The sequence below is a fragment of the Lemur catta genome, chromosome 5 (assembly GCF_020740605.2).
Source record: "Lemur catta isolate mLemCat1 chromosome 5, mLemCat1.pri, whole genome shotgun sequence".
Lineage (NCBI taxonomy): Eukaryota > Metazoa > Chordata > Mammalia > Primates > Lemuridae > Lemur > Lemur catta.
The window spans coordinates 20,879,006-20,951,094 of record NC_059132.1 but is presented as its reverse complement, the minus strand read 5'-3'; the positions used below and the strand labels follow the sequence as shown (position 1 = coordinate 20,951,094).

Genomic DNA, 72,089 nt, shown 5'->3' with positions numbered 1-72,089 from the left:
GCAAAGTGTACTACTTGAGAATTCTGAAAAGTAAAAATAGCAGAAGAATTGAGGACTAAAGTCAGAATTTAAATAATGACCTACAAAGTGGGAGGTGCTAGTCACAAGGAACTTCATAACAGCAGAGAAAGGTAAAAGTCTGAAAGAAATACATCTGTCTGGCCAGAGGTATGGGGGAAAGAAACCCCTGGGAACTACGAGTGTGAAAAAAATCTGAGAGAGGACAGAGCCAGAGAAGGGGATTCCTCTAATTCTGAGTATGAAGTGACATGAATTTTGAGCTTACTTCCAAGCTGTGCCTACACAGAACAGACTCAAAGAAAATAACAAAGGCTTCAAAAAGTTCCAGGTCAAGATGAACCACTGAGAGGCATGTGTGCCAAGTAGATTCATAAAGCATAAAAAAGGTTTGGACCCTGAAATGACATTGGAACCACCACCCTCTGAAGAATCAGAACTCGTGGTCTGAACCTACCTAGGTCAATTACCTGCTTAAACAATGAATAAATAATAACATTCTCCAGATGATTTAACAAGACCAAGAATCTACCAACATGCTATTCAAAATATCCTGGATATAATCCAAAACTGTTCGACATACAAAGAACCAAAATTATCTGACCAATATCCAAGAAAATAGATAATCAATAGATACCAAGCCTGAGATGATCCAGGTGTTTGAATTATTGTAGACTTTAAATCACCTATTATAATAATCCTCCATAAGGTAAAGGGAAACACTATTGAAGTGAATGGAAATATAAAAGTTCTCAGAAGCAAAATTAAAACTACAAAAGAGAATGAAATAGAAATTTTAGAACTAAAAATATAATAAATTAGAAAAAGTTATTGATGGGCAAAATGAAGGTAAAAGAGGAAAGAGCCAGTGAAATTGATGATAAAGCAACAGAAATTATTCAATCTAAAGAACAGAGAGAAGGCTGGGCACCACAGCTCACACCTGTAATCCTAACACTTTAGGAAGCTGAGATGGGAGGATCACTTGAGGCCAAGAGTTTGAGACCAGCCTGAGCAAGAGCAAGACCCCATCTCTACAACAAAATAGAAAAATTAGCTAGGTATGGTGATGCATGCCTGTAGTTCCAGCTACTTGGGAGGATGAGGCAGGAAGTTTGCTTGAGGCCAGGAGTTGGAGGTTGCAGTGAGCTATGATGATGCCACTACACTCTAGCCCAGGTGACAGAGCAAGACCCTGTCAAAAAAAAAGGAAAGAAAGAGAAAGCACAGAGAAAAAGATTGGAAAAGTAAATAAACAAGGCTTCCAATCTGTGGGATGATATCTAAGTATCTAACATGTGAATAGAGTTCCAGAAAGAGAGAAGAAATAAATTGATGCAGAGAAATGTCATCAAGAATCCTGTCATCCAGAGAGAGCCAATTTTCATATTTTATGTAGACATTTTCAGGCTTTTTCCATATACATAAACACATACAAACATATACCCCACACACACATACCACCATGGGATACTAAAATATCTGCTGCTAGTAAACTGTTTTTTCCTTTACTATTATACTGTGAATCTTCAATGTTTGTCTGTCAATAAATGTGCATCTGCACAATAATTTTTAATGGCTGGTTAATAGTTCATTGTATAATGTAGGCATAATTCTTTTATTCATTAACCTACCATTGCATAGGGCTTTTCTTCTATTTTCCAGCTATTATAAAAATTCTTCAGTTATCCTTATCGTTAAATCATTTCATATCATTATTATTTTCTTCATTTATATTCCTAAAAATAAAATTGCTGTATAAGAGGGTATTCATTCAACCAGTATTTATTTCACCAATGAATATTTATTTAGTATTTAATATAAACTAGGTACTACCAATATGTGAAAGTAGTACCTTCTCTAAACTTTTGCCAACTCTAAGTATAATCAACAACAATTAGTCAATCTTGAATGACAGAGTTCAAAAATATGCACCTTTGGTTTCTATGGGACAATTAAATTTGGTTTCAAGGGAGCACTGGTAGGGCGAGGTCAAGTGTCCACAAAATTATTTAAGAGTTGAGTCAAATTATTAAATAATAATACAAGAAAACATGGTGATTCACTGTGTCGTGTATTCTTTTTCTTTACTTAAATAAGGTGAAGTGTCTTTTAGCTCTGACAAAATTGGCTTATGTCAGAGCTACACACTTTGTCTCCATTAGTACGATAGTGACCTGTATACCTTAAGGCAGCCTCGTGGTTGCATCGGTGCTACCATTATCTAATCGGCTGCAATTATCTAATCATTCCTGACAAACAATGAAATGTTACAAATTTTAATATTGCTTTCTGAATGTTCTACAAAATGTCATTGAAAATCCATAATTATTATTACCCAAACGTTGATTCCCAACAAGTTAATCAATTCTCCTGTATTCTTTTAAGAACTAATCTTTGCAAAGATAAACTGGCCATGGGAGAAGAGAATAAAACATATTATTAATGTGAGATGTTCTTATCCCCTGGTTGGAAGAGTAATCCTTACCTATTAATATTTTGGGGTCACCCTCTTATGTGAACACTTCATATCGTGGATCTGGTAAGTAGTATAGCATATATTAAATAATTGTGTCTTCCTTAATATACACTGAATACTCTTCAGGCAGGAAATGAATCTTCTTTTATTCATTTTTATTTTCCCACCAGTTAATTCAGAAAAATGCTAGGTACAGGTATGCTGCTTTTTTGTTCCATTTTAACATATTCCAGTATTCTTCACCACGAACGCAGAAGATATTCCACTTAAAAACAAAGCAAATTAAAACAACATAAGGCTGCCAGATAAAATACAGGACACCCAGTTAAATTTGAATTTCAGAAAACTAATTATCTTTAGTATAAATATCTCCCAAATATTGCATGTTTATCTGAAATTCAAATTTAACAGGACATTGATATTTTTATTTGCTAAATGTGGCAACCCAAAAATGAATGTACTTAAAATACCTGGAGGTTTCCTAGAATATCACTCAAATCAGAACAGAAGTTTCTCCCTGGCCTAGGAAGTAAGATAACCCCAAATCTCCATAAAATGGGATGCAGGACTTTTATGCTAATAACACCTCACTAGAGGGGTTTAAACTGGGGCTAGAGAGCTACTTTATCAGGAATGTTGTAGAATAGATCCCTGCATTGCTTAAAAATTGGACAATATCACTTCTAAGTGTTTATCTTTTTGCACTTTGTCTTTTGTTTTAATTTCTGGAGCCCTTTTCACTAGCTGAGCTAGAAAGTCTCGAACTTTTTAATTGATTCATCTTCACTAGTGAACTTAGAATCATACATCTGTCTTTCTGCGGTCAGGCTCCCTCCCTTGCTTCGTGGGCACTCCCAGGGAATGCCCTGTGGGAGAAAGGCTGGCATGGAGGCCACGACAGCCGCATCAATGCACAGCAGCCAGACTCCTTTTCAGAAGCTGTTCTGTGAACACAGATTCATTCTCCACTAGATCATTCTCATTCAGTTACTTTCCCCAAACCCTCAACTGCCAAGGTTAATTAATGCAGGCTCTGACTCTGCCTGTTGATTCATATTTATTAAGCCAATCAATGATCTGGTATCATAACATGTCTGTTTTTAATATGACCTATTTGATGAGGCTGTATTAATTTAGGAGAAATATGCACTGGCATCCTGGCACGCACTCTTCCTAATTATTTTACAGCCCTCATTCAGCAGCGAAATTAGACTGTGGTTATCACAGTTAATGGAAGCCCATAGCTCTTAGCTAAGTGATCTCCACCGGTCACCTGATCATTTCTTGCTCTCAGCTGCATAAGCATGATTGTGCTCTCCATGCAGTCCCTGGTGAATACATAATTGGAGCATGGGCGTGAATGTTTTAATAAAATCTCCTGCTTCGGAGCAAAAGATGGCACTCCATTCTGGTACGGTTCTCTAAGTGGAAGGATAATAAGATTAGAATGACAAGACTGTGAAAGGTAGTTACACAATAGCAGGGGCTAGGTAAAGAGACGCAGCTTCTAAGGATATGCAGGAAATTTGAAACCTGACCTTGCAATAATGTGTTAAAAGTCAGGAGACAGTTTCCCCATGAGAAGCAGATAAGGGCATAAAAATCCTCCCTGTCTTTTCTCATGCTGCTCTTGAGGTTTGCAAAGTCGATCCCACACGTCCACCTTTCTCTTAAAAACTTGGTGGAGTTCCTAGTCAAAATTGCTGATTCCTCCTCTATGTTCCCATTCACCATATTCATTCATTCATTAGGTACCTATCAGACACCAGACACTGTAAATGCATTGGGGATAAACCTGTGAACAAAACAGAAATAGTCTCTCCCTCCATGAAACTTCAGTCTAGTCAATGAGACAGGCAATTAAATAAGTTAATTAAAATCAATAATTAATTATGAATTGTGAAAATGCTAGGAATAAAAAAGAGGATGCTCTGTTAGATAATGACCAGGAGGAACCAACTTCTCTGAGGATATAACATCAGAGCTGAGACCTGACTGGCTAAAAGAAACTGGCTTTTCTAAAAACTAAGATAGAATGATCCAACACAGAAACAGCATGTGCAAAGGTCCTGAGGCAGGAATAAATTTGGTGTTTTAGAAACCAAATGTAGCCTTGAGTGTCTAGAGTTAAAGAGAGGAGAGAAGAGAAGAGGGGCTGAGAATGTAACCCTCTAGGAAGCCCTTCTGCCATTGGAATCTTGGATATAAATGGTTGTCTATATATCTTTCCCCTTTTACCAATGGATTATAAGCAACTTAAGGGCAGAAATGATGTAGCATTTATTTTGCATTACCAACACTGTCAACTATGATGCCTTGTGAAACACAAGTGGCCAAGAAATGGTAGTTGAACTTACAGGCATTTGTTGAAATGTACTGTGAATTCCAATTGTGCCTGAAAGGAGAAAGCTGCTTGGTCTCTGAAAAACTTGCTAATTATCATAGTTAATATTTATTACACTGTTATTATTTACCAGGCACTGTTCTAAGCTGCTCATACATATTTATTTCCTTAAGGCTTACAAAAACCATATGAGTAGATGTTATGTTTGTTTTTATTTTAAAGATGAGAAATTGAGGAGCAGATAGGTAAACAAACTAAAAGTGAGAGTATAACAAGGGTCTGAGCCAGGATATGAGTCCAGGCAGTCAGATTCCACAGTACATGTCCTTATCATGATGTTCACGCTCCTGGCAGTCCAAATACATCTTGGAAAACTAACTGAGCCATTGAGATGCATCAGTACTTATTAATGTTCTGAGACTGAAGTCAGGCATATGACAAGTCACGGAAGGAACATACCCTGAATAAGAATTACCCAGGATATATAAAATATACCTTTAATAAATTTCCATCTCTCTGCTTCCTTGGTTATAAGAAAAGATTATCTAGTCACACTTCAAATGGTTCTAGTGTTGCTATAGAAACTGTTTTTCCTTAAATTTTCGAGGTGGCTCTCTCAGCTTATAAGACACTCAGCTATAGAAAAAGCAGAATACTCCTCAGTCCTACTAACAATACCAGCACCAAGGGGTGGCTGGGGGAAATTTTTTATTTTTCTCAGTATTCTCCATTTCCTTCTTTCCCTCTTCCTCCAAACGAATTCAAATGCAACCTCTAAATAAAATCTGTGTGCTTGCTATGCAAACATAGTTTTAAGGCAAATTTTCTAACCCCACTCCCCCACAACCTGCTTGCTTCCCCTAAAATACTCTTAAATAAAGCTGTCAATCCACTGCCCACCAATGATGTGTGAGAGACCTATTGCTTTGAAGACTCCTTCCTGTTCCTTGCTTATTTCCTTCTCTTAGGACTTTTCCCTAGGATATAAGTTAGGGCCAATGGAAAACACACGAATGGAATTCCAAAAACAAGAAATGTTAAGGCTTCTGGAAAGAAATGAGAAGAAAGTACTGATGTTTTGGTAAAGTAATTCATCCATCCTAAAAACCCATGTCTTAGTCCTCCTTTTATCCATAGCACTTAGCACAGCTCCATTAAGTGCCAAGTAAATACTGAATAAATGTATGATGTCTCTGGTGCTTTGAGAGATAAATGTATGAAAGTAAGATGGTAGAAAAGATATAGAACAGTCATAAGGCTATTTTGTCAATGACTCCCAGCCACAGAAATCTCTAACTCTCTTTTGCACATATTGCTAGACCAACCCAATCAACATTCAAGATTATCTTTGCAGTTGTTTTGAAATTGTTTTATTTTGTGATCAAGCATGTAAACCATGTGATGATATATTCACTTATTTTTATCTAGGTTTATATACTGTCTCTCCAAACAGATTTTAAGATATTGGTGCCATTTCCCTTTTCATTGTCCTTTTACATACCCTTTTTACTAACCCAATGATGGGCCCATTGGGGAGGCTCAATGATATTTACTTATCAGCTGAAGAATATGAAGAGGGGGTAAGCTGTTCTTAGAGTGAATAACATTTTCTCACTTCAACCAGGAGATTTTGACAGAAATCTTCCATTTATTCCTACTCATATCTTGAAAGGGAGGGAGGGAAGAAGGAGGAAGAGAGAGAAGAAGGGAGATGGGAAGGGAGGGAGAGAGGAAGAGACAATGGAAAAAGAAATTGGAAGGAGATTTCATATAGGAAGGAGATAGTTTGGTGGGACCGAAAGAACATAAGTTTTAGAGTAAAATAATCTGAAATCTACTAATATGAGACCTTTGGCAAACAGTTGAACTGTGCATCTTTTTCCTAAAACGTGAATATTAATCACTTCCTTAGAAAATGTGTGTAATAATACGAATTTAAAAGAGAACTCTTTTAGTTTCAACTGGGAGGAGCCTAGCTAGAATTAGCTGAAGCCTAAGGAGGAATACTGGGGGTGGGGGTGGGGTGCTCACAGAATCCAAAGAGCTAGAGGATGCGGGAAGGTACAGAGCCCTGGGAGTCTTCTAAGGCTTGAGAATGTTGATGGCTCACGCCTGTAATCCTAGCACTCTGGGAGGCTGAGGCGGGAGGATTGCTTGAGGTCAGGAGTTTGAGACCAGCCTCAGCAAGAATGAGACCCTGTCTCTACTAAAAATAGAAAGAATTAGCTGGGCAACTAAAAATAGAAAAAAAAATATTAACTGGGCATGGTGGTGTGTATCTGTAGTCCCAGCTACTGGGGAGGCTGAGGCAGGAGAATCACTTGAGCCCAGGAGTTTGAGGTTGTTGTGAGCTAGGGTGATGCCACAGCACTCTAGCCAGGGTGACAGAGTGAGACTTTATATTAAAAAAAAAGAAAAGAAAAGAAAAGAAAAAACGATAGTGTAAACATTTTTAATTTAGACTATTGTTTATTAATGTTAATATTTCCCATGCAAGGATAAGAGGAAGAGAGAGAGAGAAAGACCATAGGGGGACAGCTTCATTGTAATTTGAAGTGTAACGAGGCTAGTTACCTAAGGAAGTCATTAAATATCTTTTTCCAAGAGCCATCATTTTCTATGGTTTCCTTATGGAATTTTCTTATGATACAGGTTAGCTGTGGGCAAGGCAACCTTGTGACACAGGAAGACTGAATGGGCCTGAGCCAATCTTTCCCTGATGTGATGCTAACTGTTGGCCGGGGACCACTCTAGGGCCACCTAGAAGCCATCCTCGGATCCCTGCTTGTGGCCTTCTCCACAACATGGCAGCTGGCTTCGTCAAGGCAGTCGGGAAAAATCTTCCATTCTTTGAATATCTCCTTTTAGAGAAATCAAGCCCATCTTTCCATCTGTCTTTTGGCCTCTGATCCCACTATTAACTGTTTGAATATCTATGCAAGGCTTAAATACAAACTCTCAAAAAAAAAAAAAAAAAAAAAGAGTTGCTTGGTCCTATGGCTAGTCAGTGGCTGGTTAAGGTGAGACTTTTCTATTTGGCCAGTTATTACTCAGTCTAAGTCTGAGTTCCCCTTGGAACTACCACAGGCCACCTCATGAATTGATGATTAAGAATCTGGTGTTCACCTCTAGTCCAATTTCTTGTGGTCAGTGTGATAGGGTGACAGATTTATGTTAAAGAAACCACCTTGGAAATGGAATGTGGCAAGATTGGATTAATAGGTACTCTGTTCCAACTAAAGGATAATTTCATAATATGGCCAGGTGCGGTGGCTCATGCCTGTAATCCTAGCACTTTGGGAGGCTGAGGCGGGTGGATTGTTTGAGTTCAGGAGTTCAAGACCAGCCTGAGCAAGAGCAAGACCCTGTCTCTACTAAAAATAGAAAGAAATTATATGGACAGCTAAAAATATACATAGAAAAACTTAGCCAGGCATGGTGGCGCATGCCTGTAGTCCCAGCTACTCGGGAGGCTGAGGCAGGAGGATCACTTGAGCCCAGGAGTTTGAGGTTGCTGTGAGCTAGGCTGATGCCATGGCACTCTAGCCCAGGCAACTCTGTCTCAAAAAAAAAAAAATTCATAATATGGCACTTAAGTGTTTTTCTTATCAAAGGGTTTTGCATTCATTATTTCATTTTATCTTGATATTTATAAAATTCTGATATGTGTACAGAGAAGATATTCTAATCCTCATTTTCAAATAAGAAAACTTAAGTCCGACAAAATTAAGTCATTTACCCAAAGTAGCCTAAAGTATAGTTAGTGTGACACCCTAGACCATATTCTGGGACTCTGAATTATTATTATTTTGCTCTTTTTACTGCATTGCATGGTCATCATGATCCTCCATTGTCTTCTTTCTGTACTGTGCTTTTTTTTAAAAAAAAATGGAAAAATACTCTTTGTTTGCATCTTCACAAAAAGAACAATGATTAACACATAAAATTAATTATTGCAAAAAGAAAAAAAAACAAAGAAGAAATAAAAAATAACAATGACCAGAGGAGATAAAGATGTCAATAAAGAAACAGAATGCTGCTGCCTGAAGGCCTATGGAAGGAAAGACAATCTTGCAATCAGGTCATAAGCCAACTAGGATCTATCTGTTGGGAGTCGATGCCTGAAGGTCCATGTTAAGAAGTTTAAAAGCATGTCTTGTTTCTCCTGGGTGGAGGGAAAGCTTCCTGGTGTATTAGTAATATCTAGGTGATTGCTTAGTGATGAATACTATAGGCTCTAGAAATATTAGGGGATTAAGAAAGAAAGATTATTTACTATTCCAGGCCTGGGCTTTATTATGTCAACATCAGCCACCTGAAGTTATGGCACAGAACATATTATTCTGGTGCTTCTAGTAAAATTAGGGGAAACGAATTTTGAGAATTAATCTATTTGGGTATATAAATTTATTTGGAGAGCTTTCTGTATGTTCAAATTAAGTTGAAGAATGGGAATTTACTTTTCTTATAAACAGAAATTGCATATTTAGAATTTTGGGATGATAACTTTTAACAAACTATGGCTGGCTTTGGTTAAAAGTATAAAAATGATGATGATGATGATGATGATGATGATGATGATTTTGATGAAGATGACAACAATATTAAGGTCATAATACCTAAATATAAACACTCTCTACAGAGAGGAAAACTGATGAAGGAGAACTGACCTAAAAGATTCACACACAGGCCATCTAATATATAAAATATTTTTAAACTTATGAAAAATAATACTTTGCAACTGTTTTTACTTCTAAAGAAGTGCTGAAGGGCCACAGGGAAATTAAAACATGATCCAGTTTCCTATTTTAATTGAAAAAATCTTGACCACGATTTGTAACTGTCCCTGCACAAAAAGAGCACTGCAGATGCAAAATTTTTTAAATTGTTTTCAGTTATGATTTCTAATTTGGGATGGTGTTTGTTATTGTTGTTTTCTTTGTGGCTGTTTTTTCACTATAAAACATCATCCCAGAATGTTTCTGCTTTGGGGAACAAATTGAAATAAAACTTTATTTAGAATATCCACTTGAAAATCATCGAAAAAAACAACGAAGTATAACCAGTCATTTAGAAAGCCTTTACTGCACCCAGATCAGCATGAATCCAGGAACAAGACAGGATAAGAAAGTCTGGGAAAGCAAGCAGCAATTTCCCAAACACTCCATGCCAGAAAAAAGTCATGAAAACCATGTACCAAAGGCAATTAATTCACCTATGAAATAAAAAAAGATTAGGCAGTATTTATTTTTGTTTTCAGATAAATTGCAAGCTTATTCGGAAACTTTCAAATAAACTAAACATATAGAAAAATAAACTGACAGTAAATCAAAATAGTACATCTGGAAGAATTTCATGGGGATCAAAGCAAGACAACTAACATATAAAAGACAACTACATAGAATTCAAATTAAGAATATATATTTTAAGAAATATATATATTCTATATATATATACCATATATATTCATATACATTTCATATATATTCATACATATTCCATATATATTATATATGTATATATTCCACATACATACATATATATATATATATATTCTCAGAAGACCCGCTGTAAAATAGAAGCAAGACCAAGCACAGTATACTCATATGTCTTATTACAACAACGTGGGACATTTAAAATTGGGCTTGCCATTTCTCTGGCAGGAAAAGGAATTTAGCCAATTTAAGACTAAAAAAAAAAAAATGGGTACTACACATATATATCAAATGGAAAGTAAAAGAGAAATGAAGTAACTGAGTCCAGGAATTTCAAATGGAGCTCACTAAAAAAGGAAAGAGAGAAAAGAGAGGCCAGATGAAAAAGATTCTAAGCACACAAGTGATAACAAGTGTGTAATAAAGTACAGAACAGTAGCCTCTGCCCTGGAGTTAGGCCTGGCTCTGGGTTGAGGGCAGGGTGGGAGCGGGTGGTCTACAGGGGACAGTATATGTCACACAGACCAGAGATGCACATTTTTGTGGGTGCCTGACTTCAAGCTCCCTGCCTAGATCATAACCCAGAGATTCCAACACCCTCTGGATTTCTCTGATTGGAACCTCTATTTGGATCCCAAATCCACTGGATACTCGTCTTCTAGCCTAGGCTTTGTGTCTTATTTACCCAACCACCTTAGTATCTGTGTTTTATCTCCACTGCACAGTGTATTTCTCTTTGCCACAGCAGACTTCTTTAGTCTCGCGACATGCTCCTTACTCACTCAGAGTTATCACGCCTGCCTGACCCCCACAGCCATCGGCTACCTCTCTGTAACTCACTTCCGCTCTGCCTGGCTCACAATACCGATCAATGAAATGCCATGTGAAGCAGTGGAAGGCAGTTGTAGAGCCACACAGATCTGGGTCCACATCTGCCCCTGCACACACAGACCGCTGCCTTACCTTCACCTCTGTGAGTTTCAATTTCATCCTTACCGAGTTAGAGTATAAATTTATAATAATTTAAAAAACCTGACTCATTGGTCCATCACATACACTTCAAAATGATAGTTGTTATTATCTGAATTCCAGGCTTGACATTTCATTCCATCCTATTATTTTCTCCTTTCTGATCCTCTATGGAACTAACCCCCCCAAAAAATGTCTTACTCTTCATTCATTCATTCATTCAAAAATTATTTTACTGGATGGAGATGTAGCAAGGAGCAACAGAGAGATACAGACACTGCGCGTGCCCTCGTCAATCCTTTAGTCAAGTCCAAAAGAAAAACAACCAATTAATAGTTATATGTGCTTGTTAATTTCCATGGCAATAAGTGCATGAAGAAAAGTACAGAGGAGCCTAACCTACCCTAGGGAAGGAGTGGTCCCACTTGTTTTCTTAGGATTTTCTCAGGACCTGCACTGTGAGTAAGCTGAGTTTATTCAAAACAAAGAGAGCAAGGAACACCTCCAAGTATAGAGGACAATGTATGAAACATCCATCCAGGAAGTGAAAGGGATTTGGCACATTTGAGAAACAGGAGCCAGTATGGCCAAAGTACAGTGCTCAGAAGACAAAGAGGGTCACCGTTCAACATGTAAATATCAAATGGGTCAAATTTGAACCATAGAAGGAGTTAAGAAGAAACCATTCCCAAATCCTTGAATTTTTCAATGAGCTGATGAACAAAAAAAAAAGGAGCCCAGAATCTTTGAGACAGCACAGTAGTAACAGAGTCCCTGCACAGAACTGAGCTGTAGGTGGTCAATGTCACAGCAATGTTGGGAAAACAATTTTGTCCCAGAGAGTTCCTGCCTTGTAAATATATCTCAACCTATTTTAGGGATGCTTTAAGGTAGCACCTGACACCCAAATAACTCTCAGCCACCATGTGTCAGTCAACCTCATAATACAAAACTCCTCTCCTCTGTGTCCCCATAGAAACACGTTCCTAAATCTTTTTTAACATTTCACAAACTTAGCACTCTGGGAGGCTGAGGCAGGAGGATCACTTGGGCTCAGGAGTTCCAGACCAGCCTGAGCAAGAATGAGACCCTATCTCTACTAAAAATAAAAAAAAGAAATTAGCCAGACAACTAAAAATAGAAAAAATTAGCCAGGCATGATGGCGCACTCCTATAGTCCCAGCTACTAGGGAGGCTGAGGCAGGAAGATCGCTTGAGCCCAGGAGTTTGAGGTTGCTGTGAGCTAGGCTGATGCCACGGCACTCTAGCCTGGGCAACAGAGCAAGACTCAGTCTCAAAAAAAAAAAAACCATTTCACAAACTTGACTGCAAATATCCACTTGTTTATGTGTGTTCCCATACACACTGGAACTATGCTGTCTCCAGTGCTTAGAACAGGGGGCCATAAATGCTCAATAAAAAATGTATTCATACATTTTCTTCCATGCTTGGAATATCCTTCCCCTCTCACTTCCTTTTATTATGAATAACTTTTCTTTCAGATATACAAGTGGCCTGTGTATTTCCATAAAGCTTCACGGATCCACACACCTACACACCAGCATTGTAGTTCTCTCTTTTCTTCTCTCTACCCTACCAGACAGAAACCTCCAACACAGGTCACATCTATTTTATTTTATTCACTATGCCCATAAGACCAGTAAGAGATGCTTCATAAATATGGGTTGAATTAATTAATGGGTTGAATTCATGAAAAATGAACTTGCTCATGAGGCTTATGAGCATTATATGTTCATTTTCTAGATAATAAAATCTGTCCAGTCAGCAAATGTAGAGCTGCACTAAATTCAGAACTCACCAAGCCAGAGTTATCACTATGGAACTCATCCCACTGAAGTTGGCCGACTTCCTACAACAGACATTAAAGAAGAACCATTGGCATTTAGATTTTGTTTGTTGGTTTTGCTCTGTTTTTTTTCTGTGGAAATAAATGCTTTGATATTAGTATCAGCCACTTAAAAACAGAAAGGTAGCCTGAGCTTTTGTACTCCCATGAAGAGCTGAAATTAAAAAAAAAAAAAAGGGCAACATGAAAAAAAAATAAAGGAAGAAAAGAAAAGAAAAAAATAAAAAAAGAAAGAAAAGGAAAAGAAAAAACCTAAAGGCAGAGTATTCTAAGCACCTACAGAAAGCTAAGCGAGAAACTGAACAAGACCTATTCATCACAGAAGAACAGAAAACAGCAAATGAATTCTAAGGCTCTCAGGGGGCTAAAAACAAGTGAATTGAGATTAGCAGTGCTACAAAATATTCAACAATTATGAATCTGAATTTGTTCTTTTAACAGGAAGATTCAGGTTGTTTATCTGAGCAGCGTTTGCCTAAGTGCACTCACTCCATGGAACGCACTCTGTGGGGGTTTCATGGTCAAGAAGGTTTGGGCTGAACGCCTCAGCTTCCTCCACAATGAACACATGTTATGATGATGGAAAAAGTGGTTCCATCTTGATTAATCTAGTACTTTCCAAACTTAATTAACCTCCACACTTTAGCACCTATGAATACTTAGAGAAAGCAATATTCCTCAAAACACCCTTTGGAAAACACTGACATATGTGGTCAGAGACAGGAAGTAGATAGAAGGGAAAACCCATTCCAAGAGCAGATATATATTAGTAGGTCTCTAACCACATGTAAATGTAAAACTTCCCTGATAGAGCACTCTTTTATTATTGTCTTCAATTCTGCTACTTGAGATATTTCTATGTCTCCTAAAATCAAGATAAATTCGACCATAAGAAGGACCTTAGGGGATGACAGTCCCTCTAAAAATGAAATAAAGCAAGCTCGATATGAAGTTAGAAATTCCAACAACTTTAAAATACCGTTTCCATTGTCAATCACATCTTTTAATAGATGTATAGCCCCCAGCAACCTCATAGTCTGTTTTTTGAATGCTTTGTACAAAATGTGCTGAGAATTTCTTTTTCTCCCTCGCTGCTCTAACTTGGTGTGGCATTGCCTATTTCAAACACATGATTAATGACATTTCTAGGGATTTAGAGGTAGGAGATACAGAAAGGCCCACAGGAAAAATGACAGTCATCAAGTCCTCAGGACATGAACTGTGCAGGTAACAGACATGATTTCCCATGAATGAGCTGCAACTTTTAACAACTTAGTAACATAATCCAAAAATGTATTAATAGGGAAGAAAAAATGAGTTCTAAAATGTACCATCTGTGGGATGACTTTTAGCTTTTTCAAAGAAGGTTTGAATTTACAGAATACCAGTAACAGAAACCCTTTAAGTGGCAAATTTCCTCAGGAAGTTTTTCAAGGCATGCTCAATACGTATTAAGCATTTTTGATATTACGAAATATGCTGGACATGCAAAAATGCAAGGGACTGTTCTGTAGAAGTTTAGAGTCAAATGGTGGAAACAGACTTGGAGTGAACTAATTGAAATGCCTGTGTAATGCATGTTCTAATAAGATAAGATCACATAGATTAGCATAATGGGACAAAGTGTTTAACCAAGCTTGAAACCATAGGGAAAGGCTATGATCACAAAGAAGACGCTGGAGTTAGGTTTTGAAGGATCAACAGAAGTTTGCTAGAGGCACATATTGCAGAAGGGCACTCCATGCAAGGGGAATTACATGAGATACATGAAAAAGCCCTGTCAATTCAAGAAACCAGTGATGAGCATTGCTGATTAATAAGAGGCAAGTAGGGGAAAGAAGGAAGCAGGGAATTATACAAGTCTACTTGCCCTCCCCCAAGATGTGATAATAATTTAACCATTTTTAAGCTATATCACATTTGTCAACTGAGATTATTTTTTCCTTGTTTAAATGTGATAGGAAGAGTTTAATATAATAGAGTTTTCCAATAGCAAGCTAATAACAGGATGCAACTCTTTTGTCTTTTACCTCTATTCCTTTTTCCTGGACAACATGAGCTTCTGAGTGAAACTAGAATTCATTGCTACCAAAAATTCCTTTCTACCAGAAAAATTTTACTTTTCTGACACAAAGTGGCAAATGGCTATCTGCCTGGAAGAACGAAGTTCCTCCCAAATCACACGGTAAGAAACCAACAGACTCAAAGCTCCCTTACACCTGTGCTTCAAGCCTTGAGGTCGCGGCATTCTAAACTGAATTGTTGGAGGCCCTCTCACACCATTAAGTCAGTCTGATGAAAAACAAGTTGTCAGTGGATCCATTAAAGTTCTTTGGTTGCAAGCAAAATCAAAAGAATCTGGTTCTCTTAAGGCAGAAAGGAATGCCAGGCACGGTGGCTCATGCCTGTAACCCTAGCACTCCGGGAGGCTGAGGCAGGAGGATTGCTTGAGGTTAGGAATTCAAGATCAGCCTGAGCAAGAATGAGACCCCCGTCTCTACCAAAAATAGAAAACTTAGCCAGGTGCAGTGGCGTGTGCCTATAGTCCCAGCCATTCAGGAGGCTGAGGCAGGAGGATTGCTTGAACCCAGGAGTTGGAGGTTGCAGTGAACTATGATGATGCCACTGCACTCTACCCAGGGCGATGGAGTGAGACTGTCTCAAAAAAAAAAAAAAAGGCAGAAAGGAATGAATGGGAGGGACGGGACAGCCCATAGAACTGCAGGAAAAGCCAACACCCCAGACTTCTGAGAAAACCCAGCCAGAGCAGCTACAGTAATCATGGTTCATTGCAAGAACTCCTGTCAGTTTCTGCCAGACGCTCCCATCAGAATGAAAGAACTGCAACTATTTTAGATCTTTATTATCACTCTCAAGATTCAAAATCCAGAGACAGAGCATCTGCTCAGATTAGCTTGTATCTCGTAGGAAATGGAGAGTGCCAAGACCAATATGAGGGAAGGATAGTTCCCCTAAGCAAAATCAGGATGTTGATACCAAAAAAAAAAAAAAAACAGAAAGAGATGCTGAGCAGACAAAATCAATATAGGCCCACCACAGTCCATTAGCATCATTCTGCAAATAGTATCATACATCTGGAAATTCATAAATAATCAGCCCACTTATTCACTGAACTTTAGATCCTGTACACTTCTAAATTGGACCTGGGTTGGATTACAAGGTAGGGAGGCAGGAACATAGATAAATTAAGAGGTTTAGGGAGGCAGTCTGCGGGGTCAAATCTTAGCTCTGCCGTTTGCCCTATTTACTACTGATGAGAACTCCAGCCAACTTTCTTAACTTCTCTGTGTCTCAGTTTTTCTATCTGTAAAATTGGGATGATACTATTAGGTGGGTGTCCTATCAAGATAAGAATATTACAGTTATAGGGAAGAAATATTTAATAGAGCTGAACATGGGCTGCATTTAGTGCTCTGCTGGCATAACCACTCAAGAAGCATTAGTTATTGTCATCTAGCTGTCTGGCACTGTGACTTCTATAGATGATTCTCTCTCCTTTTTTTGCAAAGTGTCTTGTTTTGATTCCTGAGTTTTCTCTAGATGCTCCTATATAACATCACAATATTATAATAGACATTCAGGGTGAGAAGCATCTTTGTTTTTGTTTTTGTTTTTGTTTTTTTCTGCCTCGTTTCTCTCCTACCTGAAAAGAATAGTCAAGACTCCATTTAGATTTCAGACTAATGTTCTGTGGCAATTGTTCAGCATGGGTAGCATTCAAAATATAACTCCAGTGATTTTTTTTTTTCTTCCTTTCTGAAAGACATACAGCTAAGGTTAATAGAGGTGCCATTTTCAAAATATATCTGCCCTGAGCAACATAAAAGAATTATTAGGAGGGCACAGTACATAGGACACACCCTGGTATTAAAGGCCTAACAACTAAAATTAATTTTACAAGCTCCCACACACAACAATTTTCATTGACTTTGAATCTTCTATCTAAATTACATTTTCCCCTTGTGCAGGGAGGTCTAAAACCATGAGTGAAAAGAAAAAAAATCCTTTCATTTGCAAACCAATGCACAGACAGCACCTGCACCTTTTGAATATTTAAAGGTAAATGTGTACCCCGTGATATTCTGAAATAAAAAAATAAATAAAGGTAAATGACTTTTTCCTTTTATTGTTTCTTTCTTCTTTGTTTTTTCTTTGCAGACTTGATTGACAGCAGCAAAATTACAAAAATAATACACGTATTTCCTCTCATCAAGCCTCCCTGCTTTTTAAATTATCTTGAATAGTATTCATTTGTAAATACCCTATCTATGAGAACAGATGCCTTGAAATTTGCCAAAATATAGCTTTTTCTTCTTTTTTAATCAAAAACTGTATCTTCAACGTAAGTAAAATAAAGGAAGATTTATGATGTTTTTAAAATTTCTTTCTGGTCCTAACAGGGTTTTTTTAACTTGTTCAAAGTTTAAAATAGAGGATAGAGTTTTAAATTAGACTACCAGTTTTTCTTTAGTTACATTCGTAGGCTAGACATCTGAAATAAATTTCAAGCTAACAAATAATTGCTCAAAATGCTCTCAAACATATTTCAAAGTCCAAGATTATGTCCTTATTCTCTTACACTTGTTTACCAGTTTATCATCATTAAATCCTGTGCATTATTATTCAAGAGCAGCAACATTCTTTTGACTCTTAATGCTGTTGGCTTGGTACTTTAATGCATAATTTTATTTTTAAAGTTCTTTAAATTGGCTTCATGCTATTTACATATTACATAATTCAAGAACTAACAAACCAAGATATTACAGAAGGGAAAATTTTCAGTTCTATAGCTTGTAATTAAGACTGCAGTACCCATGCAAAGATAGCTCTAGAGAACCTAGAAGTCTCCAGAAATAGGCAAATTGTCCCATATTATAGAAGGAGAAGAACAGAAAACTGACAAAATTTCAGATTATATCACAATATGACCTGATTTCTCACTTGGTGCCAATTTTGCCCTTATTCCCTTACCTTCTTCACTTACGGGTATCATTTAAAAAATAGAAAAGGTAATGGGGGAATTTAAAGAGGTGTCTTTGATGCAGATCCTCCTAACTTCTAACAAAAAATATTCTCATGAATATTCACACGTAATATTCATAATAACAACTAAAAAAGCTTAAAATAAAGATGAACAGACACATTATTGCCAAAATCTGGGAGGAATTTCTCACAACTCTATGGCTTATGAAACTGAATAAGGAAAAAAAAAATCCTTACCCATATTTTGGTTCATCAAACAGAGCAACCTATAGAGAAGGCAGAAGACATTTTTATTTCTCTTTCACTTCAGTCTGATGCCTGAGAGATCCGGGTCTGTACCAATAAGAAGCTTGGTAAGCAGTGCTCTGCTAAGACAGTACTGCTTTGGAATGGACGGCGAATACTGTCTCCTTATACCTTCCCCTTGCTGGACCTAGATCTTTGCATTTCTGTGGTTGTCCGAAATCCAGCTGCCCCCTTTGCAAAGAATCCCCCATTGTGTATTATATTAGTTTCCTAGGGCTGCAATAACCTATTAAAACAAACTGGTGGCTTTGAACAACAGAAATTTATTTTCTCAAAGTACTGGAGGTTAGAAATCTGAAATCAAGGTTTCAGTAGGACCATGATTCATTCCTCTGAAGGCTCTAGGGAAGGATCCCTCCTTGCCTCTTCCTAGCTTCCAGTGGTTGCCTGTAATCCTTAATGCTGTAACAGAGTACTCACCCTCCTCCCATAGCTATGGAAGCATAAATTGAGAGTGGGGAATATGTCATGGAGGAAATGGCCCGGAAAAAAAAAAAGACAAAAATATTTTCTGTCTCTTTAAAACATCGCCCACTCCTTCTAGAAAACTAGGACCTACATCCCTGCCTTTCAGGCCAGTGGTTGGGAGGGGCAAGGTAATGTCTTCTGTTCTTTGTACTAGAGGAGATGGCTCAGTGGAACTGCTGGTCCCTCCCAGACGGACAGGTGGAGGCCCTGGAGGTGTGGGTGGGTCTCCTAGGTGAGCAGAGATCACTATTTCTATTACATTGGAGATACATGTTAGATATCTAAGCAGAAATATCAAGGAGGCAGTTGGACATGAGTCTAGCACTCTAGGGGAGGAGGGGTTGAAGGTGTAAACTTGGGAGTTAATTATCAGTGATAACTATTTGAAACCATGCAACCAGGTAAATCATTTAGGAAATGAGGGAAGATTTTTTAAATGAGCATTCCAATAAGCATCTCAATATTTAGAGGTTAAGAAGAGGCAGAGGAATCAGCAAGAAAACTCAGAACCAGAGGCCAGAAACATTGAGGGAGCTGTCTTCAGAGAGAAGCATGAGACCTTCAGAGACAGGAAAGGATTAAAGGAATTCTGAAACCCTTGAAAGATAGAGAAAAAGAATTTAGTTCTTATCAGCAGTGGACACATTTTCCCTATCTGATATTCATTCCTAATATTTTAGCTTAGATTCCTTAGAAGCAGAGCTTGAGAAGGGGGTTCTTTATAGAGGTTATGCTCTCAGAAAAAATGGAGTGCGGAAAGCAAGATGGGACAAGTTGGAAAGCTAAGCAGAGATGTGCTCATTCCTGAAGCTCTGAGCATGGCTTCTATTATAGACCTATTCTGTCTTTGAAGCAAGGGATAGTCCTTCACCCCCTTGAATCAATCAGTCACTAGATGCAGGCTATCGAGGCAAGGCAGTGGTTTACCTTCTGAATGAGCTTCTTCCTTTGGCTGAAGGCAATTATCTGGAGACAGAGGTAGCTCTGAGCTGTTAGCAGCCAACACTGATAGCTAGGGTTGGAAGCCCCTCTGCACCCCCCATCCTTGGTAAAGGAATCTGGGAGGGGCACCAACATCAACTACTATACTTTCTTCTTCTCCTAATAGACCTCAGTGTTCCTTCAGGTAACCACTCCTCCTCTACTCCCAACTTGTTCTAGTGGTGTTGACTCTGCCCCTACACTCCTATTCTAGTGGTCCATCAACATGAGACAGGCTTCCCCAAACAAGGTCATAATTGTTGGTTTATACATAACAAGCTCATGACCCAGTTTGGAACAGCTAGGGCCCAGCCCAGAATTTTGGCAAGAACCATTATGAAAGGGAACATCTCTTTCGCTAGGATTGCTAAGACCTGAGGCTATAAAGTGGAGTTGCAACCTTACCACAACGAAGAAGGAGCTACCAAAGAATGAAGGCAACTCAGAGGAAACCTCAGCTTAAGGAAAGCGACAAACACACCTGACATTGGCTGTGCCCCTGGATACAGCCATAGTGATTCCCCCATGCTCTTTAGGTTTGTGAAACAATCTCTTTTGCTTTAGCTAGCTTGGGTTGAGTCTTCATCCTTCTACTCATGTTAAGATCCAGCTGTACTTCCTAAAACTGACTTCTCTTTGATTTCCCTCTATTTTTCAGAGCAAATTCCTGAAGCAAATTTGAATAACTCTCTTTTCCTTGCAACCAAGCATGTTCTAAGACACACATATACCACATATAGATTATACCACATATACCACATAACAACTCAGAAAATTGTAATACAATTAAGTGAACAACCTCAAAATTCTACATCACATACTTTGACCTTTCTTGGATGACTTAGAAGGCTCTTCAGAATAATGCAATGCCTTGGGGTTATGGTTCATAACACCAAGTATCATTATAAGTCAGATATTTTCCATTTGGTATAATAGTAGAGGGAAGGGAAACAGATTTTACTAGCATTTGTCAAAAAAGAAAAACCTATGCCCTTAGGAATCTAAATTGTGCTTCCACTCTGATTTTCTGTGATCCTTTGGTAGATTTAATTTCTATAAAATATTATAAGCAAACACTTATTTCTAATATAATTGTTACTAAATGCTAGCTAGAAATCACTTATTTCCTCTATTAACCCATTGATCACAAAACTTTTCACAGAATTTTGCTAATATACACTGGTCCAGCAAAAATCTAGGGAATAAACACAACATAACTGACTTAGGGTAACAAAAATCTGGCAGTTTCATTTAAACCCTATTGATATCTGTTTATGTGTCTTTATAAATTATGGTTTCAACATTCTGCAGTTTATCTTTGATCCCTAAAATGTCATGTTCATTCGTAAAGATTTCAACCCCATTCAGTTATAGCAGATACTGAATCCTGAGTCCCCTCCTGACATATACTGTGTCATACACATTCATGATTGTTTGGGGCATTAAGCTATTGCCAGAACTACAGAAGTTTCACTTTTTAAAGAGAGACCAATGTGAGCAAATGGATCATGAGGAATCTTAGATATTTAGTGCAAAAAAAATTATATCAAGCATCCAGACAAATGCTGATGCATGTCAATTAGAAAGATAATGTACAATGAGATAAAATGGCTACTGGGAAAATTGGGATGATGGAGAGATTCTGTTATTTGGTTTTTATTAATATGACATCATTTAGTAACAGGACTCCTTGTCTCTCTGCATTTTGCAGCTAGAGGAGAACCTTCAGAAAAGATGAATTTACTTTGATGCCACCTCCCCACAATCCTCTGAGCTCCTCAAGGAGCAATGTCAATTATACCATCGTCAATGCAAATGGCATTTTAAAGAGTTTGTAAGGCAGACAGAGAATGTTAATACAGCTCAGAAATGCCAATGTGCACTGCATAATTTCCCTCAAACTCTGCAGTCCATCACATGTCTTTATTCATTCAGATCTAATCCCATCATCTGAGGGGACAGGCTACTGGCTTGCTCTCTGCCTCTGTCACTCAAACTCATCCATTAAAACAATCCATTTTTTGAAAGTTGGACAGTGTGGAATACAGGTCTTGCAGCCAAAAGACAAACTCCTATATACAGAGCATGATAATGAGGAGCCTGCTGGCTTTCTTGCTTGATGGGTTATTCTTATTAAGATAAAATGTGTTCTAAAAGCGATTCAGAAACATGGCAATCAGCTAGTTCATAAAAAGTTATGGGAGCTTAGGCTTCCAAATTAAGAATGTAAATGTGATGAACACAAACCCAAACTCAGTAGAAAAATGTCTGCTGCCACTAGAAAGCCCTCTTTTTATTGTGTATTTCTAATGTTGTAATATTATAAAGAAGAACCTTATAATTGTGCTATCATAACACTTTAGATGGCTTGATAGTTGAATCATCTCTACTAAGCTTTTGTGTAATGAAACCTGAATTTATGGTAATAAGCTGAGCCTAGAAGTAAATCATTACTTTATGTTGATGGAGCATCTGCTATGTAGAGGGCACTGCGCTAGGCACCATGAAGGACATAAAAAATGTAAGATGAAACATGCAGTTCTTGCCCACAAGAAGTAATAGTATATTAGAGGAGACATAATAACCAGAATGCAAGAACAGACAAAAAAAAACTGGAATGTCACAACAAAGCAAAAGTGTATATACAGTAATCCTATAGGAACTCAAAGAGCAGTACAGATACAGAAGAGCCCATATTGAGGCTAGCTAAGATCAGGTGATAGACCTTAAGTCTTGGGATATTTACTTTATTTTCTAGGCAAAAATGATCTGAAGAATCTTTGAGCAGAGGAGTAGAATGGGGAAGTATTGAAGGAAGATAATACTGTCAGTGGTATACCGGATTGGATTAGAAAGGGAGTTTACCCACCGATGCCCCATGAACTGAATGTAGATGGTGTGTGAACATGCGATTAAATAATATTGAATTGTACAGTGAAAAATATGTTCTATTTTAATTTTTTTAAAGACTTGAAGGAGAAAGTCTTTGGTTTGGTAATAATATGATGTCAACACCTCTCTAACACTTGTTACTATCCCTTTTAACAAAGATAGCAGGCAAGCACATCCACTTAGGATTCAATAATATTATTTTTATTTAATCTGCACTTACTTTTATAGTCACCATCTATTTATGGCAAGTGATATTTCCTATTTATATAAATAGAAAATAAAAGCTTCTATAAAATAAAATTAAAATTAATCAATTTAAGGGAAAAAAATATTAAGTATATAATAGTACATGCAATTGAGCTAAGTTTGGAAAACAAACCTAAGCTAGGAGCCACTAGGCATTTTCTCAAAGAAATACTTGTACATGTGCAAAAAAAAAAAAAAAAATTTGCTCAAATATGTTTACCACAGCATTGTTGTAATAGAGAAAATTGAAAACAAATTTAACATTCCTAAGTAGAGAACAGGTTAAATAAAATATGGTACCACTGTTCTAGAATACTAGGTAGCTGTGCAAAAAATGGGAAAGATCTACATGTCCTTATATGGAAAGATTATCAATAAGTTAGGATATACTTTAAAACAACAAAAAGAATGGAATTGCAATGTTTCTAACACAAAGAAATCTTAAATGCCTTAGATGATGGATACCCCAGTTACCTTGATTTGATTAATTCACATTGTTATGCCTGTGTCAAAACATCATATGAGGCCTGGCATGGTGGCTCACGCCTGTAATCCTAGCACTCTGGGAGGCCAAGATGGGAAGATCGCTTGAGGTCAGGAGTTTGAGACTAGACTCAGCAAGAGCAAGGCCCTGTCTTTACCAAAAATAGAAAAAATTAGCTGGGCACCTAAAAGTAGGAAAAAAAAATTAGCTGGGTGCGGTGGAGTGCGCCTGTAGTCCCAGCTAATCGGGAAGCTGAGGCAGGAGGATCACTCGAGCCCAGGTGTTTGAGGCTCAGACTATAGCACCCTAGCCCAGGAGACAGAGCAAGACTCTGTCTCAAAAAAAATAAAAAATACATGTACCCTATAAAGATATACAATTATTATGTACCCATAATAATTAAGAATTAAAAAAGAAAAAGAGCAGGCAAACAAAACCATACAACTGATAAAACCATATATTTGGCATGGTCTCAATTGTTTTTCTGAAATGTATACATGTATAAACAAGGGCATACAAGTGCACAGGAAAAGAACTGGAAAGGTAATCATGAAACAGTTCACATTGTTCATCTCAGAAGAGGTGACTGTAGAACCAAGGGCAGCGGGGGAGACAGCCATGTTTTCTTTCATATAATGAGAGCTTACTTGAATCTTAAATTCATGTGTTTTTGAATTACTGGTGTCATTTTAAAAATAATTAAGAAAACAAGAAAGACTTTCAGGTAAATTTCCATTTATTTTGCTCCCTCCCAATGCTACACTAAAAACATCAGAAAAGAACTTTTTTAAAGGCACAAAACAACAAGGACAAAGCAAAAAGAGACAACTGCAGCAAAATTTTGAAAGCTGGATGAGTGGTAACTGACTAAAGAATCTAAAGAAAGCTCAGTCCTAAACCAGCAGTGGAAGAAGCCAAGAAAAAAACCAAATATGCTTTGCAGAATCTACAAAGTCTCTGGAATTGGCAACGTTAGGTCCTCTGGGAATAGACATGAAAGTACAATTTAAAACAAGAGGATTATTTGAAAGACCATTAAAGGTGTAGTTAGAGAATTCTGAGAAACAGTTACATCCCTGATCCCTTCCCTGCCCCACAAAGCCAGTCTGCGCGTCTCACCTGCCCCAACCGGATAAAGGAGGCTTACCCTCTAGAGAAAATAAGATAGGCTTAGTCTCTAGATAGGAGAATGACAGGCATAGGTAAAAGTGCAGATAGGATATGGAAAAGAGGGATTCTCCATCAGGAACTCCTTCAGTGAACGGGCCCATTGAGATCAGCCCAGAAGCCTCATAGGTACACTTGGGAGCTTCCCGTCAGCTGTTTATTGCCCCATCTTTGAAGGATCACCGACATCTGAAAAAACCTTGACTGTGAAAGATAGGGTTGGAAAGGAAATAGTGTTTGCAGGTTGAATAAAATCTCAAACTCTCCCTTGTGAGACTCAAAAGATTAGACAAGTTATATTACCCATGAAATACAAACAGGGTCCTATTAAAGGAAGAAGAAGAAGAAGAAAGAGAAAGGAAAGGGAGAAGGAGGAAGAAAAGAAAGAAAGAATAGAACAAAAAAGAGCTACTGAGAAAAATAATATATTTAAATACATATGTGTGTATATATACACACTTTTATGTATACAGAAATATATGTGTATATAGGATGGTGTGTGTGTGTGTATGTATATATATATAACTCAATGAAATGGTTGAATGATTCAGGTGAAAAAATCTCCCAGAAACTGAACAAAAAAGACTTCAGAGAATAATAGTGTGTGCTTAGTCCCAGGGTGCTCTGCTTGAGGCTTACTGCAGTGTACCCTATTTTATCATTTTGATCTTCCAGTTTCTCAGTTTCCTGTAACACTTAGCTTTCCGTTATCACCTGAAGAGCTAATTCCTTCTGTAGAAAAGTTTCAATTTGGGTTTCCCATTTTGATTTCAAGTCCAATTTCCCAATCCAAAAAAAAAAAAATGTTAAAATGTAAATATTTCACTTCGCTGTTTTTGGACCCAGAAGAGGGGGAAAGAAAACTCCTATTAAAGAAGAGAAGAAAAAGACCCTTGCGTTGATTTATGTCACGCCCTCGCTCTTGAATGTAAGCTACGTGAATCAGGGGCTTTGTTTTGTATTCTCACTGCCTAGAACAGTGTCAAATGCAACAGAAGAACATAGAAAATATTTCTTGAATGACTGAATGGACAAGCGAACAAATATAAGCAAGGTATATGTGGCTTTTAGAAGTTCCACTGCACCTGTGGAAAGCATGAAAAAATTAATCTAAAAAAAACAATTTAAAAGATCTGGCAAGCACAGATTTTGTCTCTTTATGACACTTGTTTTGAAAAATCTCCAGGAAGGTATTAGTACAGTTAACTACATGTCCCCAAGTCTAATCAGTCGATCTCTGTTATGGCTTTCTTTCTACATACACCTCTGGACACAGGGGTTCCCATCTGTCATGGGATACCCTTGGAAAAATCCCCCACATGGGCCTTAGAGCCCCCACTCCTGCCTCATGGCAAGTATTTTTTTTTCCTTCTTGTTAGAAGCAGATGGTTTAACAGGCTGAGAGTTATTCTTTTTTACTTAATGTTTTCTTAATTTTAGCAAAGTAATACATCCACGTGGCTTTAAAGTCACAATCAGATGGCAGGGTAGGGACTGGGCCATTTGGCTGGGAAGCACCCAACTGTCAGCACTTGTGGGTTTCTCCCATCTGGGACCATGAGCCTGGCTGTCGGGACTCTGAAACCATTTCAGGGGAACAGGGATAAGGTGTGTCACCATCCAAGTTACAGATATTCAGCATTTTACCATGATCCCATCCCTATAAACCTTTCTGGTGTGAAGCTCCTGTTTTCTACTAGGATGGACAAGGAACAGTTTCCAGGTTAAGGGGGATGAGAGAGTTGACTTGGGGGTCTAAATGTTCATTACACAAAAGTTTAACAAATGCCATTTTTCACCTCCTTCAAAGCCCCATTTTTAAGTCTATCTGGTATCTCCAATTCCTAAGCTTTTCTAAATTCCAGAAACATAACTTTTCTTTTTTTTTTTTTACTGGTTTCATGCACTGTAGATTTTGGTTTCAGCTCTTCCAAAGTGGTTAATTCAGCTTCCATCTGCTTTCAGTTTCCAAAATGTTGTTAACTTCTTTCCTGTGTTGTCATTTTCTCTTCTGTTTAATTTTTTTTAATTAAGTGTATACTAAAATTGAGTGTATACTTTTTATTCATTTTGGGAGATTTAAGAAGGTGCAAAGATAAATGCATGTGTTCAGTCCTCCATATATAACTAAAAGTCTTTGTTCAATGCCCTTAAGCCAATGTTTATGTGTCCTTCTAAGAGATAACTTGTTTGTCTGCTATGAGAAAAGAGAATCTATAATCCCCTTGAATTTCTTGTTAAAGGACCCTTTCTTTAGAAATCATATGTCTTTGCTTTTTAGGATTTTATAAAACAATAGTGATGCACATAAGGAAAAAGATTGTTATGAGTGAGTATCACCAAAGGTCCATAATTTCTGCTTTAAGAAAAATAATAAAGGAGGCAGAAAATTCACTCCCCACCACACACAAACACCCCACACCCACACCGCACTACACACACACATACACACACACACACAGAAACCCATCTTTTTTTGTTTGTCAATGTCCATTGACTTAGAGCCACATCAGCTGAGGGACAAAGACTTTTGAAAAAGTTGAAGAACCCCATGTATAGCCATTTGCAGATGCCATGTGGGTTGCATCTCAAGCGTGTCTTGGCACTGTTGCAGACAGGAAGTAAATGGAGAATGAAACTCTTTGGCAGGTCATTGCCTCTTAGTGTCCTGCAATTTGTATTTCACTTGGGAACAAAAGGATCCAAGTAAGACCTTCCCCAGTGAAGCCACAGCCTTGGCCCAAAATATGGGACAGATTGGAGGGACTTCCTGAATGTCAGTTCTGGTGTACTGATCCTGATCCTATCTGACTTCTTGGAGTCCATTACTACAGTATACCATTAATGACAGTGACCATCAAGTTTTGGTCCCTTCCTTCCACTTTGCCTAGCATCCTGGTTCCTAATCCTGGTATCCCAGGTTTTCCTATTTCCACCATGACTTCCTGACTCACAGACCTCAGGATGCCTCTGAACACTGGTAAATCTGAGGCCGCTCCCTGCCGTTCACTGCCAACACCATCAGCACTGCAGTACTGGCTTTCTTCCCTCTCTCCCTTTTGCAATTGATACATAAGAAGTTTTCACTTGCTGACAGCCATGTCTGTGACACCGTCATTCCTGCTCAAAAACCTTGAGTCTCCTTAGTAATCATAGTTAAAACTCAACTGTTCTCAGCCTACAACACAGAGCCATTCACAAAATATCTTTACCTAAAAATTACCCAAATGATGGTACCACATTTTAGCCAGCATGTTTTCCATCAGGTGCCTACTTCAATATCACTCTGAAGTGTCCTCTCTAGGCCTGCTCACCCCTATGCATCCTTAAAGGGCTTGATCATATGTCACCGTTTCTAAAAGTCTCGCCTATTATTTTGGGTTTACCGTCATCTCTCACTTTCCACTCTGATTTTTACACTTAATAGTATACTGCCTCACATTGCTATTACTTATTGCTGATTAAGTCAAGGACAAGAAGGTAAGTTTGATGAGAGAGAAAATGACTGATACAGAGAAGAGAAAATGGTGAGCCAGGCTGGGAATTATTCATATTCCCAAGCAACAAAACAGAGCCATTGGCATAAAAGTAATTATTAATGTATCTTGTTACGGTTATATGAACTTGTGAAAAAGAAAAGAGTAAATTATGCTGTTAAGTAAGGACTATGATTCTTCCCAGCTTATTTATAGCTAAAGATATGGACGCTATGAAATCAGAATAACTTAAATTTTGCATTTCCTTTGACTCTTTCTGTTGATTTTAGCAATTGGTAACCAACCTTTCCACCCACACACCACAATGCTTTTTGTACCTAACCATCTACATTTCCTTCCAGCATTACGATTATGCCACTTGGATGTTTTTGAAGCAAAAAAACCTATCTTGGATTCCAAAATTGTTAGAAAATCACTCTTAGGTACTCTTTGCCAAGTATGTTAAAAAGAATATGACTATGAAAACTATGGGCCAAGGGAAAAAAAAAAAAAAAAGAACAACCTCCTCCTAGCTACTGGAGAAAAGGTGTTTCTGTAATCCATATATATACTTGGTTTAAAAGTACTCTTTTAAGCATTATGTTGACTCATGACGTGGACAATACAATTTTGATGGGTCACTAAGAATGAGTTTACTATCTTTTCCAGGTAAACTCAGTACCTGTAAAAAATCATAAGAGAAGATTTCTGGTGCTAAAACATTCATAATTTTAAAAATAATAAAAGAAATCTTTCCTTTGTTACAAAAAAAAAAAATAATAGTAAGGCCCGAGAGTGCAGTTTGAATGCATTTATCCGGAGAAATCAACAGAGAGAGACTCATCCAGGCACATCATGACAAATATTTGGGTTTATGAGGATAAAGAAAACATTTTAAAAGCATCCAGGCAGGAGGAAGAAAACAGGTTACCTACAATAAATAAAAGCTGGGCTGGGCCTAAGATTTGACAATAAATTATATTTTGAAGGGAAAATGCTGTGACCCAATAATTTGGTATCCAAATCACTTGTCTTACTTGTATAAAGTCAACATAAAGATATGCTCGGGTGCACAAAGTCTCCAAAAAGAAAAAGTCCTCCTTGAGGATATACTCAAGCCAGCTGAAATACAAATCAAAATTAGGAACTAAATTGAGAAAGACATGAAATAAAATTGATTTTAATTTCACCAAACTTCGGGAATCTAGTTTAATTATGTTATCGACTATATTAAAGGATGAAACTTGACCCCAGATAGCCTCCCTCAAATGTTTCTTTTTGTTTGGCTCTCTTCATTCCAGAAAATATATCTTTTCAGCCCTCTCAAAAACGCAGAAAAAAGGCTGGTGATCATAAATCATTATTCCAAAACCTTTACAGAAATTTAGAGCAATCTGCAGCAATCTATAAGAAAGAGAACAACATTAAGCACTTAAATAATTTGCTCAGCTTAATGAACTTATTATCCTCCAGAAGGAAATAGAAACCACAATTCTAGTACCAAGGCTTTTTTTAAACATAAATAATAGGAAAGTTAGAAATCACTGATTATTTTCTAAAGCAGAAATTACAAGGCCTAGGGAAAACTGTGTTACATCTATTTCCTTAAACCTCTAATATCCATTTACATATTCATTTTACACATTCATGTAAGCAGGAAAAAGATCTATTACCAAAATTATCAAACTTCAGATACTGACCATGAGCATTCAATTTGGAAGACTCTATTGTTACTCAACATGAAGCTACCCAATATAATTGGAAAGCACTGTAGTATAGGAGACATTTCTCATTTGTGGGGGGAAAATGAAATTTATTTGCAATAGCTCTGTTCCTTTCACTGATTTTAAGGGGAAAAATATGCAGTTTGGATTAGCCAGACAGATGGGGTCATATCATTCCTCAAGCTATTTATCAAAGGTTTGTAGCAAAACTTTGTATAGGAAAAAGTTGTACATAAGCAAATTATTTGCATATGAGTATTTTGTTTTGGTTTGGTTTGGTTTTTGCAGATGCCAAAGCCATATTTGTAAGCCTTGAGAAGAATCCTTTGTTTGAAAAAAAGAAAAAAATTACTCTCTATCTATGGTTCTCTCTCTTCCCCTTGTAGGAAAGATTCTGGCTGGTGCGATAATTAGCTCATGGCAAGAAGAGTAAGGGCCTGGACAGGAGATTGGATGTCCTGAAACCTCTCAACCAGGGAGAGGAATGCAAGCACCTCCTTCCACTGCTCACAGGAACCTAAAATCATATAGGAAGGACCAACAGGGAAAGGCCATAAGCCATTCCAGGGAATGAACTATTGCAGACATGATGAGTGTTCACAGAGAAAATCTGTTTTGTTCCAAAGCCAAGATTTAAAACCCTAATCACATTTTCATTAGAAACTAAATGGAAAAAAAAATCACATCATATGGCAAATTTTAAGCTTTAGAATCAGAAAGACTTGCTCTCAAATCCTCAATATCTATGCCCTGGCATATAATTTGGACAAATTATCTTGACCCTCTGTTTGCTCATTGGCAGAACGAGGACAATAATACCTGCCTCATGGAGTGCTTATGAAGCTTGGAGTAAATATATGTCAACCACATGGCTCCTCTATAAATATTATTAATGATGCCTTCAGATTAACTTAGAAAGAAGAAATTGAGGAATTTATAATCTGAAAGAAATGATAGCAACAACTAGTAAAAAATTATTGTAGAGCTGCTATGTGTCCTTCAAAGTTTTGGATGCCATGGAATATTTTAAAATTATGGTTTTATCACATTAATCAAATAATAAACTTCTGAGGGTCACAGACTAAACTATGAGCATGAGGAAAAGTGAAAAAGAGAGATCTCGGTAGAAGGAGGGGCCAAGAAGTTAGAAGTGGGAGCTGAGCCTTAAAGAATAAGCAGATGAGAGTGAGAAAAAGCAAGAGAGGATAGAGCAATGCACAAAGGAAATGGGGGTATAGGAGTGTGTGTGTGTGTGAGAGAGAGAGAGAGAGAGAGAACCATAGAACCTTATCTCAGGGGCCAGTACCTCATACAGTAATCACATTTAATCATCAGAACAACTTTGCAAGATAGTATCTCCATTTTACAGAGAAGGAAACTGAGGACCAGAGACGTTAGAACACAGAGCTTTTAGTGACAGAGCCAGGATTTGAACCAAAGTCTACTTAATCCAGTACCTAGATATTTTTTTCAACGTCATGTTTGTCAAAGTAAAGCTAAACATGATCAGACTGAAGTGTGGTGATTCTGTAGAGGGAAGAATATTTTTATGTTCAGAAGGCTCTAAATGTCCATTTTGTGACAAGATCCTAAAACAACTTGAATTCCAAAAATTGAGGTAAATATCCCTTTAGCCACTCTCTTTGATGTGTAGGAATTCAGCTCTTTTTCCCATAAACAAAACTTGCAAAATTTCCAAGAGCCCCTGTAAAGACTACCATTCTCTTCACATACAAAATTCCCTTCTCACTTATCTCCTAACCCCAGTAAATTCTATTTCTCTCTCAGGGATGAATTGATTTTCATTGGTATTCATTTGAAGTAGGGAAGGTCACGACTGAGAACATTGGAAAGGTGTTGTCTAAAAAGCACAATTTGTATCTTGCTTCGGAAAGAAGATCTTTAAAGATGCCTTGGCTTAGCTGACTTTTCTTCCCCTCCTGGTCCAAGAAACATCCTCCAGGGAGAAAGTCAATTTCAAATCTGCACACTGCAGAGGCTCTGGAGCAGTCAAATGGAGAATGCAGATCAGCCTGTGTCTTGACTTTTGAGATAAACATAATCCGAGAAGAGTTTTGAAGGAAAAGTTTTTGTGCAATCCTCAAGGCAAAGGTGTCAGGTTTCTGGCAGATTTTTTCATAGTGTGGCAAGTATTCAATTTACTAACTTGCCTGGACTATGCTATAATCATAGCAAGAAACAATACCCCAGCCTAAAAACCAGCATGTTCCAATTTGAATGCCAACCTGACTCTAGCCTTGATCCCTGTTGAGAGAATGTATTTTCATTCCCCAGATCCAAACTTTGCATGGATCATATATACTGACATATAGAAAGAGATCTATTATGAGGGATTGGCTCACCCAATTAGGGAGATTGAGAAACTCCATAAACTATAAACTGGAGACCCAGGAAAGCTGGTGGTGTAGTTACAGTCCAAGCCCAAAGGCCAGGGGAGGCAATAGTATAAGTCCTGGTCCAAGTCTGAAGGTCCAAGAACCAGAAGTGCTAATGCCCAAAGGAAGGAGAATATGGATGCCCCAGCTCAAGCATTCACCCTTCCTCTGACTTTTTGTTCTATTCAGACCCGTAACAGATTGGATGATACCCACCCACGATCTTCCTTCCTCAGTTTGCTGATCCAAATGCCAATCTCTTCCTGAAACACTCTCACAGACACTCCCAGAAATAATGTTTTCCCAGCTATCTGGGCATCTCTTGGCCCAGTCAAGTTGGAACATAAAATTAACCATCACCTAAGCTCATTTCTTTCAATTACTTTCTAAATTAAGTCCCATGAGGTCAAAAACTTTATCTGTCTTGTTAATTTGTGTACCTTCAGAATCCTGGAAAAATGCCTGGCACATATTAGGTGCTTAATGAATGTTTAATTGTTTCAATATATAATATAATTACATGAGGAAAACATGACTAAATGAAATTCCCGATCTAGATTTTTTCCCTAGATCTTCAAATTTATTGAGTTCAGAAAATAGGACATTCTCAGGTGAATGAAAGGCATAACCAAGTGACAAATCCCTGCCCCAGCTATTTCTCTGATGTGGAGCCAGCCGACAAATAAGACAAACGCAGACAAATAATGATGCCTTCCTCACCTCCACCCTACTGCATATTTTTTCTTTTTTAATATATAATCCTGACTAGTCTCTAATGTGCAATTTCCTGACACCATTCTTTTCTAGCATTTAACTAAATGGAACTTGAGGGCAACAGAAAGTAAACAATTTACCTCTTCATACCTATCAACAGTCTCTCAACGTGAGGTGCACGCAACTCCTGCTTCAGAACCACCTGAGATGCTTGCTGGAATGGAATTTCAGGGTCCTATTTCAGACCTTCTACATCAGAATCTCAGAGCTTGGGGCCCAGGAATGTGAGTGTTTAACCCGTTTCCTATGTGAATATTGCACAGAATTGTATTTGGCAAACACTAGAAGAACTTATCAAATCTCTTTCCCCACAAAGGAAGTTATAATCTCTTTTTTTAAAAAAGCCCTTAACATTGGGCATGAGTATTTTAGGAAATCTCTCTGACATTAGCCTCTTTCCCTCCATGCTGAACCTGTTTACTCTTTCCCAATGTCTTATGTCTCTAGTTTCTACCCTGCTACCTCCCACCTATTTTCAGACTCACCCAACTCCCCTTGATTAATCCTCTGGCTGAACGGTGTGTCTGATTGACTACATTTTCCTTCTTGGATGCTTGTTTCATGATCTTCCTTAGTATATCCCTGGCAGTTCCTGGGCAGTACTGTCCCATACTCTACCTGCCTCCAGCTCATAGAACCCAGGCCTATCCAACTCCTGGCTCTTCTAGGGCAAGAATTTGGACATTAGTGAACAGGTCCAACTCACCTAGAGAGCACCCATTCTCCCAAATATTGTTATTCAAAGTAAATATACCATAGGGCTTAAGAATGCAGATTCTAGAACCAGACAGAATCTATGTCTCAGCTTGACCACTTACTAGCTGTGACTTTGAGCAAGTTATTTTTCTTCTCTGCACTCAGTTTCTCCAGTCACAGTAATATCTCCCTCATAGGATGGTTGTAAGGCTTAAATAAACATGTGCAAAGCACTAGAACAGTGTCTGATACTGTTCTAGTATCAGAGATGCTGAAAAGTGCTAGTTGTTCTTGTTGCTGTTATTCAGGTAAAACATGATAGCATGAGCATCCGAGGACAGATTTAGGGTTGGGAAAAGATATCATGAATAATGAACTGTAAGGGGAACTTAATGAAAAAGAGTTCTATCTCTCTGGGATTATTGAGTGTGTTAAAATAAGGGCAGATTTGTACGTGGAAAAACAATCTTTCCTGCTAATGATGTTAGCAGCAGAGTATTCTCCCCTTTTAACTCCTTAAGTACAAAAGCCACTCCCTAAAGACAACTTTATATCTTTCTTTCAGAAGTGAAAGCATCCAAAATAAGTCACTGTGGCATAAAAATTATTTTGAACTGAAGGCTTTCGAATTCCTGAAATCCGTTATCTGCCTAAAGGCAGAACCTCTCAAAAGAACTCAAAGAACTCCATTGTCATAACTTCCCCTCCCTGGAACTCTAATCTTCCCTTCTTGGAAAGGAAAGGTGTCAGCACCACACCCAGATATTGTCATAAAATTATATCTTCCCTATCTCTCCCTATCTCTCCCTATCTCTCCCTATCTCTCTCTCTCTCTCTCACACACACACACACACACTTTTGTAAATGCATACACTACATATAAACAAACACATAGAAAACCAGCAACAGTGCTGTCTCCTGAGAGATAAAGGAAGATAGAGTGGGGAGAGGAAGATATCCCTTTTTATGAATATCTTTTTGAATCTTTTTAACTTTGAACCATGTACCTATTCAAAAAGTAAATAAATACGAACGAAAAGTGTTAATTTATAACAATTCCCACAATGGAGATAATATATATATATATATAAACATATATCCATTGCAAGAATTATATGATGCAAAATAGAATCTGCTTTTCTGCAGCTAGAAGAAAAGGTAGAAATTCTTCTCCCTGTGGCACTAAGACTTCTTGTACCAGCAATTAGAGGCACCTATGGTTTGAAGGCTTATGCTGGAATTCCATTAGTTAGCTCAGTGAACAAGAGAAGCGTGACTGAAAATGTGGAAATTAAAATGTGAGGGATGGAGGAGAGGAGGGTAGAATAAGATTTTTAACAAATGAAATGTGAACACACAATGCATTGCATTTCTTTGGGCCAGATCTCTAAATATTTCCATCTCTCCTATGCTCAGTCCCAGGCCCCACTGCTGTTCTTTCTCTATACCTCTTCCCAGATGATTCCATCCATTCCTGTGGCCTTGATTAACTTCTTTCTGCAGGCGACATCCAGATTATATCTCTAACCTGACTTCTCTTCTAGGCTTCTGACAGGTAGTCTATAGCTGATTGCTTGGAATCTCTAATTAGAAAACTCACAAGCACCTCAAAATAAATACATTGAAAACAGAACTCTTGATTTGTGTCCACTATAACATTTCTTTTGTCATTTACATCTAACTAAAGGGCGCCATCATTCATCTACCCAGTTTTTCAAACCAGAAATCTAATAGTCATCTTGGACTCTTCTCTTTCCTTCATGCTCCTCCAAATTTACCCACAGCAAGTTTTATCTGCTCTCCTCCTAACTTATGTCTTCATTAAATCACGTTTTCTTCAGCTCTGCAGCCACTACCCAAGTCCAGGCCATGATCATCTCTTGCCTGGGCTATTGTAGTTACCTTCTAATTGGCGTTTCGCATATGCTCTTACCTCCTGTCCAACCCATTCTTCCTTTATCAGTCAACATGATCTTTTTAAAACGATAAATAAGAACATGTGCGTCCCCTGCTTAAATCTTTTCATGGCTTTCCCTTACAATTACAAAATCACCCAAGCTCTTCATCTTGTTTCCAAGAACTCACGTGCTCTAGAGGCTGCAAAGCCCTTTATTCTCTTTAATTCCGTTCTACCTTTCTCTCCCTCTTGCTAACAACACTTGAGTCGCACTAGGTTTCTTCAGTTCCTCTAACACACCAACTTCTTTCCCACCTCGGAACTTGTAAGCACACTAGCCCTCTACACGAAACACCCTTCTATTCATTCTTTAAAAGACTAGGGGTGTCACCTCCTTCACGCTTCAGCTCAACAGTCACCTTGTCAGAGTGGCTTCCCTAAGCGTCACCTCTAAGGAGAGTCTCCCCGTGAACCTCCCTCAGTGGCCCCCTGTTGTTTTCCCTCATGACATGTATCTAAAATTTTATGACATACTTCCTTATTTATTTACTTGTCATTGTCTGACTCGTCCACAAGACTGAACTGGGTGGAGACAAAGACCATAACTAGTTGGGTCTTCACTGAACACCGGCATTCAGCACTGAGCCTAGAATGGAGTGAGACATCTATAATTCATTCATAAAGATCCTATTTACCAACAAATTTACAAATCTAAGATTCTGTAAAGCAGAGAACACTTGAAGATTTTTTTTTTTCTAATTTTTCAACAGCAAAAAGAGTAAAACCTTCAACTAATTTTACGATCCTGGTAATTCTTGGCTATAGGGGGAAGGGGTGGGTCAAGGCGGGGGCCGTCCTATACATGGTGGGATGTTTAGCATCATTTCTATCCTTTATCCACAACATGCCAGTAACATCACCTCCCACACACACTTGCTTATGACAAACAAAAATGTCTCCAGCCATTGCCAAATGCCTACTGGAGGGTAAAATCTCACCCAGTTGAAAACCACTGGCCTACGTAGCAAACTTTCATCATTTTGTCCTTTCCTCCCAAAAATAAAGGTAATAAGTGAAGAAGTTAATGCACCAAGAGCATAAGTGACCTGTTTAAGACTGCATATAATTAGGAGTAGAAAGGGGAGCAAAACTGCAGCAAACAGACCTCCTATTTAACGCTAAAGCAAACTCCTGGTTCATAAACACCTAGTTGATCTGTTTTTCTACAAATGACTATGTTCACTTAGAAAGATAACAGTAATTATATTCCCATCAAAGTTAACATTAATTAATGTCAATTAATTGGAAAGACAATTACATTGAGTTTATACAAACTCTTTGAAGCATGGAATTGTTTTTCCCAGTCTTCAAGAAGCCTTATATCATCAAATGCTTGATTTTTAGCTATACTGGTGTAATACCTTACTAAGGTTTTGAGAAAAAAATGATTTTAAATGATAAATTTATATTTTATAATTATATTTTTCCAGAAAAAAGTTATCACAATCACATAAACATTCCCTATTTGAGTTGCTTTGTAATAATTCACCCAATGTGCAACCTTATCAGACTTCAACAGGTACCTAAGACACTCTGAATGTGAATTATGTTCTCATATTTCATGCACTAGCTTGTCTTATCTCTTCATCAAATGCATCTGTCTTCTGGACCAGGTGCAGCTTTGGGTTGTCCTCAAACCTAGAGTTATGTTTAGAAAATATTAAGGCGTTATTATTAAACCCACATAAGCAGAAGACAGAAAAATTTTATTATAGAATAATAATATCTACCTATTATTAATTGGTCTTTTGCTATGAGACTGGTGCTGTACTAAGTGCTCACATACTTTATGTCACTTAGATTTTGTAACAGCCCTTTGACGTGGGGACTATTATCCCCATTTCACAAATGAGGTAAACAGAGAAACTAAATAACTCACCTAATCTATCACGTGAAGTCAGGAGTGGAAACTTAGATCCCTCTGACTCCAAAGATCAAGTTATTAACAACTAAATGATACGTCCTGCTTTGTGGGACTGGGAATCAAAGCAGATTTTATATCTCTGATGGCTGTTCTCATTGTGATATTTAGACAGTCGTTTTGCTTTGTTCTGCTTTGCTTTGTTTTTTGGTTTTGGGGGAAATTGTTTGGTTGGTTTTTTGGGTTTTTTTGTTTGTTTGTTTATTTGTATTTTTTTTTTTTTTTTGAGACAGAGTCTCGCTGTGTTGCCCGGGCTAGAGTGAGTGCCGTGGCGTCAGCCCAGCTCACAGTAACCTCAAACTCCTGGGCTTAAGCGATCCTCCTGCCTCAGCCTCCCGAGTAGCTGGGACTACAGGCATCCGCCACCATGCCCAGCTAATTTTTTCTATATATATTTTAGTTGGCCAGATAATTTCTTTCTATTTTTAGTAGAGACGGGGGTCTCGCTGTTTCTCAGGCTGGTCTCGAACTCCTGACCTCAAGCGATCCACCCATCTCGGCCTCCCAGAGTGCTAGGATTACAGGCGTGAGCCACCGCACCCGGCCGGTTTTTTGGTTTTTTGTGTTTTTTTTTTTTTTTTCTTTTTGAGACAGCATCTCATTCTGTTGCCTGGGCTAGAGCGCAGTGGTGTCATCATAGTTCACTGCAACACCAAATTCCCCAGCTCAAGTGATCCTCCTGCCTCAGCCTCCCAAATAGCCACCACTCCAAGCTAATTTTTCTATTTTTTGTAGAAATAGGGTCTCTCTATGTTGCCCAAGCTAGTGATTGTTTTTCCTGAAGAAATCTGGGACTTAGGAGAAACCTCATCTCTCCTCCTAGAGGAGCCACAAACTAGAGGTGATCTGGGTCAAGTAAATTGGTCCCGTACTTGTCCACATACCTTGAATTGAACCAGATGTGACATTTAGAAAGTTGATGCTGTTCACTCTTACCAGTCCCTCCAGAATTCCACTGCGTGGGCTCGGATGACCAACCACACTAGTATGCCCAGGACCATCTCAGCTTTAGCACTGAAAGTCCTGCATCCTGGGAAACCCTATCTATTGATGTGTTGCCTCTCTCCCTTCTCCCACATATCCCTGATGCCAGCTGCCTTTCTGCATCCCTAAATGTTGCTTTTTGTTCATTTTTTTTTTTAAGAAACATTAAAACTTTACTATGTAATGAGCACTATACTAGGAGCAAAAGGTATCAAGGGAAAGAAAAAAAATATATCCAAATTTCCCCACAGGTACCATTTGCCTGCCTGCTGTAACCTGCTTTCAAAAACTAGCCAGGACTGAGACCTGCCACCTGCCATCACACTCTATAAATGCCAGGTCCCATCTGCCTGGCTCTTCTTCCTCTGGTTGCTCTAGCAACTGCCACATGTCCTACTGCTGTCCCCGCATGGTCTAGTCTATTCACCCACCGAGGGAATTCATCTTACACTGATAAAGGTTTCAGAAGCCCTTTTTCTGAATATATTCATGATTTCTTATCTCAGCATGAGATGTTGGATGACTTTAGGAATTGGGATCATTTTCTTTACATGCTGATGATGCTTAACCCTCATTATTCTGAGAACTGAATTTTTAAGTGGTTTCCCACAAATTGATACAGACACTTCTTACGAAAGAAAGCAAGAATGTCTGAACAGAAAAAAACAAAGGAAAATGGATTCAAAAAAGAAGCCACTTATCTAACTTAGCCAATCCAGCTAAGAAAGAAGCTAGAAGCGGCTAACTGCAAAGAACACGCTTCAGGACTGTTGAGTTAATGGTGTGAGTGTTTTCTCCAATTCTAGACAATAGATCCTCAGGTAAAATGGTTTTCAGAGGGGCTCCTTTCTAAAAGATAATTGTGCTTTCCAGAAATCATTTTTTTTTCCATTCTCGGTATTTTTGTTTCTCCGTTCCCTTACTAATATGCTTGTGCATTTCCCCTTTCTGCTTGATGCCACATCTAGGTTGAATTTTGAAGCCTTTCTAAATTCTTCCCATATCTTCTTTTCAGTTTCTAAAAAATGAGTGGGTGGATAATATCCTAATAACTAACATTCATTGACTGATGCATCATGGATAAACTGTTGGTTCTACCTACTCTATAGTCCTTCATCTTCTTTCTAGTAACAGTACGCATCTCATAAAGGAGAAAACCATTACAGTAATCTGGGCTGAGTTTGTGCTAACACAATACACTTCTCCCCAGCGTTTTGCTCCATTTTCCCAATGGAAACACTCTGATTTTCTTTGTGGAATATTCATCTCCACAATCTTAGTCATGTCTGAGATGCATATGATCATCTCTCTTAATATGGATCATGTTGTATGAGATGTAAAATCATTTTGACCCTCTCAAGAGAGAACCTCTGGCTGCCAGGGCCATGTTTGGAGCCGGATAAGAAGACAATGACTTAGGACACAGAGTGGAGGGATGGGGAGAAATCTGATGCCTGATGACATTGTTTGTAGATTGATCCTCACTTGGAATCCAATCTATCATGAGCCAATAGATTTCCTTTGTTGTTTCAAGCAGTTTGGATTTGATTTTCTGTTTCTTGCAAACAAAAGGAATTTGAACGAGCGTGAGATGCAGGCCTGACCACTCGGAGCACGTTCATCCTTCAGATGACAGTGACTGGGGTTCGGGGATGCACAGAGGACCAAGGCAGGGCCTCCCCAGGGCTGTCCGGCCAGCATTCTTAGAGAAAAATGTTTCTTTCCTTTCCTAGGGTTGCTAAGCAATCTCTCCTCACCCTCTGCAAGGAGAGAACCTATCTCAGAAATGAGTCTCTCTTTCTAATCACATTCTTTAAATTCTGGAATCTGTAAGTGCCAAATCCAGGTCTAACCCTCGATTTTTAGTTCCATGAAATACATTCCTTTTGCTTAACTAGTTTGAATTGCATTCCTGCTACTTATAACTGAAAAGGTCTTGACTAGCCCCTGCTTGCTAGACATTGTGGTAAGACTTTTGTGTACATGAAAAACCAAATTATCCCCATTTTACAGAAGGGGAAACTGTAGCTCAGAGAAGTTAAGTGACTTGTCCAAGGTCATGTAGTAAGTCATTAAGAAATCCTGAACCCACAACCTCGTTCTTAATCATTGTGTTACATAGCTTCCAGATGATTTCCTGAGATTGTTCACAATTCTCAGATTCTGATTCAGCAGCTAAGCGCGATGGGACAACACGGAATGGAGCAGTCTTGATGGATGATTTCGCTGGCGTGTCCTCAGAAAAGATTTCATCAAAAGTTTAGCCTGCTAACTCCTCAAACAAAGCTCATAACAACCGTGGATTCTGTTTGTCATTGTCAAACTCAAGTAGTTCAGCATTATTCATTGTCCTTTAAAACCAAGCGTGCCTCCCAGCTGGATATTCATCACCTAGTTTAAAAGAATGCATAATATTGGTGCCCAAAAACACAGTCAGTAACACTCGCCTTCCACTGCTCACAAACGGAATGAAAAGCAGGCAGCCTAAGAATGTCAGATGGCAGCATCTTCTAATGCTAATCTCAAGGATTTGGGTGACGGTGCTGCTGCTATCTCCAAAGCAAACATTTAAATCCAAACAGGAAGAATTCTAATAAAGAGTAAAAAAAAAAAAAAAAAAAAAACAGCACCTTAATTACAGCTCGCAGACAGTAAGCCCATCTCATTCCATAATAAATTATGAAGTCCTGTCTTCTCCCGTTAGCTTTTCCCCGCTTTGTCAAAAAAAAGAAAAACCTCACTGGAATGAGGGTTTGATTACATTTTTCCTGTACTGATCAATTATTACTGCCCAGACCCTGGAAAGCATTTAAGACTGGCCCTTGGCCCTTGTTTATTCATGGCTTGCAGATGGATTCAGCTCTTCTGGCTCAAAGAGAAGAGAGTAAGAGTTTAGTATAAGCAATTGAACCCAATCCTGCTTCTCAGCCCCTGGAAGTGTGCATATCCAATATAACTATTTATTAGTGTATTAGTTGCTTATTACTGTCCTTGAAAATGCCTACAAACTTAGTGGCTTAAAACAATGCAAATTTATCCTTTTACAGTTTGAAGGTCAGAAGTCAAAATGAGTTTTAAGGGGCAGAAATCAAGAAGTTGGGAGGGCTCGTTCCCCCTAAAGGCTCCTGAGTAGAATCTGTCCCTAACCTCTCCCGGCTTCCAGAGGCTGCAGCCTCCCTTGGCTCCTGGCAGCATCGCTTCAATACCTGCTTGCATCATCACACAGCTTTCCACTGCCTTTGCCCTTCCTGCTTCCCTCTTAGAAGGACTATTAAAGAGCCCTTTAAGGCCCACAGGTGATACAGGTTCATTCCATCTCAAGACCCTTAACCACATCTGCCAATTTTATTTGCCACATCTGTGATGTTCATGGGTTCTGAGGACTACTATGTAGACATCTTTGGGGGACTCCAATTCAGCCTAGCACAATGAGGAAGGCTACATTCCCGCTGGACACTTGGAGAGAAGGGGAAGATTTAAAATAAAAATTTAAAAATAGTAAGAAAGCTGGACACCTTTCTAGGTGGAGTGGGAGAGATATGGATGAAAAATATGCATGCATTACCTTTGGTAGGAACAAGCTAATGCACAACATGGTGCAAAGAGGCCAGACCCAGGAAAACCAGACCTGGAATCAGAAAAAAATAGGCTGTAGCCCTCATTCTGCCACTGACCAGCTCTGTGAGAGCTTCCGTGAATGAGTCAATCTCCCTAAACCTGTCATACTGTCTATAATGGGGGAGACTTACCCTCCTCATAGTACTATTTTAAGTATGAAAGTAAAATTTATGTAAGACATGAGCCCAATGCTTGGAATGTATTAACTTATAAATGTTAACTATTTGTATAATAATAATGATAATAATTATTTTTGGCTGTTCAACTTGTGAAATAATTGAGTACATTGATCATGGAGGTTTGGAATTTCTTAGGTTTTTGTTGTTTTGTTTTCATCTTTGTTGTTAAAGCAAGACTAGAGACTATTTTTCTCAGAGACTGCCATAATTTGGGGAAGTACAAGAGATCGTTTTTTGCCTGAGGTCTGTCTCTAGCAAACAAGAAGAAATCATCGATCCCCGGCTTGTTATGCAACCCTGTGCTCTTCAGAGCAGGAGCTTCAAAAGACTAAGATGTGTTCTTCATCCTCAGGAGCCTTGCACTGTAGTTAATGCTGACAAAACCAACTTACTCAGAACACAGAGCAAAATGAGAGACAATATCGAGTTGAGTCTAAATTATATAGCATGGATTATAAATGCAATCAAACCCCAGAGGAAAAACAGATTAGTATGGGCTAGAGCAGTCAGGCAAGAGCACAGGCATAAACTAGAACTTGAAGGATGAGTAATATCTGGGTAGCCAGGAAGAGGGTATTAGGAGACTCAGAAATGCGGACGAGCAGAGGAAAAGGCTAGCAGCCTACGAGAGCAATCCTTCTGCCTGGCACCAAGCATATGCATGTCAGAGACTAATGTAAGGAGGCAAGTGCTGGAGTGAAGAAAAAGGCGTGGATGTGGTGGAGCATAGAGACGCAGAAGTCAGAATACTTGAATTTAGATCTTTACCACCTGCTAGCTTTGTAACCTTGAACAATTCTCCAATCCTCAGCTTTCTAGCCTACACAATACAGTTGACGATACCTACCTCATCCTATTCTGGAAGATCAAAGAACATAATGAATGTGAAGCACTTAGCATGATCCCTCGCACATATTAATAGTGTAATAAATGTCACTTACAGCAGTAGTAGCATTAGTAATAATAGTAGCAGAATAATCGTTGCAGATTGTGGAATTGCAGATATTCAAACAGCAAAAGCCATGGAGATTCTCACATCCAGTCCCCTCACTTGGGAGAGAAGACGGCTGAAGTCTGGACAGACTTTCATGGGCAGACTCAGAATCCACTGTTTCATAGGCCGCACCTGTCAGATTCAGGATTTCTACTCCAGAATACCTAGTGGTTGGTGCTCTTAGTGCTGATTTAGGAATCTTTTTTTATAGGATTGCTGGGTGTGAACTGCCTCCAGTCAGAGACAAAATACAAGAAAGCCAAATTCTACAAATAGAAGTTTTCAATCCTACATTAAGCACTCCACCAAGAGTAGAAGAAACAGGACAAAGGCCGCTGTGGGCTTAAACTCATTCACCTGCTCTTCCTCCAGCCGACCTTTCTTTCATCCCACCTTTGAGCTAAAGAAATTCCACTTTGATCTCCGGGAATATAAACTGAGTCCATTAAATAACTCTCCTACATGCCGGCTCTTTTCTTTTTCAGAGTGCTCTGAAATTTCTCATCCCTGGAAATATATGTAAAAATAATTTCACAAAAAATTTGGTGTGATTCCTAATAAAAAAAAACCTGAAACGCAGACTCTTAAATGCGACGGTGCAGGCAGGTAATGAGTAAACTGCGTTCTTTCACTGCCCCCTTGTGGCGAAGAGCGGAAAGTGACAGCCTGCGTGTTCTGTTTGAGACCAGCTTAATTTCATTTTCAATCAAACCTCTCTCAGGTGTAATCTCTTTGCCCCAGCCCTGTTGATAGGCAGCTGTAGGTAATTTGCTTGCTTAAAAATGTTACATCGGGTGAGTAAACCATTAATGTTAAAATGAACACAGCTTTGATGCTCTGGAAAGGCAATAAGTAGGGAAAACTTAGCTTGTATTTGCATTAGGTAGGGCCACTGAAGCCAGGGGAAAACAGAACTTGCTTTACGAGAAAGGATGGTGTGAAATTTCCTCAGCTGCCAAATTTAGCCGAATCACAAGAGGTTTCCATTAAACCTAAAGTCAGCAGCAAGAATGCCCACTTGAGCTTTCTTTTTTTGTAAGACAGAGAGAAGGAAAGGCCAATTTCTACAATGCTGTGGCTAAATAGAGATCAGTTTGTAGAATGAATCCTGGCCCCTGATAACTCTTCCTTCTTGGAGCATGAAAAAGAAGCTTAAGAGATGACTTAGGCAGGTATAATTCCTCTTCATCCAGATACAGTCTGTTAGTTATGATAAGATAGGCAATGCCACAGTAACAACCAACCATAAAATCTCAGGAGCTTAATCCAAGAAAAATACATTTCTCACTCAAACAAAATCTGCATGACTAAGGCTCAAAGTCCTTATCACACTGTAATGTAATTGCCTATTTGTTTGTTTTCATAGCAGACCCAGAGCTATCTTTGGGTGGGGACTATGTCCACTCAGTCTTCTGTTGTATCCCCAATACTTAGCATAACACCTGGCACACGGGTGCTCAAAGAACATTTGTTGAATAAATGAAAGAATGAAAGAAGAGATATATAAATTAGGCAAACTAAATACCTCCGGGCATCATTTCCAGGAGCTCTGACTTCTTTTCCCTCTCTACACTTTAGGTGAAGAGCACCCAGCGAATGCCCATTTTACATTAAGGTAGTACTACCCTGTCCCCCTAGGCCTTGCCATGTAATCATGCACATGTAAGTTGTGTAGTCTCTTGAAAGGTCTTCTTGACGAGCCCTTGACAAATCAGGGATGTGAATCCACAAGGGTGGGAAGTAAATATTCTTAGCAACCAGGCTTTGTAATGCTTGGATCAGGGAGCGAGTGGGAGATGTAGGACACAGCCTACCAGAGTCCTTAGCAATAGCTGCTTGGGGAACCACTTCACAAAATGGTGCCCATGTCAAGCAATAGAAACCAAAAAGGAAACGCAAGACCCAATGAGATCACAGAGGAGAAAGAAAAAGGGGGAAATTTTCCAATTGGGATTTAAAAAGGAAAAGAAAATGGCATCTTAAGATGTGATTACTCAACAATAACAACAAAAAAAGAAAATCCAAAGTCTTACTAGCAGAGTAGAAAACCCCAGGAAACCCTTTTCCTTTTCCTGTCTCTTTTCTCTTCTGTCTCTGTGGCTCTCCATTTTTCACCTTCCAAATACTAACTAAATTTATACTGTGACCAACTATCTAGACTCTTCTTCCCTAAAGATCTTACCATTTCTGCCTGTTCTTTAGCAAAAACCTTTTTAACCTTTATGCTTTGACGGATCCCAGGCTGGCAGCGTTGGGCCTTTGTATTCCTGAATCCTCCCTGTAATTATTGAAGAACTTATGGATTGTAATTTTGCACCTAAAACAGAAGAGGCTGTATGTGTTCTGGCATCACAAAAGGTACTAGGACATAAAAGTTCTGAACCATAAATCTTGCAGTTCAGAAAGAATTGTATTAACACCTGAGTTTGTCTATGTATAAGGCTTTAGAAAGGGAGCAATTCTATGGATGATAGTCCAGTTCTTTGTGCCTAGAGATTAAAGACTGGCTTACAATTTGTATTGAAACACAAAGCTACTAGCCCCAAATCCTTCCTTCTTCCTGGCCCCAATGCACCTGATCCTTCTTCTTCAACAGAACGTGCCGTTCCACACCCCCACCCCATGGTTAAAAAGAGAACTGCACTGTCATGGGGCTTATGTTTGCCTGACCTTTTGCATTACTCACATTAGGCAATGATGACTATTTCTGGACTGCAAAATACTAACTGAAGAACAGATAGATTATATAGTGTGCCTTCTAAGTGGCATGTTGCTATGGTTTCCCACTGAAAGAACAGAATTCTCGCCATTAGGTTATCTGAAATCTGCAGGATTGCACCAAAATGTTTCTGCAGAGAAGCAGGCTGTCCTTTAAACACAGCTCCATCTGATCAAATCCAGTCTCAGAGCAGCAGGGAACCTAATAGGTTTTTGTAAGCAAGTGTTCACTGAGTGCAGTAGGACTTACAGGACTTTTGTAAGATTGAAACTGAGGCATGGACTTCCGTCGATAAATGACCCTTCCTGTATTTATTATTTATGTCCCCTCTGCCAAAAAGTTATTGAATATGAACCACCAGGGCATGAAAATGGGAACACAGCACTCCTTTACTCAAAACCCTCCAAAGCCTTCCCACTGCTCTTAAGATAAAATCCAAATCGCTTTGTGTGCCTTGCAGTTCCTTGCATAGTCAGGGCCCTGACTACTTCTCTATCCTCATCTCACCCCACTCTTCCCCCCAGCTCACAATCTGCCAGCCACACTCATCTTCTTTTATTCCATTCAAAACTTCCAATAAAACACCAAGTTTTCCCCGTCAGTAGGGCTGTTGCACATGCTATCTCTTTTGCTTGGAATGCTCTTCCCTTATTCCTGGCCTCCCTTAACTATTATAAATCCTTTAAGTCTCAAATTAAATACCACATCCTGAGATCCCCATCAACGCAATAGAAATTAATTCCCATTTATGCCTTCTGACAGGACCCCATACTTTCATTTCATAGCACTCATTTAAATTTGAAATTAATTGCAGATTTGTTATTGTCTAATATATATCTCCTCCACTAAAATGAAGACTTGAACTCCTTGGCAATGTCTTTTTGGTGTCTACTGCTGTAGCCCCAACACCTGCTGCGAAACCCGGCACATACTAGTCATTCAATATTGAATGACCAAATTACCCATTAACTTCAATCCCCATCTAATTAGTCATTTGGGGGGACTGAATGTCTATTCACACAGTCACTGATCAAGTAATAAAACTGAGGAAAATTCAAAGAGGCCTTGCTTTCAAATAGCTTATGAATGCAGTAAGGGGAAATCAGGCATGGTAAAAAAGTAGCCATACACAAAGGGCACAGCAATTTCCTGTTGTCTCTTGGGGACCCAATGCTGACAATTATGGGTAATTAATGCCCACACTTTTAACACAGTCGCACTAGGCACGTGCCCGAAGAACATGCTACCTGATAACACAGCCAGCCCAGTAGTATTACTCTTAGCTCATCACAGACCTCCAACCAAAATAAAAGAGCCCAGAGATTCAGTAAGGAAGAGAGAGAACACTGTGAAGGGTATTTGCGGGAGGAGAGTACCGTGACATTTATTCTCTCTCTCTCTCCTCAAGGCACTGGAAGGATCAGCAGGAGAATCCTCAGGGAGGCTGGGGGAGACGGATCCGGAGAGTCTGGGAGGAGGGAGGCACGTGTTGACTATAAAGGTAGCTGGGCGGAGCCATCCTGCAAGGACTGTTGCTGCAGGATGAAGGGAAGCCAGCAGCGCCCGGCCAATAGGCAGCAGCTCAGGGGAAGTCGAGAGCCTAAAACAGCAGCACTTATTCCTCATGAGGTTCCAAAGAGTTCTTACGAGTGCCCCCTGATAGGAAGAGCCAAAAGGTCACCCTTGTCATGAAAGAAAGCACCAGCAGTCAAACCGACCAGCACCAGACAAATCGTATTTGCCCTTTCTCTGTAAATTCAGCACACACACTCGGTACACACATCCTCTCTCTCTCTCTCTCTCTCTCTCTCTCTCTCTCAGTGCTCAACTCTAAAGGAACAAGAAGCACAGAGTGAATGGGGGAGAAGAGGCGAGAATGAACACACTGCCCTCCCCCACTGGGGGCCTGGGGAACCCGTGGGCAGGCTGAGGAGGAAGGGGGTGGGTAGAGAGAAACTTTGACTTGGATGAGACTAGAGTTTTTGATTAAGGCTTGACTAGAATTCCCAATGCCTGATAATGAGACTGTTCTGATACCTGAAAGTATTTGAGATTTGCCTGAGAAATCTTTTGGGTTAGGGAAGGCTGACCCAAAGAGTGTACTTTGAAGCTGTAGAGACAGAAAGTAAATAAGGGATTGCCTGGGCCGGGGTGGGAGGGTTGTGGGGTAGGGAGGATGGAGGAGGGAGAAATGGGAAATGACTTCTAATGGTTATTGAGTTTCCTTTTTCTGTGATGAAAATGTTCTAAAATTGATTGTGGTGATGGTTGCACAACTCTGTAAATATACTAAGAACCACTGAATTGTATTAAATGAGTGAGTTGTATGATACCTGAATTATATCTCAATAAAGTTTTTTTTTAAAAAAGGAAAAAAAAGGAAATAATGAAGCTGACTCCTGATTGTACCTTCTCAAGTCCAGTCAGTCCAATAAACTATTAATAACTCCATAAAGTAGAAAATGATAAGCTTAATGAGAAGAGTAAAAATAAAGTACAGTAGGATTTCCAGGTTGATGTAATCAGCCGCAAACCTTCTGTGCTTAGGAAATTACTTGATTTATCAGCCAATGTTCTAGGAGTATTAGGGATAATAGAATCATATTTGAACCTGTTACATATTCAAAATGCATTTCTATTTTTCTCTTTCCTTAACAAAAATTATTCATGGAAAAGATAAATTTCTCATCAACTCCCAGGAGAATTGTGTATCCCACAACCGTGAATAATTCAACAATTCTCGTGAATATAAAATGATGGTATCTTACATCTGAATATATTGTCGTGTGCAAAGAACTTTCAAGGACAAATGTCTCTTACTTAGTCATAACCACCCTGGATGGTTGGTAAAGAAAATATATCCCCAATATACACACAAGGGATGTGAAGACTAAAATAGGAATCTGCCAATTATGGCCCACTGGCCAAGTTCACCTTACCTTGGTTTTTGTACAGCCCATGAGATAAGAATGAATTTTCCATGTTTAAATTATTGAAAAAAATCAAAAGATGAATAATATTTCATAATATCTGAACATACTATGAAATTCAAATTTCAGTATTCATAAATAAAGTTTTATTGAAACATATCCAAGCCCCCTTCACATTAATCTAAATTAAGTCCCCTTTTATACCCTCTGACAGGACCTTTCACTCAACTATAAAGTGCTATGAACTGGGCAGAACCTTCCCAATCATATGATTTGGGAGTCAGCAAACTTTTTCTGGAAGGGCCAAATAGTAAATATTTTAGCTTTGCAGGCCATGCTATCTCTGTAGCAACTACTCAGTGCTGCCATTGTAACCCAAAAGCAACTATAGACAACACCTAAATGAATGATCATTGCTACATTCCAATAAAACTTTATTTCTAAAAACAGACAGCTGGCTGGATTTGGCTCGTGAACCGTAGTTTCCCAACCTCCCATATAGTTCATACCCTCATCTTTCACATCATGAAATTGAGTCCTAAGAAAGTGCAACGTGATGCATGTTTATGTCCCCTCAAATTCATACGTTGGAATCCTAACCCCCAAAGTGATAATATTAGAAAGTGTGGGCTTTGGGAGGTGATCAGGTCATGAGAGTGGAACCTTCATGAATGGGATTATATAAAAGAGACCCTAGAGAGACCCCACATCCTTTCCACCATGTGAGCTTACTGTGAAAGAATAGCAATCTAGGAGGATGCAGGTCTGTAGAGGATATTAGAAAAGACATAAAGGCCTGGGTGAAGGGACTGTGAGAAGGATGGATATCTGACAGTCTTGCAAACAGGAATTGGGATATGATTGTTATCAGCCAGCTGCACACACCAGGCTTTGGAATGTATGGAAGCATGACTGATGTTGAGTCCCTGCCCTTTTCTTTATGGCTTTAAGGAACAACAAAGAAATAACAAGATAATTATAAGTTTAATGTATGTCACTAAATAGACTTGTTTGGAACAATATGCTTACTATATGACACCAAAGATTTTATCTCTATGTTCTTTACTGTAAACACATATACCTTTCCCTACAATAAATATGGAGATTTGGAGAGAAGTTCGAGAGCTCTTTGAAATGAAAAGAGTCTCTCCTCCTCCTTCAGCCTGAGATTGTGGCCTGGAGCATTCTTCATTGCACCATGACACTGGTAGAGACACTGGATGATCTTTACACACGTCTTCATCAGACATCAAATTTGCTGGTTCCTTGATCTTGAACTTCCCAGCCTCCAGCACTGTAAGAAACTGTAAATTTCTGTTGTTTATAAGTCACTTAGTCTATGATATTTTGTTCTAGCAGCCTAAACAGACTAAGACAGCGGGAAAGTGACTTGAGAATTTGAATCCATCTTCCTGACCCATAGCCTAGTCTAATATTTTGCTACAACCTAACATTGTCCTAAAAAATCTTAGATTGATTAAGATACTCAAAAAACTCAAGAAACTAATAGAGCCTCTAAATCTTTGGAAATTAGAAAGGGATATGATTTTATTTTTTAAGCAGCCAGGAGTAGGTAAGAATAAACTGCTTTTGCAAAGCCAATCTTCCTTACAAATAGCACCAATGTTACTATCTTGAGCATAGCTTTGCTATGAAACTGAACACAGGGATAAATATTTAAAACATGGAGCTTTCTTTCTCTAAAAAATTTTCTTGGTACAAATGGTATTGTAGACAAGTTTATTTTAAATACCAGATCAATTAAAAAATGCAATCAATTGCATTTGTTGAGTGCCTACCATGTCAAAGCACTGTGCCAAGCCTCTCCATGCCTAAAAAGACCGATATTCAACAGGTAAAGCTTACCACTTGCTCCTGCAAATCCATTCCCTTTTCATCATACTAAAGATAACTTTATTGCAAGGTGCTATGGGTGCTATCCCCCCAAAATAAAAATATTGATGTTGTAAGCCAAGGTGCTATTGGTGCTATCCCCCCCAAATAAAAATATTGATGTTGTAAGCCAAGGTGCTATGGGTGCTATCCCCCCCAAATAAAAATATTGATGTTGTAAGCCAAGGTGCTATGGGTGCTATCCCCCCCAAATAAAAATATTGATGTTGTAAGCCAAGGTGCTATGGGTGCTATCCCCCCCAAATAAAAATATTGATGTTGTAAGCCACAGTCCCTCAGAATGTGGCCTTATTTGGAAATAGAATTGTTGTAGATGTAATTATTTAAGATAAAGTCATTAGGATGGGCCCTAATGCAATATTATTAGTTTCCTTTAAAAAGAGTCCAGTTAGAAACAGAGACATGCACGTAGGGAGAATGTCACATGAATATGAAGTTTGAGATACACATGATGCTTCTACAACCCAGAGAACAGCAAGGATTGCCAGCAAACCACAAGAAGCTACGAAATAAAAAAGGGATTGATTCTTCCTTAGAGCCTTCAGAAGGAACCGACCCAGACAACACCCTGATCTCAGACTTCTCATCTCCAGAACTGTGAGAAAATAAATTTCTGTCGGTTAAGCTGCCCAGCTTGTGGTACCTTGTTATAGCAACCCTAGGAAGCTAATACACAAAAGGTTTACATATCTATATCTATCCAAGCACTTTAGGATAGATATATTCTTTTTTAGTTATTCATTCATTTATTCCATATTTTTTACTAAATACCAGACCCTGTGATTATTCATTGTTTTTATCACCCAGAACTTAGCAAGAACCTACTACAGACATTTGATAGTTCTTTGATGAATAAATTAATAATGGTAGACAAAAAGGAAGGAAGGAAAGGAAGAAGGGAAAAAACACACGAAACACAAGCAAATATAGTCCTTTTTTAGGAAGTGCTGAAAATATTGGTAGGGAGACAAGCTATAGACATGTGGAAATTCCTGCATTACAAAGCCGTACATGATAAATGGCTTGGATACTGAGGGCCATCTGAACTCAGAAGAAAAAGACATCATAGAGAAGATCAGATTTAAGGTGGGTATTGAAGTTTGTTGCTTGTTTTTGTTTTATAGTGTTTTATTTGAGGGCATTAATCAAATTTGAATTCGATGAAGAGAATCATCACATATGCATAAAAATCACCATTTTTTAAAAATCACATTATTTTTTTTTTTGTACAACAAGAAATCTTTAAGTAATGCATAGAATTATTACCTAGTTATTTTTAGTTCTAGGATTTTCGTATGTTAGGTTTTCTTAAGTCATGTCATATTTTTGTTTGAAGTAACAAAATTCCAAACTAGGACTTCCATTAAGACAGTGATTTTCAAATTTTGGCGTGTCCAAGAATCCTGGGAAGAAATTTTAAGCAAGCAGAGTACTGGACCCCACCCTAGACTTTCTGAAATAGAATCTCTAGGGTAGAACCAGGGAATTTGCATCTTAAAAATTTCTTCCTAATGTAATCTGTCTACAGTTAGTCTGTGGAAAACCCTGCCTTAGGCTTTTATTGTTATGAAAATTGAACTTTTGTAATAATGGTAAAGATGTTATAATTTCGTGGAAAAAAAACAGTTTTCAGTAGAGAGTGTAAGGTGGAAAGCTTGACACAGTGGAGAAAGATTTCTCATGCAGAGATTAAGTTATAAAAGAAAAAAAAAAAAAGTTTACTTTATCCTTTAGAAGGACGGAAAAAAATGGGGTTGGGGGGAGAATAGAGCAGAGAGACAGCAGCGTGGCATCCCAGAGAAAGGGCAGGGAGATGCCAGCAGCCAGGCCAAGTGGCTCCCTGATTTTAAAGGGGAAGAAGAGAGAAAAAAAATAGTGACGGCTGTCAGTTGATAACAAAAGCGGCAGCAGGTAAATAACAAAAACTGCAAGGATGTCACAGTCCAAGGTTTCCTGCCTTTCCTTGGAGAAGCGATCATCACAGGAGATGTGACTGTCCTCGAGGTATGGTTGAGGCTATAGCTCATTCTTCTGCTGTTCACTCAGGAACTCCATAAAAGCAGATTCTCAAAACAACAATTTTGAAGGAGAGAGATTTACATCTCTTTTCTGTTCATTCACCTCTTTTCAGAGGTTGTACAAAGCAGAACTCATGAGGATTGATCCTCAGCCGTTCCTGGGAAATTGCAGGATTAGGTATTTTCCCGTTATTTTTGCAAGGCCGACCTTTCAGAGAGTAAATGTCAGTATCTCATTGTTGTTTTGCTAGTTTTTTCCTAGTGTATATATTTTCCAGTATGTTCTAGACACTAATGACTTTCTAAGTTTTCAAGTTTTTGTTGTCAACTGACAATTAGTGCATCAATTTAAGGTAGGACTATGAGTCGCTTACTATCATGTGACTTATTTTTTAAATTTCTCAGTGTATTAACTACGCCTCTAAAAATTTGAAAGCTTGTGCGTACACCAACTATCCTCTGAAGTTGCAGAAAGATCGAATGTTGTTTTATTTTGAAGCCAACTTTTTAATCTTGAAAAATCAAACTGATCCTTAAATATACACAGTATTATGAATTTGAAAAGTCTCCTTTATTTATTTTTGGCACCCCAAGTTGGTGACAGGGTCCACTGATTGACACTACCAACGAATGTGTGCCAGACACCAACAGGGAACACGATATTTAAAAACTGAAATATTTTCATTCTCCCTACTGTCTGGCAAAATGTTAGCTATAGGAAAACATTTACAACCATTAGGCTGGCAAGTCTTGATCACTGCACTGAACTATTCTATTAGCATATATAATGTCAAATTTGCCTGTGCAGATGCTCATGAACAAAACATCATTTTCTTTGGCCCTCCCTCCTAAAAAAAAAAATCATTCTTCATGTTTTAATGTGAAAAGATTTAGAGCCATAATGATAAAAGCTAATTAACTGAGCACTTACTATGTACCAGACACTATGGTAAGCACTTTAAATACCAATATCAATTTATCGTCATGACAGCCTGTGATAGAGGTTCCATTATTATCTTCATTTTACAAATGAGAAAACTGGTGATGAACTGCTCAAGGTCTCATAGCTATTAAATAGCAGAGATGAGATTTGAATTCATGATCATTTGACGCTAAGTCCTATGCTATATATGTTTTCCCCAAAATTATCAAATTCTGGTGAACTGGAATGAGCTGACATTCAAGAGATAAAAATGTTCTTGTCTCAGCTGTGACACAAAGTAACGGGGCAGTTTTGACCATGATATTTCCCCCACTTTGGGTTTCCGTTTCCTCTTGTATAAAGAGTGGTAATTGGACTCCTATATGAATAATAAAATTGCTTCCAACACTAATATACCATGATTTAAGAGCAGCCACTTTGCACAAAAAGAGGAATAGAAAGACAATAGGAGCCATCTGGATGTGAAAATGATGAATGGCAAAAGCTGTTGGAAGGGATGGTCTCAGATTAGCATTCAGTGCCTGGGGGCCCACACGCCACACTGCCAGTCTCCTGCAAATTGCCTGCAGCTGCACTGACCTAGCTGTCCCTTGGACTGCAGAGCCCTTCGTATGTTGCTAAGGCATTTAGTCTTGGGTTTCCCTGGGAGCCCATCTAGCCCCATAAAATTAGGTATCTTGTAATTTTGCCAACTTTGCTATTAGAAGTGTAGCAGATTTCTTGTTTGAACTCAGTTATCCCTTCATTCCAGATAGAAAGGATGTCTTTGCAAATTCTTTCTTGAGTCGCCGATAGTGGAGGATTTTCACAACAGTCAAGAAATGAAAACCATCTAAAGAAACAACCACAATGATATCATGATGGAAGAAAAGCTGCGTTATTCTTGTAACCCACGTCTGCCTCCCTGTTTATAGGGTCATCCCTCCAAAACTCATGACCCCAATCCATAATGCTCTTCCCAAGATTTTTAGGGACTTATATTCTTATTATTACTACTTACTCTAATTTAAATATCCTTCAAAAATCCCAGTCTCACTCATGCTAGCCTCCTATAATTTTCCCTCTACCCCATCTGAACCCAAATGTCTCATAAATTATGACTCCCCCAGGGCAATGTTGGCAATGACAAAGGATTTAACCACAGCATAAAGAGCAGAGCAAACAGTCCTAAATCTAATATTACGCACCCCTGTTTTTAAAATTTTCAAAACTATCTTTGCCACTGGGAATTTTTCAACGGCTATATTTTGTCTTAAAGTCCTAGCATCTCTCATAATGTTGCCTGGCCCTGTCCCCATCTCCCTGGATCCTTAAACTCTTGGGATATCCTCTCAAAAGTCATGTGCCCATAATGTCCTTATGCAGAAATATTAGCTATTTCTTTTCCCCCTCCTTCCTGACCATGTCCAGAGCCTAAGAAGAACTCTGGCACTGGCATGCTAATTTATAGAAAATGACTTGTAGCTTCATGGGCTATTCTGATTCTTCAGGTTAATTCAAAGAGATTTGATCTAAACAAAAAAAACACACACACAAAACAACTCACTGTTTCACATTGTAAAATTCCTCTTCTCCCATTTCTCTCCATATCCAACTTTCATGTTAACTGCCCAAAATTATTCTCTCCATTCTTCACTCTTCATTTTCTGGAAAAAAAAAAAAAAAAACTACCCAATATTTCCAAGTTCACAGACACTCCCGCTTTCTCATTCCCCTCCTGAACTTTCTTTTCTGGTAGCATTATATATTTTTTAAATTTTTTTTCTTTTTGCATTTTTCATTTTTCAGTACCTTCCAGTTCTTTTGGAAATAGCCCACCCCCCATTCCTGGTTCATAGATTGGTCTGATCAGCATAATAGGTACAGGGAGAGGAGGTAGTGTGAGAAGGAAAAAAATTTTCATCTTCAGGTAGTGGGAAAGAGAAGGACACTAGGCGTACGCATACATTATGATTTTTTACCCCTTTTACAAATAAATTAAAAGTTTTGAATGAATAGAACAACCAAAACAAATGAATTGCAGCAGACTCATGCAGTGAAAATTGTCATCCCTAGAGTTTCTAGGACTTAAAAGAGATAACATGCCAGAAACAAATTAAAGTACTTTTTGACATAATAAAAGGCACATTGAAAAGAGGTTTAACTTGAGAACCTAAAAAAATGACAGCTGTGAATTAATATGAATGCCACAACAACTACTAAAGGAAATCAAAAACAACTATTTACTACAAATATAAAAGAATCTTCTGAACCATATATTTGTAGCTCTAGGCAATATCCAGGCAACATAACAAAACAGAACCCAGTATAAAGAAATCTAGTCCAACTGGGTATTGACATCAAAATGCATAGGCAAGAAAGCTCCTGAATCAGTTGAAGTTTATTGATTGCAAACAACAGAAAAGATCCTGACTGACTTAATCAAAATAAGGCATTATTATAAAAATATGAAGGAATACACAAATGGAGATAAAAGTTTAAATCTATCTTTCTCCCCTGCTAGAAATGCTTAAATGAGTTTCTTCTAACTATAATTAAGATCAAGACCAAGACATCAACATTGCCTGTAAACACTGTGGGTGGCCTGGCCCCTTCCCTCCTCTCCAGTGGTTTATTCCACCTCTCTCTCCTTCGGTCTCCAAGTTGCACTCACATTGGCCACCTCATGGTTCCTCATCTACCATTCTCCTCTAGCCACAGGACCTTTGCACATGTCCTTCCCTCTTTCTAGATGCTCTTCTTTTCACATCCCTCCTTCAACAATTTCTCATCTATTCATAACTACAGGCAAAAGATCAAGCTGCATTTCCCAGGTAAGTGAGTTTGTGTTTGGATGCATACATAAAAATCTAAATAAAACAACAAAACAAGATTATTAACTCCAGCAGGAAAAACAAAGTTTGTGAAAGAAAAGAAAATAATTATTATATACCATATGACTAAGGCATGAATAGTGTTTTACAGACCTCAATCATATTGCTGAACATTGAATTTTCTGACCAAAATTATGATTTAGCTGTATTGGATCTAAGGGGGAAGAGGACCAGGACAGTGATGATGTGTATGATGGGGAAGAGACAGAGGAAGGAGTGAAAGAAACAAAAATCTTTTCTCCCATAATAAAGACATAACACTAAAAGCCTATGATTTATAATTTTGAAGGTAAATACCAAAAGAAATAGCTGGAAGAATCCAAAGTCTTTACTTCTGGAGGACTGTGAATGGTGGCAAATAGGAAATAGGGTATGGAGGCAACTGCTATCTTTAAAATAAATCTTGAGAAGTTATGTGGATCTTAAAGATAGGTATACTTATAACTTTAGCTTTTAAATGACCGTATTTTTAAAAAGCTAAAGGAAAATTAAAACAACGAAGAGAATTAAGCTTTGGATCTTGAGACAGTTGAATGTTTGAACCCTCCAGACCTCTTGTAAAAATTTGATCCCCAATGTTGGAAGTGGGGTAATGGGAGGTGTTCGGGTCATGGGGGCAGCTCCCTCATGAATAAATTAATGCCCTCCCTGAGATGGGGGTGAGTGAGTTCTTACTCTATTAGTTCCTGTAAGAGAGCTGGTTGTTGAAAAGAGCTTGGCACCTCCTTTGTCTTCTCTCTTGCTTCTTTTCTCACCGTGTGATCTCTGTGCATGCTGTACGCCTTCCACCATGAGTGGAAGCAGCCTGGGTACCTAACCAGAAGCAGATGCTGGCACCATGGTTCTTGTACGGCCTGAGGAACCATGAGCCAAATAAACCTCTTTTCTTTACTAATTACCCAGCCTCAGGTATTCCTTTATAAGTAACACTAAATGGACTAAAACAGACCTGTACTGTCCAAAACAGTAGTCATTGGCCACATAAGGCTAATGAGCATCTGCAATGGTAATCTAAATTTAAGCCTGGCCAACATAGTGAGACTCTGTCTCTACAAAAAAAATAAAAATTAAAACTTAGCTAAAAGTGGTGGCATGGACCTGTAGTCCTAGCTATTCAGGGGTCTGAGGTGGGAGGAGCCCGTGAGCCCAGGAGTTGGTTGCGGTGAACTCTGATTGTGCCACTGCATATCAGCTTGGGTGACAGAGAAAAAAACTGTCTCAAAAATTAAAAAAAAAAAAAAGGAAGAAATCAGGGCTGACCCCATCTAAAAGTAGAATATCCAAAATTATATGTATGGAATTAACTTAAATGTCCATCAACAAATGAATGGAGACAGAAAATCTTGTATATATACACAATGGAATACTATTCAGCCTTTAAAAAGAAGAAAATCCTGTTATTTGCAACAATGTGGATGAATCTGGAGGACATTATGCCAAGTGAAATAAGCTGGGCACAGAAAATAAATACCACGTGATCTCACTTATATGTGGAATCTAAAAAAGCTGAGAAGTAGAAGTAGTAGAAGTAAAGCGTAGCATGACGCTCACCAGAAGTTGGGCAGGGGGTGGAGGCTGGGAGGAAGGGAATGGTGATTTGTTGCTCAAAGGATACAAAGTTTCAGAGACAGAGAAGGAATAGCTTTTGAGATCTATTTTACAGCAGGGTAATTATATCAATAAAATGTATATTTCAAAATAATGACGAGAGTAAATTTCAAAGATCTCTCCGTAAAAAATGATAGCTAAGCAAGGTGATGGATATGTTAATTAGCTAGATTTAATCATTCTACATTGTATACATATAACAAAACATTACATTGTACACATATATCAAAACAGTACATTGTACCCCATAAATGTATACAATTATGATTTAGTGATCAAAAATAATATTAACAATAAAATAAATAAGAAAAAATAATGAAATAAGAAGGGAACAGCTATTACAGATTAAAAGAGTTAAGAATATAAAATCCAAAGGCAATGTGAATATCCTTTTTTGACCCTGATTCTGACAAACTAACTCTTAAAAAAATGTTTTTGAAGAAATCAAGAAAATTGAATATGGACTGGGTATTAAATAATGTTAATAAATTGTTGTTAATTTTGTAGTATAATAATTGTACAATTGTGTTTTTTAAATGTCCTCATATGTCAGGGATACATAATAAACTAGTAACATAGGTTAGATGATATGATATTTAGGATGCTTTAAAATTATTAAATATATTAATATCAGCAAAATCACCACCACCACCAGCAATAGTAGCAGTAGTAGTAGTATAGAAATGGGAATAAAATAAGGCTAACAAAATGTTTATAATGTGGAAACTGTATGATAGATACATTAGGGTTTATTATCCTTTTCTCTCTACTTCTGTATATGTTTGAAAATTTCCATAATAAAAATAATTTAAGCCCCAACTAATTTGGAAGCAAGTCTCATGAGTGAGGTAGTGATTAAAATGTGTTGTTCTATTTTGGTCAAAAACTGGCTCTCCCGTAATGAGCAGTTTTCTCATGTGCTTCTGAAGGCAATTTTAAAAGAGGAGAACCGGGCTTGAATTATCATTCTGGCTGATCTTGGCAACTATGTCTCTGCATACCTTGCTTTCTATGTCAGTCAACAAGGAAGTTGAATTATTTGATCACCAAGGTCTTTTTCAGCACATTTCTGGAGGTATTTTACTCAATGACACAATGATTTGATAAAAGAATGGCTTTTTAATGTCATAATAATCTTTGGAACATATAAATATTCTTTTTTAAAATAATTTTAAAAAACAACTTCATTACCTATAATGACTATATTTAATATTTGATCACAGTGATTATACAAGGTCAGGAATGTTCAAAAGCAATTCTACAAATAATAGCTTGTAAGGAAACTGCTTTAATTTATTCTTTTCCAATCTTAATGGACCGAAAATTCTTACCTGCGAAGAACAATCCAATCCTGATTGTCTACATGGCTCAGGTCTCCGGATAATAGCTTAATTTACTGCAATGAATAGACTGACTGACCTATCACATGTCAAAAATTCTTCAAACCAGGAATTTGGCACTAGATAGATTAAGAGAAAAAACTGGAAACTTTTCTACTTTTCAAACAGTTGTAGTGATGATGTGTAGTTAACTTTGTAGATCGTATATTTGATAGTCAATTGAACTAGCCATTACACCCTACTTTCCATACACACAGAGATGAAGTGAGGCCAGCAGGATAATCTAGTGTTGGGTTTGGTTTTTCGGTCTTGTGATTTCTTTTTCATGCTCACTCCACTATTTTTCCCTCAATTCCATTTTATACTTCATCAGTTCCTAGGAACTTTTCCAATTTCGGGTCAAACCAATCACTTATTAAAAGCAATGTTTCTATACCCTTTCTCTTGATAATTTTACTTAATTCAATTACAAAGTTACCACTGACATGATTTGATTCTTAAATTATTTTTATAAAGCAGAGATATTTTTAAGATCCATTATTGTCCCTCTTCACTTAAGCTGATTTTAAAAGTACAAGTCACTGTTTTTTAACAAGGGAGTAAGTATAACTTGCAATCAGTAAAATAATTAAATATTTGCATTAGAACACATGGCAGATATAATTAACCACAACCCTAATTAGTTTTAAACCTGAAATATTTGAGTGATGGCTAATTAGCTTAAAAAATAAAATTGTAATTATTTGCCTTTAGTACTCAATACAAGTACCTTTTTTTCTTAATTGCAAATAATGAACCAACCTGTCAATAATTGCATCACGTTCAAAGATGTCAGATCTGGAGGAGATTAGAATTTGATGCTGAAGTTTTAAACTTTCAGAACAATCACTGGCTCCTTGCTCTGCCTTAGGAAGAAAATAATCACATTCAGATTTAGAATTTTTAGAGAGTTGGGACATCACCTTTTGTTCAAGCCCTTTCAAGGTAAAATTCTTTGTTCAGTTGAGGAAATGAGAGGTCTCATGAATTTGAAACAAAGTATTGCTTTTGAATTCCTTCATAAATTTCATATCAGGCTATTTATCCTACCAGATAATTCTGCATTGAAATGTGTGAGCTTTCCTTGACATAAACATCCAAATACAAGTAATCATTGCTTGCAAAAGCCCTTCGCGACACAACCTGAAATTTTTATATGCTTTAATTGCTAAGCCAGAAAAATATATATCCCAACCTACAGCAGGCCACCACCTTGCCTGCCTTCTGGCAACACCATTGCATTATAGTCCACGTGAATAATGCCCCTGGGGCTGTACTGCCTGGCTGTGTGCAGTGACCCTCACCTCAGGCAACTGCATGCTCAGTTTCATTCAAATGCTCTACCAAGAGTAAACACTAAATAACTACTTGTTAATTAACTAGTATTTCCCATAGCAAGAGATTTAGTTCAATAATGGTGGAATGTTAGAAGACTCAGATGTCAGAATTCCTTAGTAGTAAAGTAGGAAGTGAGTAGATATTTGGCAATGTTTGCATGCATTTGTTAGGGAGAAATTGCCACACCAGATTTGTAATTCAAATCCACAGTAGGATAGTAGTCATTGACCACACAAATACCATGAATACCAAAATTCTGTTTTGCTTTTGGAGAAAGACCTAATAACTACTACAATGCCCAGCACAATATAACGCTTTCTATAAGTGCCTTGTTCTTAACAAAATATTGTCACAGATATCTTAATCTTTTCCTTTTCAACAATGGTATGAGGTGGTATTATTATTAATATTGTTATTAATATTGTGACTATACATTGGAAGAAACTGAGATTTGGAGAAATTAAAAAGCTTGCCCAGGTCACAGCAAGTGGAATCACCAAAACTGAAATCCATGCCTTCTAACTCCGAGCCCAGAGCTCGTTCCACCACAAAAGGTCAAGTTCTATTTGAGCTGTTCTTTAATTCCTGCAACCTACTTTCTAGTCACTTGAAAGTAACAGCACAATAAAAAGAGAACTGGGCTACTGGAAATAATTGAAATAAAGAAAACAACCAAAAATAAAGATATGTAAGTCATTTTTTTTGTCACTTATTTGAAAGTTTGTAAAATTAATGGCATGGTACAAGGAGCCTAAAAGTTGGCTTTTTGCATTAAGAATCTTTTTCCCCATCAGTGATTGACAACATTTGGGAATAGAGTAGTAGAACTGGAAGCATTCTTTAGAGCCCAGACTTATTCCAAAAAGCTGAGTTCTCACCCCCAGGCCCCCTTGAACCTCCCTACCCTTCACCTGCTAAGCTCTCCTCCACCTCAATTCCCTCGCTGTGCTTTCCCTGGCCTCTGCCTGCCCTAAGGACAGCCCCATTGTGAGTGGGGGCTCAGAGACCAGCTGGGTGGAATAAGGCACAGAATAGTGGCCTGAGGTTCCAGCAGGGCGGTGTTTAGGAAGAGAGGTAGCTGAGGGAAAGCTCAGAGTGCTTTAACACTCAGCAGGCAACAGCTCTGCTTCCTGCAAACTGTTTCCCTCTATTTTCCTGGCTTCCCCCGCCCCCCACTCAGAACCACTTCCCTCTGCCGCAGACTACACTTTATTCTCTCCTGGCCAATGTCTTCACCACCCTTCACACCTGACTTCCATTCCTCATGTACTTACCTCAGTTAAAAGAGAAAGGGTAGGGGGGCTTTTTTCAAAAATGTTAGCTCAGTAATAAACCTATATTATATCACATCTATCATGGTGGGATATGACCCCCAAAATGAAGGATATGCATATAACTGAAGCTGAGAATCGTTGACTGAATCCAACTCTTCTTTGGAAATAAGAAAACTGAAATCCAGTGATGTTACATGAAGTGCTCGAAGTCACAGAGGTGACTAGCACCAGAGCCTGAGCTGGCCTTAGCATATTTTGCAACTGTCCCTGAAAGCAGAGACATGACCAGATTAGCTGTGGTTATTCCTATTATAAGGAGGCCCAATTTCCCACTCATTTGGATATAGTTTAAAGTTTCTTTATTTTTAAACAAAGAAACCTCATAGCCTCTTCTATTGCCCCATTTTCGATCACCGACTCAAATTATAGGGAAAAAAATTTTTGTTAAGATCAGGGGAAAGATGTGGCTAGCAAAATATTATCCCATGGTAGGCCCTGTTAGTGTCTTTTGAGCTTATTAGAATAAACACATACACACACACACACATACACATTCACACACACATACATGACTCATAGAGGTACACAGGTGATAGATTTAAGTAAGAAATGAAAACTGCATGCGTTTTATTTTATTTTTAATTATTTTTTGAGACAGGGTCTCATTTTGTCCCAGGCTGGAATGCAGTGTCACAATCACAGCTCACTGCAACTTTGAACTCCTGAGCTCAAGTAATCCTTCCACCTCAGCCTCCCAAGTAGCTGGGAGTACAGACACTCGCCACTACACTCAGCTAATTTTTAATTTTTTGCAGAGATGGGGGTCTCACTATGTTGCCCAGGCTAGTTTTGAACTCCTGCCCTCAAGTGATCCTCCCGTCTAAGCCTCCCAAAGTGCTGAGATTATAGGCATGAGCCCCTGCTCCCAGCTGTTTTTTCTTTTTTTTAAGGATTCAAATGAGAAAGAAGTCGTTTATACTGGGGAGATCTTTAAAAATGCTGAACAACATCAGAAGTTTTGACACAGACCTCCAGATGCTGCAATCATTCGGAAGCAGAGGGTGCCCCAGTGAAGGGAGGGAAGCTTCCTGAACTCCCCAAATGGGTTCTTGGCTTCCCGCAGGAAAGAATTCAAGAGTGAGCCAACTAGTGACAGAAAGTTTATGGAGAGAGAGAGAGACAAACAATAGATCATACTCCACAGACAGAGCAGGGGTCCTTTTCCAAGCAAGAGGGGGACCCCTTATGGGGCAGTGGTAATGTTTTCAAATGTTCAAAAACCCTGTTCGGAAACAGCCCTACATGGTCTTGGGGTTAGGCCCTAAAGGTTAATCATAAACTGCTGTCACAGAAAGGTAAGCACAAACAGTTTGTAGGGCATCTGGCTTAGTAATTCATCCATCTTCAGGTGGTCCCAGAGCAGTGACTTGCTGGCAACTTCCTTGTTCTGGGCCGTTAGGGTCTGGTGTGGGTCAAAATGGCAACTCTCAGGCTCTCTCAACCTTCCTTTTCTGCCTTATCCCTACATTAATTCCACTGTAAGCACTTAGTCATTTTTTTTTTCTAAGAAAGAAAGTAAAGATAATAAAGACCTGTTACGTAATTCCGGGCTGAGGCTGAGTTACTGTGTAAACAAACTTCAACTACCAGCCTGCTTTCTCAAGGATGAATCAATTGCTTTCAACATTGAATGTAGTGAGTTCTTCCAGATTTCATCCTGCAGAATAGAACCACTCACCGTTGTTCTGTGGAAGAATGCGTATAAGCCAATGTCTTCTGGGTTTGCTAGCTATCTTCTATTTTGGAATTTGAATTTGCCCAAAAAGCCTGCAAAAATGAGCAATGAAGAGAGGAGAGTCAGTACAATGTCATGAAGGCACAAAACACAAGGAACTCGGAGACCTGGATTCCTTCCATGGCCGAAACCAAACAAAATTCCAAAGGCCATGGAAAAAGAAAACTTACCAACATATTCACAATAAAATGCAATAGACTAATTTCACAGCCTAGTCTTCCTTCTTTTTCAACAAAATTCTGCTGTCAGGAAAAAACTGGGGCATTACTATTCCACTGCCCCCTGGATCACTGAGTAACTAGCCTTAGGCAAAGCATTTAAGCTTTATGAACTGCAGTCCCCCAACTTGCAAAATAAGATTATGCTAATATTACCTACTGTTAATATGAGAATTAAATGTGATAATATATCTAAAGCATTTAGCAATATGCCTAGCATATGCTAACAATTCAAAAAATGACAGCTATTATTTTGATTATGATGTATGGCAATGACAATGTTGCTGGCAAATAATTTGAAGATTATTCAAGTCAGCTTACATGTGGTGAGAGACAAAGGTAAAGGTAACATGTTAAAAAGAAAATGTACAATATTCCTCTTTCTTCAGAATTTTGCTAAAGAATGATTCCAGCTTTAGAAATAGTCCATAGCCAAGGCCAAAGAGTGTTTTCTCATAAAACTCAACCAGTCCTAATAAGAATGAACCCTGTGTTGACCTAAGCAGACTAAGGTTGCCAGATTCAGCAAATAAATATTCTGGAGGCCCAATTAAATTTGAATTTCAGATAAACAATGATTTTTCCATAATACTGTAAGTACATTATTCCATGAAATATTTGCAACACATCTTTATAAAAAATTATTTGTTGTATGTCTGAAATTCAAATTTAACTGGGCATCTTATATTTTATCTGAGAATCCTAATGAACACCTGGACTCCAGGAATCAGGAAAATCTAAATGGTGCACTCAGAGCAAACCTCAAAGACCACAAGTGTAAGCCTGAGGGTGATAAGGATATTTAAAGGAAATGAAAATGTGATATTTACCTTCACTGCCTTGAGAAGGTTTCTTTTCCTTGAAATCAAAAAGGCTTCACTACAAAAACACTTGTCTGTTTTAGTTGTCCTATCTTAAAATATGGGAGAGTAATACTTACAAGGCTCTTATCAAGAGAAAAGAGAAACTAAATGTGAAAGTACTTTGTAAACTAGGTTTTCAGGACTTTCCAGGTAAAAATACTAGATTGAACACATGCTCTTTCCAGAAACCCTGCTAAAATAACACGAAAGGGAATTTTTTTAAGGCATAAACTGAAAAGGAAAGGAAAAAAAGAACCTGAAAGGACAGAGAGTATATACCAGCAACAGCAATCCCTCCATGGTGCTAGGCAGGTAAGTGAACCTGTCTTGGACCTTCTAGACCAGAGCAGAAAAAAACCATTAAGTGACCTCAGTCAGCAAGAGGTAGAGAAGAACAATTCCCCAGCTGAGTCCTATTCATATCCTTTACCAACAAGATCAGGAGACCTAATAAAATAGTAATTGTTTTAAGCCATTAATTTGGTGTGATTTATTACACAACACTGGAACTCGTAATAGAAGGCAGAATGGGATTGATGTCCTTAAGGTAGAGCCCTAGAGAACACAGGTGAAGATTCATTTTTAATTAAACACATTGGAGAAGAGTTCAGAGTTCACAAGGACAATGACATCTCAGCTGGTATTAAAACATAATTAGAAAAAAAGAACCTCAGACCATGCAAAACAAGCCTAAAGAACTTCTCTCTTCCACAGGGCTTTTGAGAGTACCAGATACTGACCTGAACCACCCCCCACCAAGTTATGGAGAGTCACATGAATGAACCAAGAAGTCAAATCCCAGCTGGTTATGGGAAAGAAGAGTAAACACATTAAAAATATTAGCTTCAATTCTAAGAATAAGATTATGACAAATAAGGCCAGGTGCGGTGGCTCACACCTGTAATCCTAGCACTCTGGGAGGCCGAGGCGGGTGGATCTCTCAAGGTCAGGAGTTCGAGACTAGCCTGAGCAAGAGCGAGACCCCGTCTCTACTAAAAAAAATAGAAAGAAATTATCTGGACAACTAAAATATATATATATAGAAAAAAAAATTAGCTGGGCATGGTGGCGCATGTCTGTAGTCCCAGCTACTCGGGAGGCTGAGGCAGTAGGATCGCTTAAGCCCAGGAGTTTGAGGTTGCTGTGAGCTAGGCTGACGTCATGGCACTCATTCTAGCCCAGGCAACAGAGCGAGACTCTGTCTCAAAAAAAAAAAAAAAGATCATGACAAATACATTATTTCACAATACCTTTCAAATATTGCCACCTGCGGAAATGTTCCTTGCCAGTGTGAGACCCTGAACATTTGATATGCATATTATTGCTTTTGCTTTTTATGGGCTACATTAGAAAAAGACTATTTCTGTTGAACTCACAGAATGCCAATTGAAACCAGCTGAAGCAACAGGAAAACTTTATTGACTCAAGAAGCATAAAAGTTCAGACATGAAACTAACCTTCTCCAATAATCCAAGTGATATTTTCATATTCTCTCTCTCTCTCTCTCCCCCTCTTCCCTCCGTGTGTTTTCTGTGTGTTGTCTCATTCTTTCCCATCATGCAGAGGTTCCTGTCATATGATGTTGAGCTAGCCATGACTTCAGACAGGACAAAGTCATTCTGGCTTAGTAAACCCAGAGAAAAGTGAGTTCATTTCCCCCAGCCCCTGCTTACTAGTATTTAAATCTCAGGGAAGGTCTCTGATTGGCTAACTTGTTCACATCTCTACTTTTAGTCCAATCACTGGTCACCAATTGATAGGGTAATGTGATTGGGCAGTGCCCAAAAAAGTGAGTTAATATAATCTGCAGCCCCAACAGAACCACTTGCAATGAAGGAATAACACAGTTCCTAGTAAAAACAAGGGAACAGTGCTATAAATCAGAAGCAGGGTGAAAGTGCTGAAGGGCTGATTTAAAAAAAACAGATGTTCGGCTCATGGATATAATGACTGACTTTGCAGAATTATAATTTGAACAATGAACTCTCACACTTTTAAGGAATACATAAACATTTGTTCCTCATGCCCTCTTTCCTCATTCTACGTCAACCTAGGCTAACTGACTCTAGACATAAGAAATCATAATCCTGGAGGAGTTAAACAACTTTCATATCACAGCGAAGGTCAACGGATAGACCTTGCAACACTTCTGCATTCCTGACATGTGCAGCAAAGGCAAAACACTCAAGCAGAGATACAAACATCTTTAGAATGCAAAATAAAAATACAGACAACAAAAATAATATGAAAAGTGGATGAATTTCCACTCCTGCACAGCAGACTTTATTTCTAAACATCTCATTCCCTCCCGAAAACTGCAGTGCAGATTTTGCAAACACGATGGGTTACATAAGTAGGATTATGTACTCTTCATGCAAACTCTGAAGCCAGCTGTCCATCCAGTTCTATTTCCCAAATAGGAAAAAGCATTACAGCCCAGTTTCAACACAATGCTGGATAGATATTGATAAATTCTGAGTCTCTCCTTTCAGGTTAGGAAGAGGAAAATATATTTAAAAAGCTTATTCAGCTAGACCCTCTTAATGAAGGCAGTGGCATTTAGGTTACATGATTATGGTTTTATAATTATGTATTCATATATATCAGAAACCCATACAATATATTTAAGTGTCATAGGTTTGTTTTCCAAAAAAATACACATGCTGAAGTTCTGTACCCCCCTCAATACTACAGAAGGTGACCTTATTCGGAGATAGGGCCTTTAAGGAGGTAATCAGGTTAAAATGAGGTCATTTGGGTGGGCTCTAATCTGACAGTCCTTAAAACGGGGAGGGGGGCATTTGGAAACAGACACAAACACACAGGGAGAATGCTATATGAAGATGAAGGCAGAGAGCAAGGTGATGATTCTACAAGCCAAGGAACACCAAAAAAATTGCCCACAAACCACCAGAAGCTAGGCTAAGCTTCGCACAGCCCAACAACTTGGTCTTAGATTTCTAACCTCCAGAACTGCGAGACAATAAATTTCTGTTGTATAAGCCAGTCAGTTTGTGGTAGAAACATCATGTCAGAAATCAAAGAGGGAACACATTCCCTCTGACAACAACTCGAATCTTGTATTATTGCATTTACTCTAACAAAGAGTTTAGTCAATTCTCTCCAAACCAAATAAAAATCAGAAATTGAAGTAACTGCCTTCATGTTTTATTCAGTAAAATTAGATGCCTTCCTGATCCCTAAATTAGCCAGATAACAGTCTCAACCTTCAAGTTTGGCTGGTCATTGTAAAGTAAATCTGATTTCAAGCAAAGGGTTTTAGATCACCTTTGACCGAAAAGACTTAACACCTCCACTTACCTTTGTTCGTTGGTGCAGAGAGAAGATAACAGAAAAAGGCTGGGTTTTTCTTCTAACCTGTGACTGGCCTGCTAAGCAAATTGGCCCTAGCTTCATTGTCTCACCTAATCTTCTTTTTCAGTTCTATTTGGGTTCATGTTTCTTCTTATGCAAGTGGTGGGTGTTGGGGTGAGTGGAGACAGTGTTGAAAATGCAAAAGTAACAATCCCAACTCTCTGTTATAGGTTATTTGTCAGATAGGGTTGAGATCCAGTATCTGCCGAGAAGACTAAGGTTTCTCAACTTTTCTGTTTCTGATGTATTATCATCCCACCTAGCTTAAAAAGGAAACAGAGCTTTAGTGGGGAGTTCTAAATCTAATATCCCTGGCCCCCCGACTCCAACCATTTTTTTATAGGCCAGTGTACAATTTTGGCAAAACTATATGGTTCCTAGCTACCTATTCGTTGATAAATCTGAGCATGACATTCAGTTGTTTCTCTAGCAGGTAGCCAGAAAGCACTAAGGGCTGTGGTCAATTGGCCTCAGCCTGGAAAGTCTGGGATCTGTTGCCAATCCAACCTCAGTGGGAGTCACAAGCAGACATGGAAATCAAATGGAGTATGGAATTATTCAGTCATCACTCAAGAAACAAGAGTTCTAGGAGAAGCAAATGGTCCTGCTCTTGTCTCCATTAGCCTTTTGTTACAAAAAAAAAAAAAATAGCTGTTTACTCAATTGCAGACGCCCACTCCAGACTGCAAAGAGTATGGTATATTCGCTAACCTGAGCATTCAAATTGGCAAATGCCAACTTGTACAGTTAGTAGGCCTTTGGAAAAGGCTTTGAGGTGCGTGTGTTTTGAGCAGAAATAAAACTTCAAAACCTCAAGGAATCTCTTCAATTTCAGCCCCTGATACCCTCCCAACTGCCCAATCCATCCAGCTGACACTCTTTTCACTTTGGGTTTCGTCATTGACTCTCTGTATGCCCCACCCCCCTGGGATTTGACATTTAATTGAGAGGCTGCTACAGGTTCTGTGTTAAAAAGGATTCTGAGAACTCAGTGGGAAAGGGTACTACAACACTTAGCAATATCTACCACAGTCACTAGAGAGTGAAATGGGAAAACACCTGCTGTATATTTGCTAACCCTCCTCTGTATTATAAAATTCCATGCTTTGGTTTAATTATCTTCTCAAACACACACACCCACCCACACACACACACACACACATTTCATTTTAAAACAGTTATTTTAGTTACATATTCTTATATCTGATAGTTACCACATTATCAAGGCAATTTTATCCATGTGGTAACCACCTGGTGTTCCAAGCTCAGACATTTGAAAGGGGAGTTACAAATTTAACTTGTAAAACAATAATAGTAACCTGACAAATTATAAACATTAACACATATACTTATTAACCATATTGCCTCAAAAGGTCCTGAATAAAGACAGTGCCAAATGAATCATTCTGATGAACCAGAAGGGGAAAGAGATAAGGTCTACAGCATGGGGGTAGGGCCTGGGAGGCCAACCCTAGTGGAATGGAGAGTCTTTGAAATAACAGGGCTAGGAACATGGAGGAGATTCTGAAAAAAAGGAAGGGACCTTGAAAAGGAAAAAGCACCAAAATCACATCTTCTTATTTCAGAGTTTTGAGGGTAGATGCTGACTATAGGGAACATCTTGTGAATGAGATGGTGTTCGACTCTGTCCCAAAATGGATAACCCTGAAACTGAAATCCACAAAGAGAAAAATCACATGAATTAAAGCTTCCGTAGTCTATCTTTAAACAGAATTTTGGGGGGAAAATCTATTTAAAACAAGCATTTTAGAAAAGCATCCTTTTCCTGGCATGATTATTATGTGCTTCATGTTGGCAGGAAGACTTCATTTCCAGTGATATTTTCCAATTGTTAAAATAAAAAAGTCCCTGCCGCTTTCTTTGCAATCCATAATTTTATATTTTTAATTTGGATAACTCGAGTGTCTCAAAGCAGAAATAAGCTGCATATTCATGAGCTCTGATTTGCTGTAATCATTATTCCAGAGGCTCTGCATCACTGAAGACTCCAAGTACTTGAGCCCTTGTTCTCAAGCAATTATAACCAATTGGCTTGTTGCTGAAAGAGTTGGGAGATCCCACTTCTTCGTTCCCACTTTGAAGGGCTCCATTGGCTGATCTGAGATCAACTTTCCTTGCTACCAAACAGGGCTGATAATTAGTTACTTCAGTGTTGGCAGGAGGGATAAAACTCTGTTTAATATGTTAACTAGAGAATTGTTAACTTTCCGTCAATCAGCCTTTGGTCCTAAACAGCAAAGGGAAAAACCAAAGGAAAAGAAGGATATATATATATATATATATATATATATGTGTGTGTGTATATATATATATATTTTTTTTTTATTTCAAACTATTATGGGGATACAAATGTTTTTGGTTACATGGATTGCTTTTGTTATGCTTGAGTCAGGGTTATACATGTGCCCACAACCCAGATAGTGTTCATTGTACCCATTAGGTAGGTTTTAACCCATCCCCTCCTACCCTTTCCCCCCTGCGTGATTTCCACTGAGTTTTACTTCGCTCTGTGCACATGTACGCTCATCGGTTAGTTCCAATTTAATAGCAAGTACATGTAGTGTTTGTTTTTCAATTCTTTAGATACTTCACTTAGGATAATGGTCTCCAGTTCCATCCGAATTGTTGGAAAAGATCTTAATTCTTCCTTCTTCATGGCTGAGTAGTATTCTATAGTGTGTGTGTGTGTGTGTGTGTGTGTGTGTGTGTGTGTGTGTGTGTGTGTGTGTATCACATTTTGTTAATCCACTCATGAATTGATGGGCACTTGGGTTGATTATATATCTTTGCAATTGTGAATTGTGCTGTAGAATTCAGTTTGTTAGCATTTTGTTGAGGATTTTTGCAACTATATTGGTCTGTAGTTTATTACTATGAGGAAATAATAACCTTTCTGTTGTTGCAAGCAAGGACTACATTTTAAACTTCTTTCTATCTGTAAAAGTGCTTAGTAAAATGCCTCCTAATACACATTTGTAAAAGAAATGATGGGGAGTTGTCTAATTTTTTTTGGTTCCCCCACATTTCCCTGACTTCTTCCTCATCATACCATTCACCAAAGACAGAGCTGCTCTTTCCCACCTCTGAGCCTCTGCACCTGCCACCCCCCCTCCCTGGAAGGCTCTTCCTCATCTCTTCAATTGAGCAGCTTATTCTCATCCTTCAGGTCTTGGCTTAATAGCCACTTTCTCACCCAGGGCCTCCTGGATCATCCTGCGTGAACCCCAGCTCCTCACTATCTTACACCTCTCGTGGCCTCTTTAATTGTGCTCATCACAATCTGAATGACCAGGTGGTGTGTTTCACACAAGCTATTTGAGAAAAGGGAACTTAACTAACTCATTCACAGCTGCATGCCAAGCATTGTGCCAGCAACTTAAACAGGCTTATCAAATATTCATTGGAGGCCGGGCACGGTGGCTCACGCTTGTAATCCTAGCAC

At 38.4% G+C, this 72,089-nt stretch overlaps 1 long non-coding RNA gene across 2 annotated transcripts; it reads right to left on the bottom strand.

Annotated features, from left to right (window-relative positions):
- Positions 1–50,128: 50,128 nt before the first annotated feature.
- LOC123638878 lies at positions 50,129–64,197 on the bottom strand. 2 transcript variants are annotated; one of them, XR_006735501.1, is made up of 3 exons: positions 64,114–64,197; positions 55,450–55,549; positions 50,129–50,342 (listed from the first exon to the last, which is right to left on the bottom strand). It is a non-coding gene; the product is annotated as an uncharacterized LOC123638878 (long non-coding RNA). The 2 variants fall into 2 exon arrangements; XR_006735500.1 differs by lacking the exon at positions 64,114–64,197 and adding an exon at positions 60,526–60,559.
- Between the last annotated feature and the right edge of the window lie 7,892 nt (positions 64,198–72,089).